The following is a 61673-nucleotide window of genomic DNA, read 5'->3' as shown; positions in this document are numbered from 1 at the left end:
TATTACCAAGTTACCTTGTGTGCATTTGTGACAGCAAAGGACGTTAATTGGTTTATCAGGTTTTCCATTATTCTATCATGTCAGCTTGTACCGTTGTTATGTTTTCATTAGTATTTACTGCCAAATAAAGCAGGGTAGTCCTCTGAAGTTGTTTATAATTAGCACAAAACTCATGGTATTGTTTGCTGTTACATTTAACATAGGGTAGCACTGTTGCCTCATGGCAAGAAGGTTCTGGGTTTGAGCCCAGTGGCCAACGGGGCCTTTCTGTGTGGAGCTTGCATGTTCTCCCTGTGTCTGTATGGGTTTCCTCCATGTGCTCCGGTTTCCCCCACAGTCCAAAGACATGCAGGTTAGGCTAATTGGTGGCTCTAAATTGACCGTAGGTGTGAATGTGAGTATGAATGGTTGTGTGTCTCTATGTGTCAGCCCTGCGATGACCTGGTGACTTGTCCAGGGTGTACCCCGCCGCTTGCCCATAGTCAGCTGGGATAGGCAAGGCCGGATTAACTATATGGGCCTGCGGCACAGTGCCCAGGGGCACCAACCACTCACAGCCAGTGGGGGGGGGGCACCACATGACAGAAACTTTAAAAATATTTTTCTTGAATGTTTGTACACTTAAAATGGTTATACACTTGACATTGTTAGTCATATATAATTCATTATGAACACTAATTTCATAAGAACAACAACAATAATTATAATTCTGAGCAAGAGTGGCCTATGTGACCATTAACCCCCCTTTCCTCAACCTGTCAGTTGAGTCAGTCCACCTACGGTGAAATGTATCAATTTTTTTAAAACCGCGGTAGAAATGAAAAATGGACAGACATCAACTGAATGGTTGTGCGAAGAGAAAATTAAAAAAAGAGAAAGACTCCAGGCGTGTAGCTGCAATTAAAAATGTTCCAGTGTTAGATCATTTTTTTTTATAAAAACATAGACAACTGCTGTCACTACCAGCGCTGAAGCCGAAGCTAGTGAAATCAGCGATGCTAGTGAGGGAGATGGCCCTGCTAGCACTAGCCGGGGAGATGCTACAACCACCGCCAGTGTTAGCCGAGGGGTCGGCGACGACAAGGATCCCCTTGAGACATACAAATATATGCTGCTCATTTTTGAATAAGACATTTCAATATGCCTACATGCATATCGTTGGTTGTTTTCAGTGAATTTGATGGGCTGATGTAGCCTACTTAATAAATTTTCAATGAGGAAGAATGACCTTATGTGTACTATTGTTTATGTATATGCTATATTTTTGACAGCAAAGGGCAAGGTTTGTGAGTGTGTGCAGGAGGTTACTGAACGCGTGCGCGCAGTGTGTGTGTGGGGGGCACTTGAGGTATAGTGCCCAGGGGCACTGCATTGGCTTAATACGGCACTGGGGATAGGCTCCAGCTTGCCCGTAACCCTGCACAGGATAAGCAGTTACAGATAATGGATGGAAGGAAAGTTTCTGCTGGGTTGCACAAAAACTTAAGCAGACTGTCTCTTGCAGGGGAGGCAGAATAGAAATGGTAATATAGCTAGTGACCTCTAACTAACTAAAGCTGTATGTATATAAACATAAATGTTAAAATGAAGGGTTCAGATAAATAATACTTAGCTTAAATAACAGATTACACAAAGTACACATTAGGCCACGAAGGTGTTTCTAAATAATACAGTGGGATTTAGAGGTATATGAGTGTATAAAATGTAATGTATATTCCAGTAGTGATAGATAACAGAGATAGTCCAGGTATGCTAAACTTAACATACTCAAACGAATACAACATTTTAATGTAAAGTCGTTGAAGATATCATTGATATAAAATTTAATTGTACTGTCAGAAGTGGGATTCGAACCCACGCCTCCAGGGGAGACTGCGACCTGAACGCAGCGCCTTAGACCGCTCGGCCATCCTGACATACATGGAAATAAGAGTCTCCGGGTGCTATTATTATTACAACGATTAATTAATAGTGCGCATATATTAATACTGTTGTAAATCATGTAAAATAATATGTATAATGCAAATATCGTTGTTTATGAACTTGGCAGGTTTTAAATCACGAGACATTTATCATCTGCGTTTTTATAGTTAATCTTAATAACTATGAGTGGTGACAATTACGAGTGGGTATTTTTAGTTAGATGTTAGCTAGCTGGTTAACTTAGCTGCTTAGCAGGTGGTTATAGGATTGCCTGTAGGGCTAGGCTACGTATATGTCTCTTAGGCGTGTGCTTAACATTAAACGTAGTTAAATATAAATATCCCCTGAAAGCGAAATTCGTCTTCACAGATCGGCTGAGGTAAGTTAAGATATCTAGCTCATTCCACGTAAATAATTTAACTGCAAAGCAGCATAAAGCCGGTGAGTTAACCGGCTAGTCAAAGCAAAAACTGTCCAGCTAGCTGGCTAGCTAGCAGTGCAGTATTAACAATCCAGCCATATCAGTACTTAAAGATGGCTGGGAATATTACAAGAAGCGTAATGGGTTTGGGTGGAACATTGACAATACTGCAAACCAGTATGGTTTGAAGGAATTAACATACAGCCCTGCATTAGCTTTAAGTGGTGTCTCTCCATGGATTCTGCCTACCCCTGAGGTTAATATAGAACTGCTAGAGGTAAAGAAAGATTATCCAAATCAAAAGAGTTTTGCATTATTTTGCAAACAATACTTGACTTCTTCATTTTATGGATATCTCCAAATTTATACTGATGGATCAGAAGATGTATTAAGAGGTAAATGTAGCATTGGAATTTATATTCCAGAATTCAAAAAAAACATATGGCTATAGAGATCTTGCAGTCACGTGACCGGAAAGTACACAACCGCCATCGTGTCGGTCAAAAACACCGCTGAATACTGCTGCACTCGTGTACAGAATGGATCAATTTCAACCGACGGACTACACGGCTCATTTTTCTAATGAACAGATAACTAGATATATGTCTAAAATAAACGATCTACAGATTTGTGACCCTTATGGCTTACCGGACGGAGTTTTCACGACCGGATTTTGAACTGCCAGCGGAATACCCGGACGTGTATGATTACCTCATCAACTTTCCCTCGCTGTTCAGTGGTGAAGCACTGCGTGCTTATAAATCTCTGGACAGTTTTCTTTACAGAAATTCAGGATTTGTCAGCGACTCAGATGTGGCATCTTGTAAACAAGAAAATGATCCTCACTGGATGGGTAAGTCACTTAAGTATTGAGTATAGCACTGACCAGCCGATTATAGAATAAGGCAATTCCAAATCGTCCGTGTTGTTTACATGGATCTGGCGTTGGAGAGGTAGAGGCTTGGCAGTGGAGGTTTGAGTAGCTGTTTTCTGAGCTTAGTCAACAGGCCGGCTCTGCCTGTAGCCTCGCTTTTGCTTCGGCTCCCGGCGCCGCCTCCTTCGCTTTGCTTCCGATAACAATCCACGGAGACCCCGCTGGTCTCACAATCTGGTCTCGTCCGGAATGTTGTGCATGCGATGGAAATCGCTACAAACCGTCATTTTCTGCTGGAAACCAATGTCCAGTAAGTCCATACGGTTGTAGTGGATATTGAAGTCCGGTACAGACGAACAACACGCAAAAATACACACAAAAAACATAAAACCCGTGCACAGGTAGGGAGAGCTTGTAGCCGCAGCCGTTGTAGTAGAATTGTATATAGTAGGGTTTTCCAGAAGAAAAGGTAGAAGTAAAAGCAGACGTAGAAGTAGAAGGTGGAATATGGCGTTTGACCGACACGATGGCGTCTGTCACAATCTGGATCGGCTGTGACGTCACATGCAAGATCTCTATAGACTGAATAATTTCCTATCAGTTTACTCAATTGAAATGGCTGGAATTCTTTCTGCATTAAGATGGATTGAAGAAATCAAACCACTCAAGTCAGTAATATGTACAGATTCAATGTCAGTTTTACAAAGTTTTTTATCAGGTAACTCAACAAGGGAAGACTTAATAATTGAAGTTAAACATCTCTTAGCTCACGTAAGGAATATGGGACTTACTATTGAGTTTTGTTGGGTACCAGCCCATATAGGAATTAAAGGCAATGAAATGGCAGACCACATAGCCAAAGAATCCATTGATAAAGAACAGATAGACATTCATATTCCACTGGGAAAAGGAGAAGCTAAAGCCTTAATTAAAATAGAGAGTCTGAAAAGATGGCAAAAAGAATGGGAAACAGGACCCAAAGGTAGACAATACTTTAATATGCAGAGTCAGGTAGGGGGGAAAAGAATAACATCAATGGGATTTAACAGAAATGAGGAGGTAGTATATACAAGATTAAGACTGGGACACACCGGTCTTAACGCGACATTACAGATATTAGGTAAAAGTGATGGTCTTTGTCAAGGATGTAGAGTTAAGGAAGATGTTGAGCATGTTTTATTCCATTATAGTAAATACAGTTCTCAAAGACAGAAATGGTTGGAGCTTGAAGCAGGTTCAGACATTCACAACATACTAAAGGAAGAAGGAATACAGCGAAATAGAATTAAAGCACTAATCACTTATCTTAATGATACAGGTCTAATGAAAAGAATATAATTTTTTTTTTGGTAGCCTAGTAATCTGACATAGAATCTGTCCAGTCCCTTCACACACTCCTGTACAGTAGGTGGCGGTATACACAGATTGTGATAATCTGCCATTAAAAAGAAGAAGAAGGCTAGCTAGCAGTGAATATCTATTTATAATTAGCATTGTCAAGTGAATGTCCTCACAAATTGTATGGTTAAGGTCAATAATGTTAAAATATCTTTGGAGAATATGGTTTATCGAGCGACACAAGTAAGAAGCTGGTGCATTTACATCTACATTAGTAATAAACACTATGTTTAATTACAACGTAGCCCTATTTTTTCCCTCTCTACAACCCAGTTGAAGTAGGTCTGATTGAATGTTAGAGTGACTGAATGTTTCCAGATATGCTATAATTAAATCATAGCTTTGCCCAAATGTAGACATTAGTCTGCTTTAACCATGAAGGAATGGAAATCAATCAGAATAAAAGATGTTTTAAATATTACTGTACAGAGGTCAGCAGGGAGAAGAGAGGAACTGATTGATTGTAAGGGGAGTTGGATAGGGCCATAAGAGTCCTGGATTAGAAAGTTTGCATTTTCAAAAGATGGGCAGAGGATCCACTGGATCCGATCCAGAAATCAGAATCAAGTTTATTGCCGAGTACATTCCCACATACGAGGAATTCGCTTCGGTGATTGAACAGTTAAGATCGAAGAATTTAGAAAGAAAGAAAGCACAACTTTATTCATCACACACTTGTGAAATTTCCTCTTTGCATTTAACCCAGCTGAAGCAGTGAACACACACACATTCCCAGAGCAGTGGGCAGCCATGCTAAGAGCGCCCGGGGAGTAGTTGGGAGTTAGGTGCCTCGCTCAAAGGCACCTCAGCCCAAGGCCGTCCCATATTAACCTAACCGCATGTCTTTGAACTGTGGGGGAAACCGGAGCACCCAGAGGAAACCCACACAGACACATCATATCTTCTTATATGCGTACTCCACACAGAAAGGCCCTCGCCGGCCACTGGGTTCGAACCCAGAACCGTCTTGCTGTGAGGCGACTGTGCTGCCTACCATGTCTTTTAGCAAAGACAAAAGGATCTGAAATATACATATTTGAAAAGTGAACATATTTAAGGTGTACACAAGCATTGTTTTGAAGTCCAAGCTGTGTTCCAGAATATGCAAAAAGAGGTCACATGGTGAAGATGGCGGGCGGCACGGTGGCGTAGTGGTTAGCGCTGTCGCCTCACAGCAAGAAGCCCCTTGGCCGGTGAGGGCCTTTCTGTGCGGAGTTTGCATGTTCTCCCCGTGTCCGCGTGGGTTTCCTCCGAGTGCTCCGGTTTCCCCCACAGTCCAAAGACATGCAGGTTAGGCTAACTGGTGACTCTAAATTGACCGTAGGTGTGAATGAGAGTGTGAATGGTTGTCTGTGTCTATGTGTCAGCCCTGTGATGACCTGGCGTCTTGTCCAAGGTGTACCCTGCCTTTCGTCCGTAGTCAGCTGGGATAGGCTCCAGCTTGCCTGCGACCCTGTAGAACAGGATAAAGCAGTTAGAGATAATGAGATGATGAAGATGAGGAAAAGTCATGACATGAATGTGTGAGAAGAGGAGAATATGTGCAGTGGGTTAAATAAATAGCCAAGCTGTGTAGTGTGTGCTGGAATGTGCAGTAAAAGTTCACAGAATGAAGATGTATGACATGACCTTGAAATGTGCAAAATTGCAGTTCAGAGACGAAGTGCATTAATGTTGCAGGTTGAAAGTGTGAGGTTCGAGTCAGTGAGGGTCTCTGACCTTATTGATGAGGTCAGCTGCAGTGGGGAAAAATCTGGCCTTATGGTTCTGGACTTAAACTCCTACCAGAGGGGAGTGATTTTGAAAAGTTTGTGTCTGGGGTGAGAGGGGTCGGCCACAATCCTGCTCTCCTCAAGGTTCTGGACTCATACAGGTCCTGAAGAGATGGAAGGTTTCAGCCAATCGTCTTCTCAACAGAGCAATGATGCGCTGCAGTCTGCCTTTGTCCCTGGCAGTGGCAACAGCGTACCAGACGGTGATGGAGGAGGTGAGGATGGACTCGATAATGGTGGTGTAAAAGTGCACCATCATTGTCTTTGGCAGATCAAACTTCTTCAACTGCCGCAGGAAGTACATCTTCTGCTGTGCTTTCTTGGTGAGAGAGCAGGTATTCGTCTCCCACTTAAGGTCCTGAGTGATTGTAGTGCCCAGGAAGCGAAAATACTCCACAGAGGTTACTGGGGAGTTAAACGGGGTTATGGGGGAGGGTGTGCTAGAGCTGTTCCTGAAGTCTACAATCATCTCCACTGTCTTTAGCGCATTAAGCTCTAAGTTGTTCTGCCTGCACCAAGACACCAGATGGTCAGTCTCCCACCCAGGGCCGTCTCAGGGGGGGTGCGAGGCCCTGTGCGAACTTGAAATGCGAGGCCCTAATCTTTGACATGGATGCGTAATTGCGCATGAATAACAGTCGCACGGATGCAACTATTCTAGTTCTATTGCAAACTCTGATCGATTGTAATAGAAAAAAAAACAGAATTGATCGTGTGGTCCAGCTCAACTGAATCGGGCACAAGCCTCATTATAAAATATTTCTCAACCACAGCTAGCCTACTTATTATCCTCCTTCCTCACCTTGGACTTCACCGTCATCCTCAGTGTGCGTGTTCCCGTCCTGCTGTTGTAGAAACCCGCTCGGCTCTGCCACAGTGTCGGTGTGCGTGATGGAGATGCTAGTTGCTGCCACAGGCAGTACTGATACTGGCAGTACTGCCACTGGCAGTACTGATAAATTTATCCAGCGATCCCTGCAGTAACTTGTGAAATTCCTCCTTCTTTTTAAATTTTTTCCTCTTCTCAGCACCTGATTCGTGCTTGCGAAATCGGTCGCGTTCTCTTGCCGTCGACATGTTTACTTTCCCCCGCTTTAACTTTCCTCCTCTCCCGTCTTCAGTGAGGACGCATTACGTAATGACAATGAAAAACTCGCTTTGTTTGGATTTGTTTTTTATTTGTTTGTTTGTTTGTTTGTTTTTATGTGACATCTCATTGATACAAAATCATACATAACTAATGTATTTATTTAAAAAAATAATAATAATTTTAAAAAAAACACAGCAAGATTTAAGGCGCGAGGCCCCCTAGTGGCGCGAGGCCCTGTGCAGTTGCACAGTTCGCATAGCCTATGGGACGGCTCTGCTCCCACCTGTAGGCAGACTCATTCTCATCAGAGATGAGTCCAATGAGGGTGGTGTCATTTGTGAACTTTAGGAGCTTGACAAACTGATGACTGGAAGTGCAGCTGTTGGTGTACAGGGAGAACAGTAGAGGAGAAAGGATGCAGCCTTGGTGGGGATCTGGTGCTGATGGTTCGGGAGTCAGAGACATGTTTCCCCAGCTTCACATGCTGCTTCCTTTTAGACAGGAAGTCAGTGATCCACCTGCAGGTGGAGTCAGGCATGCTCAGCTGGGAAAGCTTGTCCTGCAGAAGAGCCAGGATAATGGTGTTGAAGGCAGAACTGAAATCCACAAACAGGATCAGCATAGGTTCCTGGGGAGTCCAGGTGCTGGAGGATGAAATGAAGATCCATGTTGACAGCACTGTCTGCAGATCTATCGGGTCTGTAGGCAAACTGCATGGGGTCCAGGACCTGGTCAGTGATGACTTTAAGGTGGTAAAGCACAAGGTGCTCAAAGGATTTCATAACCACAGAAGTCAGGGTGATGGGGTCTGTAGTTGGAGACAGGGATAATGGTGGAGGCCTTGTGTGATGGAGTAGCCCATCACGAGATGCGACACACACACACACACACACAGCTGAAGTGAACCTGTTCTCACAATAACCGTTCATCCCGTTTCAATTGTACTGGTCAGTTAGTCATTTTAGGTCGCCAAGGGTGCACACTTGCCTTCCTAAATAACCACTTTACTTGCCATAAAATCCTCTTTGGGTTTTACTCACCAATTCACTCTATAATTCATCTGCTATCCGTACTGTATTTATTTAAACAGAGTAAACGTCATCATGTTTAAAAAGCCTCATTGGCTGGGCGCTCGTGGGTGACGTCAGTATAATTTTGTAGGGGTTTTTTTTAATTATTATTTTGCTTACCAGCTTTATTGGTCGGAGTAATATTGGGATCTGAATTATGTGGGGGGGGGTTGTTTGTTTTTTTGTTTTTTCATATTTTGTTTATTAGAATTAGGCATGCCTGGATTAAATTATTATGGATTACGCTGGTTTTCATGGGTATAGGAGGAGCCTGGGGCCTATAAAAGGGAGGCTACCTCCAAATTAGAGAGTAGTTGCTGGAGTTACACAGGAGGTAACATCTCTGGAAAGACTTTGCCAGTAAATGAAGTACTGTGTACAAATATTTTTCCCCCCTCCCCTCTTTTATGGACTTTTGCATTTTTCTTGTATATATTTATAAATATTTTTTTCACTTATTTCTGGTGGCACTTGGGAAACAAGCACAATAAACACCACCAAAACTAGAATTATGACTATGCCATTGGTTTTTGGAAAGGAGAAATCGAACCTCATGACACCTTGAAGCAGGCTGGCACATGGCATGCCTCCAGTGAGGTGTTGAAGATGTCTATGAACACCAGGGACAGCTGATCAGCACAGTGCTTCAGGGTAAATGTGAGACAGAGTTGGGACCTGCTACTTTGCAGGGGTTCAGCTTCTTAAAGCGCTTGTTGAGGTCCCTCTCCAGAATGGAGAGAGTTGAGTCTGTGGTGGTGAGTGAATGGGCCTCCAGGGTGAGAGGTTGTCGAGAGGCCCCGGCAGCAGTACAGGTAGGGGTGGTGGGCTGGAGCTGGAGTGTGGAGTCACGGGGGAAATCTGTAGTAGAGGTCGACCGATATGGGTTTTTCTAAAGCCGATACCGATATTTAGAGGTCAGAGTCAGCCGATGGCCGATATGAGCTGCCGATTTTTTTGGGCCGATTTTTAGGGCCGATATGCTATCGTATTGTCCTTAATTGGCATGCTAAAATATCATACTAATAAGAGGACACACAACACTGGGTGTGATGTGATCCAGGTCTGAATGAGATGAATTATGGGATGGATGCAAGAGTCCATGTTACTATGTAGGAGAAAAGCAATAGCTTTGTGATCCCTGTGGTGCAATTTTAAGAAATATAGTCTACATACAGGAGGAGGAGGAAGAAAAGTAGTGCAGGGTAATAGTAATGCCAGGGGAATCATTTTCTCATCATCAATCAAGGTTCATGGCGAGCACATGCTTGAGCCAGATGTCCTCGCGAGCTGTCTCAAAAACTACATTACCTCCGTTATTTCAGAAGGAAATCCCGAATTGTGTCTGAGACACGCCAGGATTCCTCCTGACCCCCGCACTGCAGTCTCTGCTTATGTAAAATAAAAACAAACCCACCCTGGATCACTATACATACATACATACATACAGTCTGCTGAGCGCATGCGCGTGTGCACTCTCGCTCACTCACTCATTCTCGCAGCGCGTGCATTCCCTCGCAACAACACCACACCGTGCTCGCGCTCTCTCCCCCTCAGGCAGCCCGCATATTAAAAATGGCGGTTTGTACAGTACAATATCCAGACCTTCGCGCCGCCAGAAACACTCTTGTTAAGAACGCGGTTTGTGTGGAAATTACAGCTCTGAATCCGCTTCCGTGTCCTTACGGTTCGTTCAAAATAAATAACAGGCGCCTCAGGCTCTCAGACACAAACGAATTTCGTCAACTAGGACATTGAAATGTAAGAATTGAAGCCAGGCTATCTCTGCTGACTCCTGAAACGTTTGTTGGCTTGGGTCTTTTGCACGCCGCGTTCTACGTAGCTGTCGTGCCTGACTTTAAATCGGCGCGACCAAATAAGAAAATCGGCTGATGCTGATTCATTAAAAAAATGGCAAAAATCGGCCGATTAAATCGGCCGGCCGATAGATCGGTCGACCTCTAATCTGTAGAATGGCACTGTTTCTGTTTATATATGACTGACAGCAGGGTATCAATAACGTGAGAGACTAGCCAAGCCATAGGCTTTTAAGTCACAAGTGCAGTAAATAGTTGGTATCACTCAGATGAGAAAATGTGCATTGTAGTTAAGTGATTTAGGGCCCAAAATGCAGTATGTAATGTATGCATATTTTGAATCTTCAGATACACACAAACTTGTGAATGTAAACATAAAACACTTGACATACATTCATCAGGTCTTACTGATGTGGCTTTAATTTACTTTCTGCTCTATTAAAAATAATGGACATAAATGTTACTTGGTTAAAACTCCTCTATTCCAGGACCCTTCTGGCCCCTCCACCTCTTAACCCTCAATCAGTTCGTCTCTCCTCCACTTTGTGAAGTTCTGCTTGCTCATTCTGAATAAGCAAGTTAGTTAGGCCTAGTCAGGTTAAGTCAATGAGGTGCTTCACATTTGAAAATAGAAATGACAGCATGATGGTTAAAAAAAAACATTGAGTCTGCTTTGGGGCTCCATGCTGACTTTGCAAAAGTACAACATTCAAAATTAATTACTGCCTACTTGAGATGTAATGTTCAAGTCACAAAATATCATGGTGATTTTATTACCATATTAATCTGGGTTTACAGGTCAGCGGTGGACTGTTGAGAACGATGGCAGCCACTCCACCTCCCAATTTTTCTTGGGTTGAACAATGTAAATTAGCTGGCCTGGGGATGCCAAGGATGACAGCCCATTATCAATTTCTACTAAATAATGGAATCAAACACTTAATCACTTTGTCTGAAAGAAAGCCCCCTTACCATGACACTTGTCCAGAGTTGATTTTACATCACATTAGAATACACGACTTCTGTGCTCCAACTTTTGATCAGATCAAGCGCTTCTTGTCCATAGTGGAGGAGGCCAATTCAAAAGGAGAGGTAAAAATTTTTTTTTTTTAAATCTCAATCTAATCTGCAACCCCAAATCAGAAAAAGTTGGGATGGTATGTTGAAATTAAAACTGAAAGCAATTATTTTTAAATCATATTTGATCTGCATTGCACTCAAAACAATACAACTGCACATTATTTGATGTTTTTACCTCATGAACTTTGTTTCTTCAAAATAAACACACCAATTTTGATTCTTGCAATACATTTCAAAAGAAAGTTGCGATGGTAAAGCATTTACCAATTTTAGAATGTTGCCATTTCTTTGCACAACATTTAAAAGATGTTTAGGGCCTGAAGAGACCACGTGATGAAGTGTTTCAGGTGATATTTTGTCCTATTCTTCCTGCAATCAGGTCTTAAGGTGTGTAACAGTACAGGGTGGTTGTCATATTTTTTTGTTTCAAAATTCGCCGCACGTTTTCTATTGCGGACAGAGGGGACAAGCACCCTCATCTTCCGCAGCCGTGCCTATGTAATTGTGTGTAGAATCTGGTTTTACATTGATTTGTTGCAATATCCTTGGAAAAGATATCGTCTTGAAGGCAGCATATGTTGCTCCAAAATCTCAATGTAGTTTTCTACATTAATGCTGCCATCACAGAAGTGTAATTTACAATTGCCAAGGGCACTGACACAACCCCATACCATGACAGACCCTGGTTTTTGGACCTGTTCCTGGAAACAGTCTGGACGGTCCTTTTCATACAGTGGGGCAAAAAAGTATTTAGTCAGCCACCAATTGTGCAAGTTCTCCCACTTAAAAAGATGAGAGAGGCCTGTAATTTTCATCATAGGTACACTTCAACTATGAGAGACAGAATGGGGGGAAAGAATCCAGGAAATCACATTGTAGGATTTTTAATGAATTAATTGGTAAATTCCTCGGTAAAATAAGTATTTGGTCACCTACAAACGAGCAAGATTTCTGGCTCTCACAGACCTGTAACTTCTTCTTTAAGAGGCTCCTCTGTCCTCCACTCGTTACCTGTATTAATGGCACCTGTTTGAACTCGTTATCAGTATAAAAGACACCTGTCCACAACCTCAAACCGTCACACTCCAAACTCCACTATGGCCAAGACCAAAGAGTTGTCAAAGGACACCAGAAACAAAATTGTAGACCTGCACCAGGCTGGGAAGACTGAATCTGCAATAGGTAAGCAGCTTGGTGTGAAGAAATCAACTGTGGGAGCAATTATTAGAAAATGGAAGACATACAAGACCACTGATAATCTCCCTCGATCTGGGGCTCCAAGCAAGATCTCACCCCGTGGGGTCAAAATGATCACAAGAACGGTGAGCAAAAATCCCAGAACCACACGGGGGGACCTAGTGAATGACCTGCAGAGAGCTGGGACCAAAGTAACAAAGGCTACCATCAGTAACACACTACGCCGCCATGGACTCAAATCCTGCATTGCCAGACGTGTCCCCCTGCTTAAGCCAGTACATGTCTAGGCCCGTCTGAAGTTTTCTAGAGAGCATTTGGATGATCCAGAAGAGGATTGGGAGAATGTCATATGGTCAGATGAAACCAAAATAGAACTCTTTGGTAAAAACTCAGCTTGTCGTGTTTGGAGGAGAAAGAATGCTGAGTTGCATCCAAAGAACACCATACCTACTGTGAAGCATGGGGGTGGAAACATCATGCTTTGGGGCTGTTTTTCTGCAAAGGGACCAGGACAACTGATCCGTGTAAAGGAAAGCATGAATAGGGCCATGTATCGTGAGATTTTGAGTGAAAACCTCCTTCCATCAGCAAGGGCATTGAAGATGAAACGTGGCTGGGTCTTTCAGCATGACAATGATCCCAAACACACTGCCCGGGCAACAAAAGAGTGGCTTTGTAAGAAGCATTTCAAGGTCCTGGAGTGGCCTAGCCAGTCTCCAGATCTCAACCCCATAGAAAATCTTTGGAGGGAGTTGAAAGTCCGTGTTGCCCAGTGACAGCCCCAAAACATCACTGCTCTAGAGGAGATCTGCATGGAGGAATGGGCCAAAATACCAGCAAGTGTGTGTGAAAACCTTGTAAAGACTTACAGAAAATGTTTGACCTCTGTCATTGCCAACAAAGGGTATATAACAAAGTATTGAGATGAACTTTTGTTATTGACCAAATACTTATTTTCCATCATAATTAGCAAATAAATTCTTTAAAAATCCTGCAATGTGATTTCCTGGATTCTTTCCCCCCATTCTGTCTCTCATAGTTGAGGTATACCTGATGAAAATTACAGGCCTCTCTCATCTTTTTAAGTGGGAGAACTTGCACAATTGGTGACTGACTAAATACTTTTTTTTGCCCCACTGTATTTGGTCTGGAACACATGGTGTCCATTATTTAGAAAAAAAAAAACAAGACCTGGAATACTGATGCATCTGACCACAATACAGGTCCATCCTAGATGCCTCTGAGGCCAGAGAAGTCATTGGCGCTTCTGGACACATCAGGCTTCCTTTTTGCACAGTAAAGTTTTAACTGGCATTTGTGGATGTAACTCCATATTGTAGTGCTTGGCAAAGGTTTGCCAAAATAATCCTGAGCCCATATGGCTATATCAGCCATAGGTAAATGACTATTTTTGATGCAGTGCCATCTGAGGGATCGGAGATCACGGGTGTTCAGCTTAGGCTTGTGCCCTTGCCCTTTATGCACTGAAATCCCTCTAGAATCCTTGAATCATCTCATTATCTCTAGCCGCTTTATCCTTCTACAGGGTTGCAGGCAAGCTGGAGCCTATCCCAGCTGACTACGGATGAAAGGCAGGGTACACCCTGGACAAGTTGCCAGGTCATCACAGGGCTGACACATAGACACAGACAACCATTCACACTCACATTCACACCTACGGTCAATTTAGAGTCACCAGTTAACCTAACCTGCATGTCTTTGGACTATGGGGGGAAACTGGAGCACCTGGAGGAAACCCACGCGGACACGGGGAGAACATGCAAACTCCACACAGAAAGGCCCTCGCCGGCCACGGGGCTCAAACCCGGACCTTCTTGCTGTGAGGCAACAGCGCTAACCACTACACCACCGTGCCGCCCATCCTTGAATCATTTAATGATATTATGCACCGTAGAGGGTGAAATATACAAATCCATTTGTATCTTTCTTTGAGGACTATTTAAAATATTTCAGGAATTTTCTCAGGCATTTGTTGACAAACTGGAGATCCTTGGCCCATGTTTGCTCCTAAAAGACTAGGCCTTTCCTGGGTTCCTTTTGACATCATCTTTTTCACATCACATCATTATTTAATTGTTTTACCTCATTACTAGCCCTAAATTGCACCGTCCCAACTTTTTTGGAACGTGTTGCAAGCCTGAAACACAGGAATGGATGTATATTAACAAATGAAATGAAATTGACCAGACAAAACATGAAATATCTTGGGTTCATACTGTCTGCAATGAAATACAAGTTAAATTAAATGTAGAAATCACTGCTTTCTTTTTTTATTTGCATTTTCCACAACATCCCAACTTTTTCTGATATGGGTTTTTATAATTAAAAACATTTCTAGTGTTGTTCTGATATTGATGTTTTCTAACTTGGATCTTGTTTATGTTAGGGGGTTGCAGTGCACTGTTTGCATGGCTTTGGAAGAACTGGAACTATGCTGGCCTGCTACTTGGTGAAGAGCAGAAAAATCAGTGGGATTGATGCCATTAATGAAATTAGAAAGATACGCCGTGGTTCTATTGAAACGCGAGAACAGGAGCAAATGGTAGTGCAGTTCTACCAGCAAAATAAATGTTGATGTATATGAAGTAATATAAAATGTAATTATTTGAAGGAACTGTGCTGCTCATAAAATTGTATTTTATCTTCACAGTAACTGAGTCAATAAACTATATAAAAGTGCTGTGTAAAATAGTTAGCCCTGTGATAGATTGATGACCTCCCCAGGGTGTACCCCCCCTTTGCCTGAAGTCAGCTGGGATTGGCTCCAGCTTCCCCGCAGCCCTGAAGGATAAGCGGTTCGGTGATGGATGGATGGATGGATGGATGGATGTAAAATACTTTTTAGTTTTGTGTACATTTCAGATAGAACTTAGCATTTTTAAAAGCAAACAAAACCCAAAAAACCTCCTTTGTACTTACCGATAATATCCATACAAGACATGTTCCATTTTCCATTTGTTCACATTTGTGCCTGTATACTGTGTACAGATTGTTTGTTTGTTTGTTTGTTTGTTTTTCTTTTAAAATAAAACTTCCCTGGGCGCTGCCATCTTACTCTCACTAAGGTTCAAATGTCACGCCAGTGGCGGCTCCTGAATTTTTTTTCGGGGGGGGGGCAATTTTCCCCCGTTATGTCTACACGGACCGTAAATGTCCACAGAACTGAAGTAAATTGACCTAGGTAGCAAATCAATTGGCCGAACTTGTTTTTGCCTGGTAAATTCAGATATCAATATAGACAATCTCTTCTCTCCACTAGGTGGCAACACTGAACAAGTTAAAGGTGGCAAACTAAGGTAGCCTAGTAAACTAGACCCACCCGCCTAGCGGCCAAAAATATTTTTGCCTACGAGTGGCAAATATTCACATTTAGTCTGGCTTGCCAGGCTAAAACTAAGGAAGATTCATTGTGAAGCCTTCAAAGCAAAACATTTGGCATCACAATCAATTAATATTACATTACTCATTTTCTCATATTATTCCAGTATTCTATAATAAGTAGACACAAATTCTTAATTATAAACATATTCTAATTTCTTCATTCTAAAGAATGCAATTAAAGTGGCAGGATATAAATCCAAAACAAGTGTTTATTTAAGTTTTGAAAAAGATGAAGAAAAGCATAACCATCAAACAAACGTGCAGCTTAATTGTGTTTTTTTTTTTTTATATGGAATTGCACCATTTTAACAACAAATAATTCTAAATAAATTCTGCAGTTTTTTTTCCCAAGAATTCCTCCAGAAAGCCATGCCTTAAAAGGAAATTTAAAGTATTACAAGCATGTCAATGAACACAAAAGGCTTTAGTTATTTAGCTATATACACACAAGGTTTTGTAGTCAGTGCAACTTGGCTTAACAAGTTGGAAAAAAGGTAAGGTGCTGCTGGCTCCAATAAACACATATACTGTACAATATATAAAAACTGAAAATATGCTTAATTTACACCAAGTCAGAGAGAACTTGAGGCTACTGAAATATTCCAAGCATGGCAATGTTAAACTGCCATTGGTAACACACACACACACAAAAACAACTTTTGCCTAGTAAATTCAAATATCAGATATCACTGTACCGTCTGCTGTGCTACTTCCAGGGTGGAAGAGAACGCAAGGGTAGCAAAAAAGAGCACTGACTACATCACAGCCAGCTAGCCAAGTTTTCCGGTGGTACCAGTTCTTGTTAAAACCTCTTGAGTAGGTCTTCTCCCCCTTCGTAGACACTTGCTTGATGTTTAAATTCGGTCTAGGAGGTCCTCGCTGTTTGATTACCGTTTTCTCCTCATTGGTGCGACGACTAAAGGGAACTTCTTTCAGAGACGCTATCGTATTGTCGCACTCAACACTCGCCGCCATCTCCTTCATAGAATGTTCACACATTTCCCGCGCAAGTTGCGTTTTCCAGCCCAAAATTATGTTCAAAGCCCACCAAAATGCACTTAAAAGCGCCCAATCTGGCAACACTTGCACGGCGCAACAGGCGTATGACGTAAGCACGCTGCTTGTGCGAGCACATAAAACCTAATAGAAAATGCATTGGGAGCAGGATTTTCGAAAAAAATGTACGTACCATTAGTGTCAATGGGAGATTTTGGGGCAAATCTGAACCTGACAGAAATCGCCCCAAAAGGGCATGGCTACACCAGGCGCGACCTTAGCCTGATTGGACAATGACATTACTGTTGCCGTGGTAGTAGGAGTAGATAAAAAAAAAATCTCCCTCCCTCTTTGGGAGTGCGTCGCCCAAATCGCCCCTATTAACGAGCCGCCAGTGGGTCACGCTCTGAATGCAAATTGCTTGAGAGAATCCAAGATTGTGACGTCACTTACATGCTACATAATTTATCGAGGCTGAGATCTAGTGGATACATCGCTTCTAAATTGTTGTAAACAACCCTGAAGGTGCCCAAGTGTCAAGCGTTTGGCTGTAAAAATAATCCTGATCATTGAAGCAGTGAAAACACACACACACAGAGTGAGCACACACATACCCAGCCAGGTGGCTGTATGCTGCCTACAAACACTCCATTATCAGCTACTCGCATGTTTTTTTTTTTTAAATGAAATTGTATTTTTACGTGACATGATTTTGTTTGTCTTTACTCACTGAGAAAAGCAATCTTTTTAGACTGCAAGAATCGTGTTGCTATGAGAACCGATATTGTTTACTAGTATCTGTGTCAGTATTGCGTATGCATTCTTAAACATGGGGGATACATCAGTCTACTTGCTGTGATCAGCAAACAGCGGTTAATTTTTGGATTTTGTTTGGTTTTCAAGGTTTTGCTGAAATTAATGAGATATCCAAAAGTTACCATTATGATTAACGGACACCTGCAGTAGGCACAATTCTATACTTTCACGTTTGTAATGTTAATAAACAGTGTTACAGCATCATTAAAATGTAAATTAAAAATGTATGGTGTATGACACATTGGTTGAAAAGACACAAATCAAATGCTTGATCCCACTGACAGTAGAGTTATAACTTCATTATAAAACCTACAGATTTTACACACAATTGACAAGTTCTGTTATTTACTGTTGATAATTATTCTTTTTTAAAAATGTAATTTTAAGGCATTATACAGGTTATTAGGGCTGTCACGATTACCGGTGTACACGGTTACCGCGCTAAAATATTTTGACGGTGACCATAACCTTCTGAGTGTCAAAACCGCGATAGCTTCCATTTTCGCGAGACTTTGAACTTTCGTGCGAGTTTTCCCGCCGACGCCACTCAAGTTCACTCACTCACTGTCCGAAGTTCAAGCATGGCGGAAGGAGGAGACTGTGGTGGTCATCAAGATGAAGACATCTATCCGCCTTCCAAGCGGATAAAATCGGAAGTGTGGAAATATTTTGGATATTTCAAAAATTCGGAGGGACAACTTGTTGATGACGGTGCTCCTGCATGTAGAGTGTGCAGAAAAAAGGTGTCAGTGAAAGGCAGCAATACATCAAATCTAATGACTCATCTGCGAGACCATCATCAGCATCTGTACAGCAAGTGCAAGGTAGGTTAACGTGTATGTTTTAGCTGAAATGCGCAAAGTAACTTTTGACGAGGGAAGATGAAACAATTATTTCCGACTGTCAATAATGTTAGACCTTGATGATAATCTTTATTGTTGAAAGACGGCCACTGCTAGCAGTTTTAAAATGCATCTAGCACTAGCTGTGGTTAGCGCTATTCTGAGGTAAACATCACCATTCTAAGCTAAGTTACACAGCTAAACTTTCATTCGCCACAAGACGGTGAAAATGGATCAGTGAAACACGAAGTAACGTATGACTTCGGGTCGAGGGAAAATACAACAGTTGTATCCGACTGTCAATAATGTTAAACTTTGATAATGATCTTTATTGCGAAGTGCGCCCACTGCTAGCATTTTAAAATGTGTCTAGCTGTGGTGTTTTGCGCTATCCGGAGGTAAACACCATTCTAACCTTTACCATGATGTTGAAAACGGCAGTTTTCATTAGAATTTATTTATATATATATATATATATATATATATATATATATATATATATATATTTTTTTTTTTTTTTTTACATTATATAATAAACACTGCACTTTTTAACCCATTGCTGCATGCTCCCTATTTCCACATACTGTACTTGCATCTCCAGGTCAGGATCCACTTGTCCACAGTCCAAACTTGAAAACCTGAACCACGCCCACTCAACCTGAGCCACGCCCACTCAAATAACGGTGATAATACCGTACACCACGATAATTTTGGTCACAATAACCGTCATGTTAAATTTTCATACCGTGACACCCCTACAGGTTATAGATCATCCGCTAAATCAAACTTAGAACAGAGAAAACGAACGGTGAACAAAAGAAAGTGCTACCATTCTCCAACATTAATGTGATAGCGGAGCTCCATACACAGAGTGCAGCTCCATACTTAAGAGAATATGGTAATGCAGCGACCTGATTTTGATGGCTTTTATGACTGAACGATGTACGTGTACCACCACAGGTTACCCGATTGTAAGTGCAAGGTAATGTACGTATCACATAAACACTTGACCATCGGACAATTAAATTTGTATCTTTATTTACATGAGATAAATGGGTTATTATCCAGCACTTATTTTTTAATTTACTTTTGAAAAAGTAGCGTGTGATTTATTTACTAATCCATTTTACACTCATCGGGAGTGCCACTTTTCAGCAATGCCTAATATATATATATATATATATATATATATATATATATATATATATATAAGAAGGCCTCTGAAGCTTCCATGCAAAGACCTTTAAAGGGCCAGGTGCTCAGACACATACTGTATATTAATAGATGTAATTCTCTAGTTTGAGGTCAAGCAAGCATATTTTACAACATCCATTACTTTCCAAACAGTCAATCTTATGTATCTTTATATTTATATCCACATTCACTGGATATGAGCAATTGCGCGCTCTGATTGGCTACTCTACTACTAGGCTATCAGCTCATATACCATGAGTAGAGAAAAGCAGAATGGCAGAGCGCGTTACTGAACCAACCGAGGATGAAATAAAAACTCTACTCAAAAACAAAACCCCAAAAAATACAGAAAAAAGCAACAAAATGTGGGATAAAAGAATTTGATGGTAAGAATGTATATTTTTTATTTTTCAAGAATCATTATTATAGCATTTTTCACAAACTGCTATTGTCATTTCGCTGGTTTGTTTACATTCTAAGCAGAATTTTGTCTGACATTTTGTATAAAGTTTCATCTCATCTCATCTCATTATCTCTAGCCGCTTTATCCTGTTCTACAGGGTCGCAGGCAAGCTGGAACCTATCCCAGCTGACTACGGGCGAAAGGCGGGGTACACCCTGGACAAGTCGCCAGGTCATCACAGGGCTGTATAAAGTTTTTATTTGTCAAATTTTCAAACAATAAAAATGCTCTGTTTCTCAAAATCCAGTGAATGTGGATAGAAACAGTTATTCCACTCAAATCTCGTTGTACATGGCTTACAGCCAACTCGGCGCTACATGCCTCATCATCAATCAGCTCGTGTACATCTCGATTTCATGGAATAGCTGTTAGATAGATAGATATCACATACTGATATACTGATGATCACATACTACTGTGATGTGAAAAAAGTGATCATCTGCTATTGAGGGTGTGCTGTACTTACTGTATACCCCAAGTTGAAGTTGAGCAATATTCCTTTGAATTTGAGTCATTTTTGGTCTTACAATGAACAACATGAGAAGATATTTCACAGACTTTTGAAGGTTGAATTGCATGTTAAAAGTGAACAGGATTATAATAATATCTCATCTCATTATCTCTAGCTGCTTTATCCTGTTCTACACGGTCGCAGGCAAGCTGGAGCCTATCCCAGCTGACTACAGGCGAAAGGCAGGGTACACCCTGGGCAAGTCGCCAGGTCATCACAGGGCTGACACATAGACACAGACAACCATTCACACCTACGGTCAATTTAGAGCCACCAGTTAACCTAACCTGCATGTCTTTGGGGGAAACCGGAGCACCCGGAGGAAACCCACGCAAACATGGGGAGAACATGCAAACTCCGCACAGAAAGGCCCTCGCCGGCCACGGGGCTCGAACCCGGACCTTCTTGCCGTGAGGCGACAGCGCTAACCACTACACCACCGTGCCGCCGGATTATAATAAAATTCCAAATTAATTTGGAGCACATTTGATGTGACCAAAAATTACTTCATACTTTATTTCAAATTCTTCAAGATGATAATTCTTTGCCTTGACCATAAATAAATAAAAATTAAAAAGATTCAAGTCTTTACTCATTTCAAGTTTTGATAATTTATTCCTGTCAGCAGAGCATGCATCACTTTCCTACCATTTGCAATATAGCACAGTTCATGCTAAGTACACATGCTTGAAGATAGATGACTTATTATAGTGTCAGACCTTGGAACTATGATATGAAACTGATGCAGTGAAAATTCAAAGGTGGTAAATTGCAGCTGACCTTTCCAGCAGAGGTTTATTTGCAGTAGACTAATATACAGTAGCTATGACTAACATAGGTGGCACGGTGGTGTAGTGGTTAGTGCTGTTGCCTCACAGCAAGAAGGTCCGGGTTCGAGCCCCGTGGCCGGCGAGGGCCTTTCTGTGTGGAGTTTGCATGTTCTCCCCGTGTCCGCATGGGTTTCCTCCGGGTGCTCTGGTTTCCCCCACAGTCCAAAGACATGCAGGTTAGGCTAACTGGTGACTCTAAATTGACTGTAGGTGTGAATGTGAGTGTGAATGGTTGTCTGTGTCTATGTGTCAGCCCTGTGATGACCTGGCGACTTGTCCAGGGTGTACCCCGCCTTTCGCCCGTAGTCAGCTGGGATAGGCTCCAGCTTGCCTGCGACCCTGTAGAACAGGATAAAGCGGCTACAGATAATGAGATGAGATGACTAACATAGCCTGTATCAATAAATGAAAAGTCAAAACACTTTTAGTTCATGTCACTTGCACGTTTATTTGTTAAATTATGATGGCTTCTTTAGTATATTATAAAAGATGAAGGGTTTTTTTATTCAAGAAGTTTAGTCAACACTCTCCATTTCTTTGTCTCTAATCTCTTGATTTTTATCAGACAGTGTTTCTGTGGATGGGGTAATCTCTTCTTCAACGTGAAACTCCAGATCACTGGTGTTCTCTGCAGTTTCTTGAAACAATGGTAAGCTCTCAGAGTGTCCTGAAACCTCATTAGCTTCTGCAGGGAAAACTGCCTGCTCACGGATATGAGATATTGTAAACGTTGTTGCTACTTCTTCAAGTCTGGACTTTCCCAACTTCACATTCTCTATCTCTTTAGTAAGAGATGTTGCAGCAGTAGTGGACTCACTAAGTACTTCTTCATGGCTCTTTGGTTCCGTATGGATGCTTTTTATTTCTTCTGCTACCTCCGTTTTGTTTGCTGTGTCTTCTGCAGCTCCAGGTGGTTGGCATTCCTGTAGCTTCTGATAGAGGCTCCTTCTCTCTTCCTGTAGTGCTCTGCAGAGGTTCTCCAGTTTTTGTGTCTTTAAAGTGAAAAGCTCAAACTCTTTCTCCTTCACTGCTTTCTACAAAAGAGGAAGAGAAAATAATACAAAGTTATTTTTCAAAAACTGGGTAAACTTCTGTTACGTTAGTTAATAGAATTTCTTACATCTGCAACCATTTCAATAAGAGTTTTATTGCAGCCATCAAAGCGTGATTTCCATGAACTGGCCTCTTTTTCAAGCTTCTTCATCTTTTTTGCCATCTGTAAATATAAATTTTAAATGCTTAATAAACTCAAATATTAAATTTGCAGTGTTCAGTTTTGTATTGCATGGTAAAACAGTAAAGTTGAATGAGGTATGCTAATAGTAGTTGTAATTATAATCAAATTTAAGCTCCCTTAATTATTAGATTTGTTAAGAGGTACTTACTTTATCTATGTCTTGTTTGAAGCTGGCATAAACCCCAGTACTCTTTGATACAGCTCCTCTGAATTCATCAAACTTCTCAGAATACATAGCAAGCTGTAAAATGAAGGTACAGTCGTGTTCAAAATAATAGCAGTGTGTTTAAAAACGTGAGTAAAGCTCAAAATCCTTATAATAGTTTTTATTTCCATGCATTGGGATCACTGCACATTATATTCTACATCAAAACATGAAGAAAAATGTATCAATGTTTTAATTACTTTACAGAAAATGAAGAAAAATGAATTTTGGGCTGTTCAAAAAAATAGCAGTGTCTGCATTTTTCATTACAAACTCAAATACTGACTGTATAAACTGAAAAAATCTTTAGGATTTAGCATTCCTGTGAATCACTAAACTAATATTTAGTTGAATAACCACGGTTTCTGAGAACTGCTTCACATCTGTGTTGCATGGAGTCGACCAACTTCTGGCACCTGTGAACAGGTATTCCAGCCCAGGATGATTTGACAACATTCCACAATTCCTCTGCATTTCTTGGTTTTGCCTCAGAAACAGCATTTTTTATGTCACCCCACAAGTTTTCTATCAGCTTAAGGTCCGGGGATTGGGATGGCCACTCCATGACTTTAATTTTGTTGGTCTGGAACCAAGATGCTGCTCGCTTACTGGTGTGTTTGTGGTCGTTGTCTTTTTGAAACACCCATTTCAAGGGCATTTCCTCTTCAGCATAAGGCAACATGACCTCTTCAAGTATTTTGATATATGCAAACTGATCCATGATCCCTGGTATGCGATAAATAGGCCCGACACCATAGTAAGAGAAACATCCCCATATCATGATGCTTGCACCACCATGCTTCACTGTCTTCAGAGTGTACTGTGGCTTGAATTCACTGTCTGGGGGTCGTCTGACAAACTGTCTGCGGCCCTTGGACCCAAAAAGAACAATCTTGCTTTCATCAGTCCATAAAATGTTTTTCCATTTCTCTTTAGGCCAGTCGATGTGTTCTTTGGCAAATTGTATCCTCTTCAGCACGTCTTTTTTTTTAACAGTCGGACTTTGCGGGGGCTTTTTGCCGATAGATTAGCTTCACACAGGCATCTTCTAATTGTCACAGTACTCGCAGGTAACTTCAGACCGTCTTTCATCACCCTGGAGCTGATCATTGGCTGAGTCTTTGCTATTCTGGCTATTCTTTGATCCATTCGAATGGTAGTCTTCCATTTTCTTCCACGTCTCTCTGGTTTTGCTGTCCATTTTAAAGCATTGGAGATCATTTTAGCCCAGCAGCCTATCATTTTCTGCACTTCTTTATGCGTTTTCCCCTCTCCAATCAATGTTTTAATCAAAACACACTGTTCTTCTGAACAATGTCTGGAACGACCCATGTTTCTCAGGTTTTCAGAGAGAAATGGATGTACAACATGTGCTGGCTTCATCCTTAAATTAGGGCCACCTGACTGACATCTGTTTTTTCACAGACTGAATGACCTCACTAATTGAACTCCACACTGCTATTATTTTGAACACGCCCCTTTCACTTAATTATTCAATTACACAGACTCAGGAACATGCATATCATGAATGTTGGGTCTGTTGGTTTTCTACGACTTTACTACACCTACTGGTAAATTATTTGCCATGTAGTAATATAATTTCTACCAAAAGCAGTGATTGATCTGGTTAGTCATGTTGGACTGCTATTATTTTGAACACGACTGTACATTGTATTAACTTTAGAAAATGCAGATGTTATTCGTACCAGGTGTCAGTAGCCAACAAAGCTATTTGTACCCAGGGTGCATAGCCAATGTGGCCATTTACACCTAGGTGTATATAGCACTCCCCAGAGACAAGCACCCAGGTGTTTCGTAGCCAACAATGCTATTTACACCCAAACCTTAACCCTAATCAGTTGTAGGCAGCTGAATAGCTAATCTGGGTGTAAATAACCAAATAGTTGCCATATGACTATTCTCATCAGAGTGTAAATAGACACACCATTAAAAAAAAAAAATGATACAGCTGGAAAAGTATCATTTGATGCTGGTTACCTGAGCCTTCATGTCAGTTTCTTGTTGTTTCGAAAGTGTCACCTGTAGTTTGGCTTCAGCAGTTTGCTTCAGTAACTGTCCATAAAGAAAAACAAAAAAATGGTCTGTATTTGTTTTGGGTATGTAAAATATGATCATTCATGTGAACTATCTGAAATCATGAATCTCACATGCGCTCTCTCCATCTTGTGCTTCTCTTCAGCATCTTTCAGCAATGCATTTGCTTGAGCAAGTTTGGTTTCCAACAGCTTCTGCTGTAGGTCTCTGTGTTTGAATATTTTCTCAAGATTCTGCAGCAATCAGAGACAATAATCGAGCCAGTTTGAGTCTACAGAATAGGCCTTATATAAATTGTCATTTACTTATTTTTTTAAATGCTCTTACATTGCAGTGTGGAAAAATGTAGACTTTCCTGGATTTTTAATTAGACCTAAAGTAACAACCCCCCCAACATGTCCTCTTATAGCCTGGGCATAATACAGTTTCCCTGGATATTGTAGTACTCATGACTCAAACTGTGGAAATAAATTCAGGTTAAAGGTAGTCCCTATATTTCCATTCTTTCCACCTATTATTGATTTATATTTTGAACTTGTCTCTTTGTACTGTGCATCCCACATAGCTATTGCTAGAGAATGTGGAGGGGTTTGATTGACGACCCTGACTACATGACACAGTTGACAAGTAGGAGATCTGGGCAGAGCTGCACTGAACATGAGTGGCAATAGTTAAGCATGATATGCTGTATGTCTAAATGACAATAAAAATTGCAAAGTTGAAAAAAACAATCCCTGTGTTTCTGAGTTGGGAACAATGAATGAGAAGCTGAAAGTACACGAGGAAACATGTCAAATATTATACCAGTACAATAAAAAAGGACACACAGTGTCATTAATGCAAAGCAGCATTGTAACACAGCACCTGGTATTCTTCTGTTGTGAATGTCACAATGATCTGTACTTGATTGTTCTTAGCATCCAGGGGTATAAATGAACTCAGAGGCCTGAGCTCCCCTATCTTTTAAAGATAATAAGCATCGATATAAGGCTTCATTTGAAGCATCCAAATCTGATTATGTGCCGTTAACAAATGTTTTATGGCTGATTATTTTAGATTTTTGTACTAACTGTACCACCAATGGTCATAAAATACACAGTGGTATGAAGAAATAACACTGGGGCTGATTTCTTTCTCGCCCAAACTGTAGATTCATGACTGTCATGTCAGTTGATTACACAGAGTAAAATGACCCCTAATTTGATTTCTGTTTGGGCTGATATTTTTCTGACACTTTGCTGAAACGTGTCATCGGAAGTTAATGAGTGGGCACATGTACTTATAAGCAAACAGTGATGGCTAGTTCTGATATTACATAGGAGAACTAAAATCTTAAAGCCAGCTGCATTTGGATTTTATAACTCATGATAGTTTGTGATACAGACATGCAAGTCCGTAATGCTCTCATGGGTTCGTGTCATGCTGCACTGTGTCGTGTCTGCACTGCAGGAACTGAGAACAATCGTAGTTCTTAGAACGCTGTTTTGAGGGACTTTTTTAGCTATAATCCAGTTGCTATAATCCAGTTGTCGCTGTACTGAATGCAAACAAATGCAATCAAATTGGATTAGAATTGGAATGCAAACAAATTGGATTAGTTACACTATCATCCTTATTTATCATCCTTTTTCCCCCAAAATACCTTTAGGAATTGTCCAATCAAAGCACAAATTACACAGAAAGGCCACTGATATAACTAATTGTTTCTTGGTATGAATAAATGCGTTAACTATTATGTTTACAATGTTTGGTATTAGGTGGAAGCATGACACGAACCCATGAGAGCATTACGGACTTGCATGTCTGTATCACAAACTATCATGAGTTATAAAATCCAAATGCAGCTGGCTTTAAGATTTTAGTTCTCCTATGTAATATCAGAACTAGCCATCACTGTTTGCTTCCCATTCTGAAGAATATGCATCCTGTTAAATGTGAGTGAGTGAGTTACAAGACTAGATTTCTATGAGTTTCCTTGTATTTAACACTAGGTGCTTTCGGACCAGGGGAACTTTTCCGTAGTTCTTAGAACTGCTGGAAGAAGTTCCCTCTTTTTTTGTGTCTGCACTGCAGGAACTGAGAACAATCTTAGTTCTTAGAACGCTGTTTTGAGGGACTTTTTTAGCTCTTACTTCAGGGTAGGAACTCTCCCAACACATGAGGACCCATGAGTGACTTAAGTGTAAAGTGATTGGTTGAACACGCGCCAGTGCAGCACTGACAACTGCTATCTACTTATATCCTAAAGGAGAATATATATATATATATATATATATATATATATATATATATATATATATATATATATTTTTTTTTTTTTAAGTATTTGTCAACCATTAGCTGTGTAAATAACAGTGCTTAACATTAGTAGTAAAAAATTTTTTGGAAAAAAAACAGACAAATGGATAGACAGAGAAGGCCAGGTTTTATTGATTCGATATGCGATGGAGGAAATACAGTGCGACTTTTACACGTCTAAGGGAAATATAAAAATCTTTGCTAGCATTTCCTGTTAAGATCTTGCTAGCAAGCCAAGTTATATCACTTCAGCGTTCCTACAGGTGGTGCAATGCAAACAGAAAAAAAGCCCTTGTAGGTATGTAGTTCTTGAGTGGGTAGTGCCTCTCAATAAGTCCCTAGAACTGTTTGGTTTGAAAGCAAATGATACTTTGAGTCCAACAGTAACTTTCACTCTGTTGTAAAGGTCCCATACCGCCTCTCGCTGGTCATATTTGGCAATGAGGCCTTTGAGTTTCTCAGCCAGGTCGCTGTTCTCCTGGCACAGTTTGTTGTTACGGTTGCTGTGCTCCTCGATCTGGACCTGGATGTCTGTAAGCGTGTTCTGAAAGTGAGTAGTGATCTCCTTCCTCTTCAGGTCATCCTCACGACATCTCTGAAGGGTCTCCTCCTGACAAAGGGGCTCGGGTAAATATGAATCACTTCTTCTGTACACTCACATTGAAAATACTCAATTGTACAAAAGTTTAAATGAGGTTTTTAGACAGTCACACCTTCAATGTCTTGTTATGTCTCTGCAGCTCTCTGCAAAGCCCCTCAAGTTTACTCCGGGCCAGCACTGCTCTACTGTGTTCACTCTGCAGCTGATCTTTCTCCTTCATCACCTGCAGCAATTTCCTCTGTAGCATTTTCAGCTGCTTATGATCTGAGTGGTACTCTTCCAGCTGTGGACAGCACACAGGATTTATTGATTTATGACCATCCTTGACATGACTTAAAATCACAGGGCTACAATATGTACATCCTGCATCATAGGTTATAGGTGTCTATGCTCACCAGCTCTGCATGCTTCTTTATAAGAGCTTCCAGTTTCTGCTCAGGACTACCAAGCTTGTTCAGGCTTTGCATAAGAAGCATGGCCTCCTTCCCTGTGGTGACATAGATGTTATATTTAATTTTATATTTATGTAACCCCAATTCCAAAAAAGTTGGGAAGTTGTGTAAAACATAAATAAAAACAGAATGTGACAATTTGCAAATCATGGAAACCCTATATTTCATTGAAAATAGTACAAAGATAATATATCAAATGTTGACGCTGAGAAATCTTATTGTTTAATTGAAAAATATACACTCGTTTCTCATTTTGAATTTCATGCCAGCAACACATTTCAAAAAAAGTTGGAACGGGGCAACAAAAGACTGGAAAAGCGGTGTAGTGATTTTAAAAAAAAAAACTAATTGACAACAGGTCAGTAACATGATTGGGTATAAAAAAGAGCATCCCAGAGAGGCTGAGTTTCTCATCTCCCTTTTCCACCAACAGGTAACGAGGTTCTATTCTGGTTCACGCACCAAATTGTGAACCATTCGGAGCATTTTGACTGAAAATAAATTGGTTCAGAACCTGAAATTTTGGTTCCCAGCTGGAACCAAAATATAGCTGTTTTTTCCAGCATGAACTGCGACGACATCTGTGGGCATGTCATTAGTTTGGAGAAGAAGCAGAGAGCAGCAATGGAGAACATGACAGAAAATGATATATATAACCTCTGCAATAACAGAATAAAAGCCCTCCATTCTTGACGCATCCTTGATTACAATGGTTCTGCTCAAAATTGGTGAAAACACAGACTGGTTCAAGAACCCATTCGCTATTGTTCAAAAAGCAGGTTTTTTAAAGCAAAGTAAAGATGGGGAGGGGTTCACCACTTTGTGAAAGACTGTGTAGGCGAATAGCACAATAATTTAAGAATGTTCCTCAATGTAAAATTGCAAAGAATTTGGGGATGACATCATTTACAATACATAATATCATTATGTATTTACAGTACACAATATCAGATTCAGAGAATCCAGAAAAATCTCTGGATGCAAGGGACAAGGCTGAAAACCAACATTGGATGCCTGTGATCTTTGGCCCCTCAGGTGACACGGCATTAGAAGCAGACATGTATTTAGTGGAAATCACTGCATGGGCTTAGGAACACTTCTGAAAATCATAGTCTGTGAACACAGTCCATCACTGCATCCACAAATGCAAGTTAAAGCCATACATAAACAATGTCCAGAAATGTCCCTACCTTCTCTGGGCCAAAGCTCATTTGCAATGGACTGAGGCAAAGTGGAAAACTGTGCTGTGGTCTGATGAATCAAAATTTGAAATTCTTTTTGGAAATCATGGAGACTGTACCTTCAATATTGAATGATATATACAGGTTTTGGACAACCATGCTGCCATTCAGATGAAATCTATTCATGGACGTCCTTGCTTATTTCTGCAAGACAATGCCAAACTGCTTTCTGTACATATTGCAACTGTATGGCTCTGTAGTGAAAGAATCTGGATGTCAAACTGGCCTGCCGGAAGTCCAGACCTGTCTCCCTCCCACTGAAAACATTTGGTGCATTATGAGGTGCAAAATATGACCAAGGAGACCAGTTGAGCAAAAGAAATTGTATATCAGGCAAGAATGGGACAACATTTCACTTTCAAAACTACAGCAACTGGTCTCCTCAGTTCCCAAACATTTACAAAGTATTGTTAAAAGTAGAGGTAATGCATAAACATGCCCTGTCTCAACTCTTTTTGAAATGTGTTGCTGGCTTCAAACTCAAAATGAGCATATATTTTTCAAAAAACAATGAAATTTCTCAGTTTCAACATTTGATATGTTGTCTTTGTATTATTTTCCATGAAATATACAGTGGTGCTTGAAAGTTTGTGAACCCTTTAGAATTTTCTCTATTTCTGCATAAATATGACCTAAAACATCATCAGATTTTCACACAAGTCCTAAAAGTAGATAAAGAGAACCCAGTTAAACAAATGAGACAAAAATATCATACTTGGCCATTTATTTATTGAGGAAAATGATCCAATATTACATATCTGTGAGTGGCAAAAATATGTGAACCTTTGCTTTTAGTATCTGTTGTGACCCCCTTGTGCGGCAATAACTGCAACTAAACGTTTCCGGTAACTGTTGATCAGTCCTGCACACCGGCTTGGAGGAATTTTATCCCATTCCTCCGTACAGAACAGCTTCAACTCTGGGATGTTGGTGGGTTTCCTCACATTAACTGCTCGCTTCAGGTCCTTCCACAACATTTCGATTGGATTAAGGTCAGGACTTTGACTTGGCCATTCCAAAACATTAACTTTATTCTTCTTTAACCATTCTTTGGTAGAACGACATGTGCGTTTAGGGTCGTTATCTTGCTGCATGACCCACCTTCTCTTGAGATTCAATTCATGGACAGATGTCCTGACATTTTCCTTTAGAATTGGTTGGTATAATTCAGAATTCATTGTTCCATCAATGATGACAATCCGTCCTGGCCCAGATGCAGCAAAACAGGCCCAAACCATGATACTACCACCACCATATTTCACAGATGGAATAAGGTTCTTATGCTGGAATGCAGTGTTTTCCTTTCTCCAAACATAGCATTTCTCATTTAAACCAAAAAGTTCTATTTTGGTCTCATCCATCCACAAAACATTTTTCCAATAGCCTTCTGGCTTGTCCACATGATCTTTAGCAAACTGAAGACGAGCAGCAATGTTCTTTTTGGAGAGCAGTGGCTTTCTCCTTGCAACCCTGCCATGCACACCATTGTTGTTCAGTGTTCTCCACATTAACATTAGCCAATGTGAGAGAGGCCTTCAGTTGCTTAGAAGTTACCCTGGGGTCCTTTGTGACCTCATCGACTATAACCCCGATTCCAAAAAAATTGGGACACTCTCTGTAAAACATCAGTAACGTCAGAATGCGATAATTTGTAAATCATGGAAACCCTATATTGCATTGAAAATAGTACAAAGACAGCATATCAAATGTTGAAACTGAAAAATTTTATTGTTTTTTGAAAAATATATGCTCATTTTGAATTTGATGTCAGCAACACGTTTCAGAAAACTTGGGACAGGGACAACAAAAGACTGAAAAAGTTGTGTAATGCTAAAAAAAAGTAATTTGGTTAATTGGCAACAGGTCAGTAAAATGATTGGGTATAAAAAGAGCATCCCAGAGAGGCGGAGTCTCTCAGAAGTAAAGATGGGGAGGGGTTCACTGCTCTGTGAAAGACTGTGTGGGCAAACAGTGCAACAATTTAAGAATAACGTTCCTCAATGTAAAATTGCAAAGAATTTGGGGCTCACATCATCTATGGTACATAATATCATTAAAAGATTCAGAGAATCTGGAGAAATCTGTATGCAAGGGACAAGGCTGAAAACTGACATTGGATGCCTGTGATCTTCAGGCCCTCAGGCGACACTGCATTAAAAGCAGACACGTGTCTGTAGTGGAAATCACTGTATGGGCTCAGGAACACTTCAGAAAACCATCATCTGTGAAAACAGTTCATTTCTGCATCCACAAATGCTAGTTAAAACTAGATATAAACAATATCCAGAAACACAGCTACCTTCTCTGGGCCTGAGCTCATTACGATGGACTGAGGTGAAGTGGAAAATTGTCCCGAGATCTGACGAATCCAAATCTGAAATTCTTTTAAGAAATCCTGGACATCACGTCCTCCAGGCTAAAAAGGAGAGGGACCATCCGGCTTGTTATCAGTGCACAGTTCAAAAGCCAGCGTCTGTCATGGTATGAGGGTGCATTAATGTACAGTACATGACATTGGGTAGCTTGCACATCTTGGAAGGCATCATGAATGCTGAATGATATATACCGGTACATGTTTCAGAGCAACATGCTGCCATCCAGACAAAATATTTTTCAGGGAAGGCCTTCCTTCTTTCAGTAAGACAATGCCAAACTGCTTTCTGCACATATTAAAACTGCATGGTTCTGTAGTAAAAGAGTCCGGGTGCTAAACTGGCCTGCCTGTAATCCAGACCTGTCTCCCATTTAAAACATTTGGCGCATTATGAAGCTCAAAATATGACAAAGGAGGCCCAAACTGTTATGCAGCTGAAATTGTGTATTGTGCAAAAATGGGACATTTCTCTTTCAAAACTACCGTACAGCAATTGCTCTCCTCAGTTCCCAAACGTTTACAGAGTGTTGTTAAAGGTAGAGGTGATGCAACACAGTGGTAGACATGCCCCTGTCCCAACTTTTTTGAAACGTGTTGCTGACATCAAATTCAAAATGAGCACATATTTTTCAAAAAACAATAAAATTTCTGTTTCAACATGTGATCTGCTGTCTTTGTACTATTTTCAAAGAAATATAGGGTTTCCATGACTTGCAAATTATCACATTTTTGTTTTTATTTACAGTTTACAGTGCTCCAACTTTTTTGGAATTGGGGTTGTATTACGCACCTTGCTCTTGGACTGATCTTTGTTGGTCGACCACTCCTGGGGAGGGTAACAATGGGCTTGAATTTCCTCCATTTGTACACAATCTGTCTGACTGTGGATTGGTGGAGTCTAAACTCTTTAGAGATGGTTTTGTAACCTTTTCCAACCTGATGAGCATCAACAACACTTTTTCTGAGGTCCTCAGAAATCTCCTTTGTTCATGCCATGATACACTTCCACAAACGTGTTGTGAAGATCAGACTTTGATAGATCCCTGTTCTTTAAATAAAACAGGGTGCCCACTCACACCTGATTGTCATCCCATTGATTGAAAACACCTGACTCTAATTTCACCTTCAAATTAACTGCTAATCCTAGAGGTTCACATACTTTTGCCACTCACAGATATGTAATATTGGATCATTTTCCTCAATAAATAAATCTCATCTCATTATCTCTAGCCGCTTTATCCTGTTCTACAGGGTCGCAGGCAAGCTGGAGCCTATCCCAGCTGACTATGGGCGAAAGGCGGGGTACACCCTGGACAAGTTGCCAGGTCATCACAGGGCTGACACATAGACACAGACAACCATTCACACTCACACCTACAGTCAATTTAGAGTCACCAGTTAACCTAACCTGCATGTCTTTGGACTGTGGGGGAAACCGGAGCACCCAGAGGAAACCCACATGGACACGGGGAGAACATGCAAATTCCACACAGAAAGGCCCTTGCTGGTCACGGGGCTCGAACCCGGACCTTCTTGCTGTGAGGCGACAGCGCTAACCCCACCGCGCCGCCAAAATCTGATGTTTTAGGTCATATTTATGCAGAAATATAGAAAATTCTAAAGGGTTCACAAACTTTCAAGCACCACTGTAGGGTTTCAATGATTTGCAAATCATCACATTCTGTATTTATTTACATTTTACACAGATTATCAATCTTTTTGGAATTGGAGTTGTATTTTATATTTAATTTTTGAATTTTGTATTCAGAAGAAGTGAATTTATTGTCTATAACAGCGTAGCTATGACATTAGTTCCACCTGCAAGGTTTATATGACTGAGCTTTTTCTACTATGTTATAATTCTATAGTAGCAAATTACACAGGTCATTACAGTATATGGTGGGTGTGCCACAAACTGATTTTTAAAAAGCTTGTAATTGTTGATTTGATAAGTTTTCTCTGAGGAGACTTTTATTAAGCATTTGGCAAGAGTCTCTTTTTTCAGCACTTATTTCAGAACAGAAGTCAGAAATAAAGCTCTAAAGTTTTCTGATCCAGTAAAGTCTATGGGACAGAGGGGTTTGTGGTTTCTCAGTAACATGACAAGCTGCTTTTTTAAGTCTTCATCTCATCTCATTATCTCTAGCCGCTTTATCCTGTTCTACAGGGTCGCAGGCAAGCTGGAGCCTATCCCAGCTGACTATGGGCGAAAGGCGGGGTACACCCTGGACAAGTCGCCAGGTCATCACAGGGCTGACACATAGACACAGACAACCATTCACATTCACACCTACGGTCAATTTAGAGTCACCAGTTAACCTAACCTGCATGTCTTTGGACTGTGGGGGAAACCAGAGCACCCGGAGGAAACCCACGCAGACACGGGGAGAACATGCAAACTCCACACAGAAAGGCCCTCGCCGGCCACGGGGCTCGAACCTGGACCTTCTTGCTGTGAGGCGACAGCGCTAACCACTACACCACCGTGCCGCCCTAACATTAAACATACTTTTTTTTTAATTATTAAAGTTATGACATGTTCTTTGGGGTGATCACATTGGATCTAATCACACTGCCCCATTGGTAATTATTTTCCCATCACACCCCATCATGCTTTATTCCTTAATTATACAGTAGCACAGCCATACAGAAAATATGAACCTTTCTAGAAATTTGGGGGTTTCATGTAATGTTCAGCAAGGAAAATTGCCTCACCAAGGCCTTTCAGCATTTTCTTTTCTTGCCTGGGATCTTTGGCCTTTCCAGACCCTTTTACATCTGTGACTGCCTGTTCCTCCAGCTCCTCATTCTCAACGGGTTTCTCGGCTTCCTTATAAAAACTGATGATGTCTTCTAATTGTTCATTCAGGTCCTCAGTGAGGTCAGGAGTAACATCCACAGAGGGCAAGCTGTTAAGGGTCTGTACCTCTGCAGGCTGGCCACAGTTCTCCATTCTTATAGTCACTGAAAAGAAAAATTAAGGTTGCTTAAACTTTAGTGTTCTTGTCATAAAGCAGAAGGGTCAATCAACCGTGCAAAAGAGCAAAGAAGGAAAATCAAAATCAAATATAACTGCAAGTGATGATCATCAGGGTCCAAACAATATTGCAGAAATCGCAAACAGTGGTGGAAGTAGAAGTGGTTCAACATCTTCAACAACATACGTGGCCAAGTACAACCACATAAAATTAATATTTTTTTTAGTTTACCTAGTTCTTAAGATATTGCAAAGTTTCATTTATAGTGCCTCATATGGACAAAATGTCTCAAAATTTGATGTGCTTCAAAGGAATGTGATGGTGCGTAAGTGTAATAAGTTAAATGAAATTTGAACTTTTACACTACAAGATATTTACCATAGACTCAAAGGGGCTACACCTTAAAATTTCACTGACTCGTAATTTGGAAACAGTTTCAAGTCAAAGTCCCTCCTGTGCCAGGACCTGGTCTTCCCAGGCAGTTTCCTGTCCTAGTACTAACCAGGCCCTTAAGGCACATTTCTATTTCCATTTCTATAGCCTTCGGCCTCTCGCCTATTACATAGCTAGGGTTACAGTGGGGGACTAGTTCTCTGACAACCGCGAGAGTTTGACTCCCTACTCGCATCTGTATTGCAGTAGGGATGGTCTTTGGTATGACTGTGAGTAGAACATATGATCTCCTGGTTGAGAGGCAGCCACGCTAACCACTAGGCCAACTCACAATTTTGAAACAGCTTAATGAATCAAAATTCTTTTTACATCTCTTTAGCAGTGTGGACCATAGATGATGTACACCAAATCGAATAAATGGTCTAGGACAAGATTCAAAAAATACATTTTTGCAAATATTCATCTCATCTCATTATCTCTAGCCGCTTTATCCTGTTCGACAGGGTCACAGGCAAGCTGGAGCCTATCCCAGCTGACTACGGGCAAAAGGTGGGGTACACCCTGGACAAGTCGCCAGATCATCACAGGGCTGACACATAGACAACCATTCACACTCTTATTCACACCTATGGTCAATTTAGAGTCACCAGTTAACCTAACCTGCATGTCTTTGGGGGAAACCGGAGCACACCCACGCAGACACAGGAAGAACATGCAAACTCCACACAGAAAGGCCCTTGCCAGCCACAGGGCTCGAACCCAGACCTTCTTGCTGTGCGGCGACAGCGCTAACCACTAGACCACCATGCCACCTTTGCAAATATTGACTGCTGAAATTTTATTCCCCATTGGCAACCATTTTTGTTGAGTGAGACAATTGATACTAAAGGACATGTTAACAAATGCGGCTAACTAGAACCACACCAAATTTTATATTTTCAGCTTAAACAGTTCTTGAGATATTCAAAAATGTGTCAGTTGCAGTACCCCATATGGATGGAATTTCACTAAATTTGGCGTGCATCCAAAGATTGAGGTAGTCATGCATGATGTGAAATTTTGTTATGTTTGAACCTTCACATCAAAAAATATTGGCCAAAGAGTCAATCTAGGATACACCAATTTTCAGTGGCTCATAATTTTGAAATTGTTGGACAAACCAAATTTCTTTTCACAATGTTTTATCAGCATGGAATAGAAAAGAGGCACACCAAATTTTGGTGAAGTGCCCCAGACAAGTTCATTTTCCTGCCCTTTTCATGAAATTTAAATGGTGGAAATTTTAGGGGTGGAATTTATCAGTTATAGGCCCATTTGAGTTGGGAAATTATAAGTAATCAGAGGAAAGAAGATGTTTTGTTCTAATCCATGCGATTGCTGAGATATGAGCCAAAAGGTAAACATGCTCATTATAGCACCCCCTTATGGCTGATTTATTTCATATGGTACGTAGCTTTAGCATGCCGTTTGGGATGAACCTATAAAGTTACATGATAATAGAGCATTCACAATGAAAAATATTGGCTGCTGAAATTTGATTGGCCATTTGGTAGCTTTTTTTGGTGAGCCAGCCACCTTGAAGAAGTTGACAGCTTCACTTACGTAGGGAGTGTGATCTGGCACAGACGAGGACATTGCAGCAAGAATCAGAAAAGCTCGTGCAGCCTTCGTAGCCCTCAAGAACATCTGGACGTCTAAAGAGATTAGAAGGAGGACTAAGATCAGGATTTTTAATTTGAACGTGAAAATTGTGCTGTTGTATGGGTCCAAGACATTGCGAACCACAAAAAGTGCCATGGAAAAGGTACAGACCTTTATCAATAGATGCCTCTGAAGGATACTGAACATCTACTGGCCACAGAAGATCAGCAATGCTGCATTATGGGAGATGACAGGACAAGAACCAGTGGAGAGTGATTCATCCAGCAAAGGAAATAGAAATGGCTGGGACACTCAAACAACATCACCAGGAAGGCCCTAACATGGATTCCCCAGGGAAGGAGGAAACAAGGAAGACCACGGAACAGCTGGCACAGGGACTTTGAGGCAGAGATGACAAAAACAGGACACAACTGGAGGGAACTGGAGAAGATTGACCAAGACCAGGACAAATGGAGAGTGGTCGTTGATGGCCTATGCCCTACCACAGGCTATGGGCCTAAGTAAGTCAGACAAGTACACTAAATTTAAGATTTTTAGCTTGAGTGTTTTTTGAGATATGGACATGTCAGCTGTAGCACCCACTAGGGACAAAATTTCATGAGTTTTGTTGTGCATCCAAAACATGTTGTAGTGATGGTGCCTATCAAATTTCATTATGTTTGAACCATTAGCTCACAAGATATTGGACATAGAGTCATTATGGGGCATGCCTTCATATTTTATTTTATATTTTATTTTGATATTTTATAATCACACTATCTGTTATCATCTAAATGAGGATGGGTTCCCTTTTGAGTCTGGTTCCTCTCAAGGTTTCTTCCTCGTGTCATCTGAAGGAGTTTTTCTTTGTCACAGTCGCCACAGGCTTGCTCATTGGGGACAAATTAGGGATAAAATTAGTTCATGTTTAAAGTCTTTAATTTTTTGGAAAGCTGCTTGAAGTACTATACAAATAAACTTGACCTATTGACACATAACTTTGAAACATTCTGATCAAAATTCTTTGTACAATTTTTTTTCTTTTTTTTTCTTTTTTGTTAGCATGGTCTGTAGTTGATGTGTACCAACTTTGGTGAGAATTGGATGAACGTCCTCTCTTGAAGGAGTTCATTTTTCTTTCACTTTCAATTTTTTGAAATTGGTGAGAGTGGTTGTGTTGGATTCAAAAGATTCCAAGGAATCAGAAGAGAAAATAATTTGTCTCATCTCATTATCTCTAGCCGCTTTATCCTTCTACAGGGTCGCAGGCAAGCTGGAGCCTATCCCAGCTGACTATGGGCGAAAGGCGGGGTACACCCTGGACAAGTCGCCAGGTCATCACAGGGCTGACACATAGACACAGACAACCATTCACACTCACATTCACACCTACGGTCAATTTAGAGTCACCAGTTAACCTAACCTGCATGTCTTTGGACTGTGGGGGAAACCGGAGCACCCGGAGGAAACCCACACGGACACGGGGAGAACATGCAAACTCCGCACAGAAAGGCCCTCGCCGGCCCCGGGGCTCGAACCCAGGACCTTCTTGCTGTGAGGCGACAGCGCTAACCACTACACCACCGTGCCGCCGAAAAGAATTTGTAAATGCGCTTATTATAGGGCCCCCTAGAGTCATGCAGAGGTAATTACAATTTTATGAGATCTCTCCTAGTTCAGGAACCTATGTATTAAGTTTGCCTGTATGTCTTATAGTTTTTCCTGCCCACATACTTTTACAAAAGAAAAATGGACACATGATAAATCCTTACAAAAGCAGTAGGGTAAGATATGAACCCTTCTTCTCATCACTGACACCAAAAGCCATGATTTTGTGATATACTTAAATCCTTAACTTATCAAGTATATAAGGCCCAGTAACAGAAGTTAACATCTCATCTCATCTCATCTCATCTCATTATCTCTAGCCGCTTTATCCTTCTACAGGGTCGCAGGCAAGCTGGAGCCTATCCCAGCTGACTACGGGCGAAAGGCGGGGTACACCCTGGACAAGTCACCAGGTCCTCACAGGGCTGTGTCTAACCATTCACACTCACATTCACACCTACGGTTAATTTAGAGTCACCAGTTAACCTAACCTGCATGTCTTTGGACTGTGGGGGAAACCGGAGCACCCGGAGGAAACCCACGCGGACACGGGGAGAACATGCAAACTCCGCACAGAAAGGCCCTCGCCGGCCACGGGGCTCGAACCCAGACCTTCTTGCTGTGAGGCGACAGCGCTAACCACTACATCACCGTGCCGCCGAAGTTAACATTATACATGTTTTCTAGTATTTTAACACTTGGCTCTGTGTGTGTGAGAAACATTGTTTAAAAAATTCCAGCACCCTCAAAACCCTAAGAATAGCTCGATAGAGATAGGGATGTTTAAGGACGTTTGTTTCAGAGGGGGTGATGGTGGTGTTGACAACTTCTTCTGTAGCACTGAAATTTGACCTGCTTGCAGCAGCAGTTTCTTTTTAGCTTAAGTTTAAAAGACATTTAGGTTACAGTTCTAAACTTTGAGGTCGTTTACCCCTGAAGTTACGCTGCTTGTTTTCACTGCTCATTTGGTTAAATTTAGCCCCTGTCCAAGCTGATCACCCCCTGATCACCCCCTGGCGTCACAAGCATAGCACATGGCACATGGCACCTGTTCTAGGCCAGCTGTCTATTTTAGGATCTTCTTAATATGGTCAACTTGTTTATTATTCTTAAGCATGTTTCTTTCTGCATCAGTGATTATAACCTTGATATGTTTTGCTTTTATTTTATTATTTTATTGACTGTTTAGATCTAAACCTGGTTTGTAATTTTTTAACTGGATATTCCAATTGCTTCCACAGACTGCCCAGACTACTGCTACGCATTACATTTTAAATTAAACAGTGCAACTACTTGCAGTTTTACATGAACCATATCTCTTCATAGCATATTCTTAGACAAATATGGCATGCACTTCTAAACCATGACATGCATTTCACATTCTTCATGCATGACCGAGTGGTAAAACAATCTATACTATAATGACAGAGGACAAAAAAAAGACTGAAAAAATTACTCCATTTATGAAATTTATACAACAAGTGGTTTTATTTGGTGTCTTGAGTTCAAAAGAGATTCCGACAGTACTTACCAGTAGGAGCAGTGAAGTTGACAGAAGAGGAGTGAAGGAAGGTTTTGAGCGTCTGCTCCTGCACAGACAGCAGCTGTGACGGGCAGACCTCAAAATAATCTGGTAGGATGCTATCCAAACCCACTCTGGTACACACAAGAGTTAGGGCACTCCAACAGTTAAGGCACTTTTTAAAATTTCAATTCATGGCACTGCATAAAATTGTTTGTTAATAAGTACTACGAAATGAGAACATAATCTACTTGCATATTAACTTAACCTAACCAATCTGAACAAACTGACTGATTGATTAATTATGAAATTAAAGTATTGTATTGATGGGCCTATTAGTTATGAAGTTACCAAAATCAACATGATTGTATCATGATTAGAATTTTCATACAAGACAAATCATATGAAAAGTAATGAAGGTACAGTATATGGTTAGTGTGATGGGTCGCATTTAAAAAAAATAATCAATAAAATCTCTCACCTGCTGTGGGCCAGGACCAAAGTTTTATTTAATTCCGAACACAATGCTGGCACGTATAGGTTAGGTAGCTCTTTTCAGATTTTACTTTACACATTTCAGACATTATTATTACAATTAATGTAACTTTTAAATATGCCCCCTAAAAAATATAATTCATAATCAGATCACACAAAATTCTTTTCCTCGGCTATTATTTATAGTCATTCAGAAGCCCAAACAATATAATTAAGCAAATTAGGTTTATCATTATAAATATATTAATGGTTTAAGATAAGATGTGTTTAGAAAGCTCCTTTTACTTTTAGTACAATAATGAAGATCATTTTTACACAAAACTATGCACTATTTGCATTTCCCTATGTTAAATAGCTCGATTTGATCATCCTGATGTGTTAGCATGGGTCTGGTTTCACTGACACAGCATTAATCTTCTTGTGAAAAGAGCTTTGAATAAAGTGTCATTTGCCCCTCTCTCAGGTTGGGATGCTTTCACCACATGAGCCTGAACAGCTCTGAACAGCAAAACCACCACCTAGATATCTGGATATCAGATCACGGATGACCATTGCTTGTGGAACACTGACTTTTTAGTGAGCAGCATTGGTGCATCAAGAAAAAGAGCACACTTGGATACCTATTTGCTCAAAAAAAGTCCCAGATGGATTATGGGAATCTATAGCTGAATGGATAGGACAAGTAACTCTCCACAAGGGCTGGTATGTTCACTCTGAAACATGGGATCCAACGATAAGAAGCTATGAGATAAACAGATTTGCCTAATCTAGCTTTATCTTTGAACAAACAAAAAAATAAAATAAATAATAATGCACAATTGTATGCATAACAGGGTGTATGAGTAGTATATAAATAATGAAATTATGAACGTGTTATTTCAAGATAAAATCTCTAACATTTTCTTTCTATGATTAGGGGTATAAATGTGGTTTAGTTTTAACATTGCTGTTTTCGAAGGAATTAATAAGTCACTTGATATTTCATCAGTAAATTGATTATGACTTTAAGTTTACCTTAATGTTTCTAATACATTGTCTTTTTATTGTCTGTTTCTCGCATCACACGGGGGCATTTTTCTGCTGACAGAGTTAAATGGGGATTATGGGTAGACCACATGTCTAGTCTTTGTGTGTATGCCTAAAGATGAAAGGGAAATATGCACTGGCAGGGTTTTTTCCTCAGTCGAATGGTCACCCAGAGCAGCAGAGTGTTAGTTAGATCTCTACAAAAGCCACAGGTCGGCCATGAGGGCTAAGCTCCACAGAGTACCTGAACTTACAGAACATAGACAAAATCATGTCATTAAACTACATAAAGAACTTCTATGAAGGATTTGTAAGTAATCCTAACCTTAGTTTGTTTGTTTTACTTTATATATATGCTATATTATGTATGACAATTTAGGAAGGAAATCTATACAATGTACTGTATTTTTAAGGTTCGGTCATCTCAATGGATGTTTGATGATTATCATTAGACATTTTTAGCTGGTGTCTTGGAAAGCTACACACACACACACATGCATATAAGAGAATCAGTTTGGCCATTACACTCATGTATTTTGTTGTTTGTGTGCTTGTGTTTTTGTATTAGCTCCGGCCACCCACTGTGATTGGTCAATTCCACACCCTGTTCTTTGGCTCTGTGCGTATGTTTTTCCTGGGGGTTCTGGGATTTGCAGTTTATGGCAATGAGGCTCTTCACTTTAGCTGTCTCCCTGACCGGAGGGAACTAAATGTCTTCTGTTACAACCAGTTTCGACCAGTAACACCTCAGGTACACTTCAACACTACATGTTTTAAGCATTTAAAATGTGTGTGTATGTTACAATGTAGATCTATATACAGTTCCCTCTACAATTATTGGCACCCTTTGTAAAGATTACTAAAAATGGTTAGAAAAAGCCACCTTTTGGTGTAGTATATTCATCTTACACTGAAAACAATGAGAAAAATACAACCAATAATCAAATGTTAATTTATTCAGAGTAAACAAATCCCTCATCAAGAAATACTTATTTTCAAAAAAAAAAAAAAAAACACAGGTACCACAATTATTGGCACCCTTCATTTAACACTTTGTACAACCTCCCTTTGTTAGTAAAACAGCACTGAGTCTTCTGTAACATTTTATAAGGTTGGAGATACAGAGCAGGGCATCTGAGAACATTCCTCTTTACACAATCTTTCCAGATCATCCAGGGTCCTCTGCCCTCTCTTGTGCTCTCTCCTCTTCAGCTCAGCCCACAGGTTTTCAATGGGGTTCAGGTCAGGGGACTGAGATGGCCAGGGCAGAAGCTTGATTCTGTGGTCAGCTGACCATTTTTGTGTTGATTTGGACATATGCTTTGGATCATTGTCCTGCTGGAAGATCCAGTGACGACCCAGTTTTAGTTCCCCTGCAGAGGCAGACAGATTTAGATTTAAAATGTCCTGGTATTTCATAGAATCCATGATGCCATGTACACAAACAAGGTTTCTAGGGCCTTTAGAGGAAAATTAAAAAAAAAAGTCCTTCCCACGTCAAGTGGCGCATAGGGCAGTGCCGATCTCCGTTTCCGTAGCCCTCGGCCTCTCGCCTATTACATAGCTAGGGTTACAGTGGGGGGCTAGTCCTCTGGTAACTACGAGAGTTTGATTCCCCACTCACATCTGTATTGCAGTGTGCCTTGCCAGACGGTAGTAGGTACCATTTTTATGATGGTCTTTGGTCCTTTGAAGGAAAAACAACCCCAAAACATCACAGAACTTCCACCATATTTTACAGTTGGGATCAGGTTCTTTTCCTTATAGCCATCCTTCTCTTTACGCAAAGCCAACTTGAGTGTTTCTTGCCAAAAAGCTCAATTTTTGTCACATCAGACCACAGAATACGGTTCTAGTCAAAGTTGTTGGAGCGTTTTTTGCAAACTTCAGGCACTTACGTTTGTGGTTAACTGACAGAAAAGGATTTTTTCTGGCAGACCTTCCAAATAATCTGTAATTCACCAACAGTGATCCTTGGGGATTTTTTTTTTTTTGCCTCTCTTATCATGTTACCAACTCCCACCAAGTTTGTAGCAGTTCCAGTTGGTGTCCACATTTTTATTATTGCCCTAACAGTAGAAATGGGCATCTTCAGGTGAGTAGCTATTTTTTATAAACATTCCTTGACTTATGAAGGTCACCACACTTCTCCCTCATTTGGTTTGTGTGTTCTCTTATCTTTCCCATGTTGATGGATGACTAAGGGAATTTGGACTCTGTGTCACCTTATATATTTGTACCTCAGTTAATCAGGAAATCATGGATTACAGCTTGAAAGTTCCTACACACTCCAATCAACTCAAAAATGTACAATTTAAATGAGAAACAGGGGTGCCAATAATTGTGGCACGTGTGCTTTGTTGAAAATAATTATTTCTTGATGAGGGATTTTTTTTCCTCTGAATAAATTTATTTCAATTAAAGGTTGGATTTTTCACATTTTCAGTGTGAAAGGAAGCTACTTCACCAAAAGGTGAATTTTTTTCTAACCTTTTTAATAATCTTTACAAGGGGTGCCAATTGTTGTGGAGGGCACTGTATATTTTAATAAAAATTGTTCATTTTTTCTCCCATACCTCTCACAGGTGTTCTGGGCCTTACAGCTTGTAACAGTCCTTGTACCAGGGGCTGTGTTCCATCTTTATGCAGCATGTAAAAATATGGACCAGGAGGACATTCTTGAGCAACCTATCAACACAGTCTTGTATATAATCTCTGTGCTTTTGCGGATGATCCTGGAGATGGCTGCATTTTGGTTGCAGAGCCATCTCTTTGGTTTTCTGGTTCAGCCCATGTTCATGTGTGATGCCAGCTCACTGGAAAAGACCTTTAACTTCACCAAGTGTTTGGTTCCAGAGTACTTTGAAAAGACAATCTTCCTTGGTGCAATGTATGTATTTACCATCATCACTGTGCTTTTGTGTATTGCTGAGATTTTTGAAATTCTTCGCAGAAGGGGTGTTTTGTGAGAACAAACTGACAACTCTTTTACGTTTTCTTGTAAGTGTTCATGTAAAATGTCTGAAAATTATTGTTTTCATATTTTAATCATTTTTAAACATCCATCCAACAGCTCTTTTATCATTTGCTTTTTAAAAATATTAAGCAGTCAATCTCAGGTAGAATGGAATATGACTGAAATGTACTTAACTAGGTTCTACAGTTTAGGTTACACAATACTAATACATTTTCCGCTAGTTTCCGTTTCCAGTTGAGAGTACGCCGTGCGCATTTTGGCTGCCGCTTCTCACTGGAGCTTTTCATTTTTCTTTTTTTTCCTTTTGTTTTTCTTTCTTTTGTGCATTTGTGTAGTTTGATGTTTGTTTTTTGTTTGAATGTTTTGTCCGCTGGTTGTGGCGTAGCTCCGGACCCAGTTTTGGCGTCGGTTCCCTTCAGGCCTTGGTTCGCTGTGGGTGATGCCTGTGCACCTCGCTATGGACTGCAGTGAGCTCGTTGATCTTTTTAACATTGGGGTTATCCAGTGCTCTGTGCAGCGGTGCTTTCATGCTTGGTGCGGTGCTCTGAGCAATGTTGCCCGGTGGCATCGCAGTGGCTGTGCAGGTGGTTTGGGACATACCAGCACTATGTGTGGCGATGCTTCTGTGCTTGCTTTGTGGATCCATGGCGTGGTGTTCCAAGTGATGCTGCCCAGCAGCATCGCGGCAGCTGTGCAGGCGGTGTGGGATTTATCTTCGTGCACCTGGTGGGACTGTGTTAGCTACGCCATTGGAATTACATCCTGACCCTCTTTTGGTGGACTTTTTTTTTTCCCCCCTCAATTGTAAAGCGACCTTGGATGTGAGGAAGGCGCTATATAAATTGAACTAATTATTATTATTATTATTATTATTATTATTATTACTATTATTTTAAACTATGTTCTAATGTAGGTCTATATCTCTCTTGTACTGACAGAACCACATAGAAGCATATCCTTGTCCTTTCTGGCCTACACATAAAAGCATGGAAGTGCACAAGTGATTTTTATAGTTTAATAAATATTATACAATAAAGCCTTTTTGCCAGCAATGAACACAAGCAGTATGTTTACTGAAATGAGTGGACTTACAGGATTATCACACTTTAAGAGACTGGGGGAAATCATTGTATAGTAGCGTATATTAACAAAGTCAATTTACATTATTATTATTTTATTCATGTTTGTATTTGGAGTATTTCTAGTCTTTTTTGAGTAAAATATTTCTGTCAACTTCACAACTATAGCAATTCCGTGACAAATATCCCCATATCGAAATCTTTTCATGACTGTCAGCATTTTATTCCTCACCTGCTCAGAACAACACGTTTATCTTGCTAGCTAAGATTAAAGCAAACAGTTGACAAAATAATTATAATGTTAGCTATGTTGCACGAGTGACTGGTTGACTGATGTCTGTGTGATTGATCTAACCTGATACACCACTATAGCATTAGAAAACTGTCGCAACAGCTCAGGCAATGACACCACTGTACCAGCAGAGGGCCCATCCTCTGAGTTCTAATCACCCACTTCCTGTTCCATGATCACCTGTTATAGTTCCATGAACTATAAAAGACACACATACACAGTTTTGTCAGATTGCACACCTGGAAAAGGAGTTGAATAGCCATTTGTGCTAGCAATCTCAGTGACTTTCCAAAAACTGTGTTGTCTGTAGGATCTCTGTACCCATTGCATCATTTCTTTAAGGGCCAGAAGGAAGTTTACCATCAGTATGTCATGTGTTTTGCAAACCAAAGTGCCAAATCTCTTATATTCTGCTTATACATATTTTGGCTTTATATGTAGCTATATGTAGACAAGCAAGGCAGGCAATTAATTGGGGCCCTGAGTTTTGAGGGGGGGCCTGAAGGCCAACACTAAGGTCCATGAAAATGTGAAATCTCAAAGTGTATCCCTCAGTCCTCCCCAAAAACCTCTGATAGGTAATGTACAACACCAGTCACCCCCCTAAAAGCAGCCTCATCTTTCCAGGAATGAGAATTTTCCACCGATCGGTGGATTTCCTACTTTTTCAGACCAAAATGATCATTTTTGAGATCAATGTAAATCCATTGAGAAATTTTCGGGGGGGTATGGTTAACAGTCTGTGGTCACCTTATAACGTCTTGATTCTTGGTGGGATCCGGGTTAACACACTCGAGTCTTTCAACATGTCGTAATTAACATTCACTTTTGCGACAATGTTCGACTTATTTGCGGTAGAATTTTTGGGAAATCCCATCGCGTGCAGTGTATAAACACAAGTGCGCATGCTCTCCACACGTGGCTTGCAATCGCAGTTCACCGACCGTACACACTGTTTGACGATACGCATTTGTAACATCGGAAAGACATGTATTCAGGCGGGATATTTTAGCATATCGACAATGGCAAAAGTCCTAGATAAGAAAGAAGAAGATCGAGCAAGGGAGATTGATAAAGGTGCAGGAATAAAGAACTGTTTTCGATGGGCTTGGTTAGAAAGAACACTGAATATCGAGATCGACAAGCAGACTGTCACAACGAAGCTCGGTGATCACATACAGAAAATAGATGTCCCAGGAAAAGTACTTTGCTCATTGTGTTCTGACATGATAAACTATGCTAGTAGAGGGGCAAGGACTATCAAACTTCACATATACACCAAAAAACACAAAGGTAGGTCGAAAATTATTTTGCCTGTTCAATGATTCATTATATTTATAATGTATATCGCACGAATCAATGCCATGGTGTGTGTGTGTGTGTATATATATATATATATATATATATATATATATATATATATATATATATATATATATAAAATACATGTCATATATAAGTGTGCATCTTTTATAAATGGGGTTAGCTTATCTAATGTAGCATGTTGGGGAGAATCATAGTATCATATCTATATTTCAAATAAAATTTTAGGTATGATACCGTGTATAACTCTCCTACTTATTGCTCTTTTCATAGGGGATGGGGGGGGAATTGCTGGCATGTGCCATGCGGGAGCGTCTGCCCAAATTTTTTAGGCCGAGATGAACTTATAGTTTTTTATTTTAAAAAAATTTCCAATATGTAATGCCAATTGTACATGCCTGTTCTTTAATTCAAAATCACCATCTTGAGCTTCAAATTGACCATATGGTATCTGTATTACATTACACAACATCCTGTCCAGATAAAACCGAGTTAGTACACACAACAGTTGAAAGGGAAGTGATAAGTGATGTTGAATGTTGCCTGCTTAATATGCAAGACCTCCTGCTACCATGATCACATCAGAAGAAAGCTTAAGAGAATTATATGATAGAACTTTTTTCTGGTTTGCACTTCATTTTAAAGGATTAGAGTATTCAAAGACATGAATAGCAAAAATGCAGAAATATAATACTGTAGAGCTCGTTTATATTAAAAGGTGCATTGATTTTTTGAAATCATCAAGTGTGAATTGATTAAAAACAAGTCTCTTGTACCATATTAATCATTTTCACCTGGTAGTCCACCAAGAAGGGGAATTTATTTCCAAATAAATTGCAACTTTTTGCTGATAAAATTAATGGTTTTGGGGTAAAAAAAAAAAAAGCCAAAAATCATTAACTCCCGCCCCCTGGGCCTCCACCAGGGCTCTGCCCTGGGCCCCGCTGGGTGCCTGCGGCCCCCAAACCCCCGGCTTTTTTCAGACATTTTTAATATTTTTCATTCTCATCCCTGTCTTTCACTAGCATGTGAGAAGCAATAAAAGATGAAACAAGAAGAAGAGCAAAATAGGAAGCAGAACTGTGATAAGTGGTGGAGATCATCTAAATATGAAATAATTAAGGACTGTAACTGTAGGCTTGGCTATAATGTAATGCAAAGCTAGGCCAACATTATTTTGGCAAGCAAGCAACTAGCTAGAAGCTAGTGCTTGGTTTGGAGCACATAAATAGAGTTTATTACACGGTGGGGTGAAGATATGAAGTTTATCTTCGAGTGATGAACATGTTGCATGAGTGTTCGAAACGGAAAAACAGTTTCTTTTTACATAATGAATATTGCTTCCAAATTGTTGGTCTGTACTGTAGGCTTTACATTTGCTGCAATGTGTCTTCAGTGTCATAAGGTGTTTCTAGCAGTTTTAGTGAGTGGAGGAAATTAGCCCATTTACTGCAACAGCAAAATGGTGCTCTACAATAAATTATAGGCTTTTTATTTTTGAAAGAGAGTAATAGCAGAAATGAATTCCAAATGTGTTAGTGAGGAAAGAAAGTTGCTCTGTTTTCTTTATTAAACATTTATTTGTAAGTAGTTTGAGGTAAGAACATTGCTGACAAATCCTTATCATATAACTTTAATATACTTATGGACATCTTGTAATCAGAAAAGGAAAAAAAACACAGTATCATAGAGAAATCAGCTGCCTTCATGGGCAATAAATAAATATTTCTGAATACCTGTGAATGATGTTCATGTAAGATATATCAGACTTTGGTGATATATCAAATGCAATAAATACGAGTGAACTAAATGCAACAAAATACCCTATTAGTTATAATGTAAACATGACATAAAACGTCTTTCATATAACTAACCTTATCATGAGCTCATTGTTTTAACACTCACTGAATATAAATTTCAACTATAGCCTATATTAAGTGAACACTAAAATGGAACATTAGATTAATCTTGTCCCAAAATATCATACTAATTTATATTTCGTCTCTATGTCTAATACAATACTTTCATTTTGAGACATTTAAAAACAATTGCACCTTAAAACTGTATACAATCAGACGCACAATTCAATTCAAATCTGATGTCAAGAAAAAAAATCTTGTACAGACATCAATTCTTGTTCGTTTGTTCTCACACAAGACACACTAGAAAAAAATAATTACAGTACATGATTGTATGTGTGTGTGTGTGTACCTTGGCGTGAGTGCATGTGTGCTTAGGTGTGTATGTAGGTGTACATGAGAATATGCGTAGTGTTGGGCAGATTACTTAGAAAATGTACTCAGGCACTGATTATAAATATGGATTTATGAAAAATACAACATAATTTGATAATTTTAATTATGTTCAGTTATTAGGCAGGTGTAGTTCAAGATTAATTAAGATATGCTTTCAGAAATATGAACATATTGTGCCTAAATTGCTCCATGTTAGAAAAATGATATTTTGGTTAGCTAGTAGCTACAATATCCTTCATGATTTTAATGGCTTAGTATGTGAAAAAAATGTAAACACACAATTCTTATTTTTTGTAATCCGATATGATTATTATCAGACATACTGTAATTATGTAATGTTTACAAAATTCATCTGTAAATAAATAGTTTTAATGCATTCTGGGTTGATTGCCATGTTAATATTACTTTTTCATGACCTGAATGCATAATCCTGTTCATCATTTTTGCAACCTGAATACATAATCTAATTGATATGTAATCCTTTACTACCCAACACCATGTGTATATTTATGTGCATATAATTGACTAAATAGTGGCTGGAATGTTGTGCCATTTGATAAAATCAATCATACAATGATTCCAAATAGCCCAAATATCAACTGCACAGCATCAGTCAATTACTTCAGTAGAAAGTGCTTTACATAATCATCTAACTGCATAACATTTACAAATGACTTTAGGTTATCATAGCAATAATACATTGTCATATCATAAACTACATAAACAACGTCACTGTGTTGCATAAGTGCCGAAAAGTCCAAAGATTAAACAAGTGCACCAGCAAACATAAATAACAACTATATACCAAGCAATATTGTAGCACTACTGAATTTAGTATTCAAACTGTATAATGTGAATTGAGTGCAATTTCAAAAGCATCAACAGTACTTTAGATCAGTTTAACACTATATTCACTGCTTTAACAATACATCCAATAATTCTGTCTCACTGAGGCATAGGCAAACTTCTAAAAAGGCACAAGCTGATCAGACGGGGATGATTAAGTTATAGTCATGATATACAGTACTGTACAAAAGTCTGAGGCACATGTAAAGAAATGCTGTACACCAAAAATGTCTTAAAAGTAATGAAATGAAATGTTTCAACATTTAAAAAAAAAACAATGATAAACAGCAGTAAGTAATAATAAATGAAACAAAGTCAATATTTGGTGTGAGACAACCCATTGCTTAAAAAAAATAGTAGTCTCAGGTACAATGAGTGCAGTTTTATACGGAAATGAACTGTAGGTTTTACTGAACATCTGGACACTTTGTCACACTTGCTGCTTAATTTTGCAGCCAAACCCAGTAGCCTTAATTAGGTTTTCTTTTTAATCTGAAAAGTGGTCTCTTATGTAATATGCTGCTCAGATACAAACATTTTTTTTTCTGTAACATTTAATTTTGTGCTGGAAAATGAATGTTTGGAACTCCAAAATGTTTTTGTACTGACTTGATAATGTAGAAGTCATAAAATAGAAATCTATCACAAAGTTTGTATGAAAAAAAATAGGGTGCCTAAGACTTTTGCAAAGTAGTGTGTGTGTGTATATGTATATATATATATATATATATATATATATATATATATATATATATATATATATATATGCACTAGATTTGAAAACGAGATGGTAGTTTTTAGTTGCTGAAAAAATAGAAACAATTTCCAATGATTCTGAAGTCTCCTGAAATACCTCATCAATATTTATGGACTGCATATTAATATTTATATGGCCTTATATGTATGGACAAAATAAGTGGTGGTTATAGGAAATGTGACTCTGATATGGCAGTTTGATTAAAATATGTGCTGTGCAACTGTATATGAAATTATGTGCATATTCGCTTTATCGTTTCTTTTGGCCACATATTGCACCTTACCAAAACAACAATCATCATATGAGCTTGATTTAGTTTGACTCAACCAAATGTTTTGCAAGAAGCTATTTGAATCAGCTTTTTGGAGGATTACCAATGATATCCTCTGACGTGATCCTGAGGGATGCAATAGCCTCTGCACAGATGTGGACACTCTCCTCCTGCTTGTTGTCCTTGCTGGCAAGACTAGTGCAAGATGTTGGCTGCTCCTTCCTCTGGGATGATATGTCGCTTACTCCAGGTACTGGAATAGAAACTGAGGCTTGCCTGGAATTAGCCTTCTCTGATATGTCCCCCTGTGGTCGTGACTGAGAGTGTCTCTCTACAGGAACACCAGATGGGCAGACAGAGGGCATTCTTAAACCTCCAATGGGGACCATTGGGATGGGAGTCTGTACCTGCTGTTGAGAGTGCAAAGGCAAGTGGCTGAAGATGCCTCGGCTGGGGAGGGGTGATGTATTGGTACCACAGCGTACGCCATCAGAGACATTTTGATGAATGGCCTCTCGCTTATCCTGAATTAAACATTAGCACAATTTATTGATATTGTGAATGATCAAATAATCATATTGTTATGAATGTTATTAAATGATTATTGATATTACAGGTTGAACTACAATGTCTGTTAGAAAGCTAACACTATTAATAATGAGAAGTTTTACGTTTAAGTGACATACCATTTCTGGGTACATTGCAATTGTTTGTCTTAGGGTAGAGGCTTCACATTTCATCTCCCTGCTTGAATCCACATAGGATTTATGCTGAAAGGTCCCCCTGCGTGGTGATCCAGCCCGAAGCATGCCTCTGTGTTGACCACGTGGGGAGGATGCTCGATACCTTGATACATCTGTCGCTGGCGAAATGGGTCTTACAGGTGAGAGCTGGCGAATGGGTGAGAGATCCCCTCTGTTGTTCACATCTCGCCTTGGAAAAATGGGTCTCAAGGGGGAGGGAGCCCTTCCTGGAGTCAGATGACCTTGTGGGGACAGATCTCCCCGTAGACAGATGTTCCTTTGATGAGGTGAGTCCCAACAAGGAGAGAGCAGCTGAGGTGTACAGGGATCAAATGAGGTGCTTGTTTGCTCAAGAGTTAGATCATCCTCATTACTGACTGATGATGCTTCAAGCTTTTCTTTAGGATCCAAGTTCTTAGTGAAACAGATGGAGGGAAATGGTTTGTTAATTGTGTAAGGCTGAGGACTTGCGCTTCTGGAGGGAGTTCTTGGCGTAGAGTCCCCATCATATTCATCATCCTCATCATCATCTGGTTCATCTCCATCTTCCTCGCCACCGTCTGAGTCATCCGCATCAGAGAACTGATGTTTAATGGCTGCATCCATTACTGGTCTGATCTCTGATGATTTCTGTACATCTTCTTCATGTTCTGAACATAAACAGAGAATCAATCTAATTAATTAATTCTAAATAAGTCATTTAATTTCAATTCAGCTGTAATAACTAATTGTTTGTGCTCATTCCTTTTAAACAGTAAAACACCAGTAAAATGACAGATATCATGTTAGCCACAAATGACTTACCAACATCTGTATTGTCCATATTCATGGGTGAAACACCAAGTTCAAGACATTTTTTCAAGTGGGCTTTTGATTTCATATGCTTCGTCAAGTTTCCTTTATTTGAAAAAAAGACATTGTTTGATCTCATCAGATGAAAATATATTCAGGAGAAGCTAATATTGTGTGATACAAAAATATAGTAAAAACCAACCTTTTGTTTTAAAGGCAAAGTTACAGCACTTGCATATGTAGGGCCTCACATCTGTGTGAGTACGTATATGTTTCTTTAGCATACTAGGTTTTTTACATCGAATACCACACTCTTCACAAATATACTTCCCACGGCCACGGCCCCTGACATACACATAATCTTCGTTTGATTTGTACCTGAAAATCAGTACATATATTAGCAAATATTTTCATCAATAAATCACTGCTGGTATTTGTACAGAAAGATACTACTCACCCTCCTTCAAAAATCTTTACCCGAGCAGGCTCTGTTTGTCTTGAAGGTGCCTCAGTTTCCTTGCTATTGTCACGTGAAGGTCTACATTTTTGCTTAATATCTTTCATTTGTGCATCATATGTTATGTCTCCTACCCTAGCCTCAATGGTCCCCTGCAACAAATAAGTATTAAGTAAACTAATACACAAAGGACCAGATAAATCATACAGGAAAAAGCAGAAAAAAAACCAACCTGTTCCTGTTTGTGACTTGACAACGTTGAACTAACAAGTATTCCTGGTTGATACATGGCTGCGATTGTATATGTGGTATTTTGTTTCTTCTGTTTAGACTGGAGAAGGGCAAGAGCCTTTCCAGTACTGAGACTTGGTGGATTTGGATTATGGCATCTCATGAACCAAGAGGCATACACAGAGAAATGAGGTGCTGTTTGGGTGCTGTTTGGTTTGGAACAATTGAGATAGCACCAACTCACACATGTTGTAGTGTGAAGACCTGGAAACTGAGATAGTATCCGAGTATTGGCAATCTCTCTAGGTAAGCTTGTTGCAGCAATCTGCACTGGTATAGGCAAATTATTTACCAAAATTGCTTCTGGAGAAACACTGCTGGGCAATGGTAAGCCTGCTTTATTGTGGAATTCTGTGTTTGTATCCTCCATTTCTATCTCCTCAACAGTCATAGATGGATTTTGTATACATGTTGACTTATTCTCTTTCTTTTGTTCCTCTTTTCCAAGATCAGGATGTCCTAATTCCACAGCACTAAGTTCTTCTACAATCTGTCCATACATATTCTCATCTTTGACTCGTTTTTGCTGCGTTGCTTCAATGAAGAGTTCAATACTACTGGCAGGAGAAAGCATTCGCTTACTAGCTCCACCACTTGGAGCCTCTGTAGTTGAAATGGTTCTAGAGGTCAAAGACAGAGGTATGCCTGTATTAAGTTTTGCAGGTGATGACTGTGGGTTGGAAAGAAGTCCTCTTGGATGTCCTTGTGTGTCACATATATCGCCTGCTCTGTGTTGTGATGAAACACTTAAACAATGACTTTGAGTGATAACATTATAAGGTGCTAAGTTTATTGCATATTGTGAATCCAGAATATGAGATATACTAGTGTATGTGATGTTTCCGTAACATGGTACTTGCATCTGAATTCTGACTGGAACTAACAAACCACGCAAGCTCTGACTGGCTAAAGCAGGTTGAGCTTGTGAAAGAACTGCTATTGTTGACAGGACATTGGTCACACTGTGTGAATGGTCTTTTGGTAGATCTGCCAGAGCAATTCTAGGATCTTCTGCTGTTTTTGAATCTTTAGGTTCTTTCTTGATTTTCTGCTTTAGGCCATGGCATTGATGTGGCTGTAAAGTTTGGGACAGAAGAGGCTGTTTATGAGGGATTTGATCTGGCATCCTAGACAAGTCTGGCAAAATTAGCTGCTGTGGAGAAACACTTCCATGCAACAAAGAGTACCTCATATTCTCACTGCCACTAGAAGAACCTTCCAACAAAAACTGTTTGTCTGGTGAAAACATTTTCCTGCCCATTTCAACTGCATCTGAGTTTCCCTGTGTAGCATTCATGTCCATAGATTTATCATGTGTTAAAGTCTCTGGATCACCACTCAACGAAGCCTGTCTAACCAAACAGCCTCTTCTTCGTTCTTTAAATCCACATTCACCGGAATAGATGTCACTTTGTATAGGGCTGGTTGAAAAAGAAAGGCTGCTATAGTCGAAGGACTTACTTCTTAATTCTGGCAAATCAATGGATAAGTTGCAGGGTGCCTGTTCTGATGCAGAGCGTCTCATCTCTCTCTGTTGGCTTAGTGAGCTTCCTGGAACAGACAAGAACTCCAAACACTTACTAAACTCATCCGATTTAGCGGGAGATGTGACATTCATACTTTCCTCTCTGTCAAGTGATTGAGAAAAGCTTGAGCTGTGAGATAAATTGCTATCTTGACTTGGGCTTCTGGAGAGACTAGTACAAGCAGATTCAAAGCTTGATTCACCAGAGGAGCATTCCATCTCAGCTAAACGCAAGCGTTTCTTTTTTGGAGGTAGCTTTTCAACTGGGAAGTTTGACAAAGTTTCACTCCTCTGAGGCCACTGGAATTCTTCTCTGCTTTTTTCATTTGGTCTAACCTGCACATCTCGTACTTTTTCTGGTTTGTCAGGCTCCTCGGTAACTCTAATCTCTGGAACTTGAATACCAGACTGAAAAGCTAGTTGTTTAGATAAATGAGACCACTGGTAGATCAAACTACTTCCACTGTATTGACTCTCTGTTTTTTCAGAATTCATGAGTGGGTCAGTTTTATACTTTTCCTTAATCTGCTCCTTTTCGATTAATTGGTAAAGGGTACTTTTATTAAACTGTTGCGACTCAAAATCAACAGACTTCTCTGCAGAACTCGGCCTACTTAACGATTTTGTGTGCTGAATTACAGAGATAACATTGCTGCCAGCCCATCTCTCTGCATCAGTATATGTAGCATCCAGAATATCTTGCTTTGTACAAAGGTCTCCTGTGAGGTCAGGCAAGCATGAAGGCTTATTTTGGGTTGGAAAATCTTCCTCTTCTATAATGTTCTTTCCTTTTCTACGTTTCCTTGTAGCATTTTCCATCATGTGGTTTTGAAACATGAGGCATGACTCCGATTCTGGACAATTCTCTATTCCAGTTTTAGAATCATCAGCAGTGTCAACTTTTGGCTCTGATTTCAGGCCACAAACCAAAGTGTGGTGATCCGGTTCTGCATGTCCTTCATGTGCAAAATGCTCAAAGGCAGCCTGTCTCATGAGTTTTCTCATGCCCATGGAGCTACGAAAGGAGATTTCCTCATTTGTCATCCTCTCATCAAAAGAATTACTGCTTCTTAGTGCCTGTGGTGCACTTACATTGGAATCAGATGATGTTGGAAGAGAGTTGCTCCGTAGAAGTAAACCACATTCTGGTGGTGTTTCTAATAGTTCAGTCCTACACCGAAACATTTCTGGGATTTCCTGAGACTCGTCTTCGTGAAAAGATTCTGATTCGATTTTTATTGATCTTGCCAGGTCTTTTTTGTGTCTGTGTAAATGGCATGTGACTTCCTCATGTGCCATTCCTTTGGTCAATTTAATCATAAAACTGGATGGAGTCTCATTTATGTCTGTCATGCAAGTCTGTACAGTGATGGATTGCCTTGGCTTGGCACTTGGTCTATAACATTTCCCAAACATAATTTCTTGGTATGACTTGGCATTTGCACTGGGTTGACTGAACTGCTGTTCTGCACTCTCTGAGCGTGAAAAGTAGCCAGAGTCAGTGCTGCCTTTGCTGTATGAGCTTGGGAGAGAGAGGGAATCTTGACTTCTTTTCTCTGAAAGCCTAAGGGCAAGTCTTTGCTTTATGGTAGAAGACTCAAGTTCTTGGTCCACCTGAGTGACAATAACAGGTGTCATCATTTCTCTAAATTGCCATAAAGATACTTTTCCTGACATACTCTCATTTGATGAACTTTGTGTGAAGGTTATCCCAGGGATCTTTTGTGTATGTCTACCACACTTCTCTTGTACAGTATCCCCCTTGTCCTTTATTTGGATAGAGCTGCCTCTGTGCAAGGGCTGCCTCTGTGCAAGACCTGCCTCTTCTCTCACCTCCTCATCGGTGTCAGTGCTCTGCTCAACATCCGAGTGCATTTCTCCTTCTCCTACTTTTACTTCTTCACCCATACTACAGAGCTTCCTATCTTGCTCTGAAAATGGAAACAATCCTGCTTTGACAGCATGTGTGTGAGACTTTCTGTGTTTGTACAAATTGCTTTTAGTTTTAAATGAGAAACCACAAGGAACACATGGATATGGTCGCTCACCAGTGTGAGAACGTATGTGTTTTTTCAGCACACTGGGTTTGGCGCATGCTCTCCCACAGTAATGACACACATACTTTCCTGTCTTCTTCACTTTCAGCTCTTTTTTGTGCACACCCACTGACAGGAGGTTAATACTTGATTGGAAACATCGTTTGCCAGGGGGAAGGAAACGCTGTGTCTTCCTCCATGTGTAGATTGGATTCTGGTCACTGGCTTGTAAGGGGGAGCTAGTTCCTGACCCCACTGTTTGTGTCTCAATACTGGGACATGACCTCAAATCATCTCTGTGGGGTCTCTCTATTAGTGGTACTTTGTCCTTGGTGCCAGGAAAATGATCTCTTTGGGCCATTTCAGAATCAGACTGTTTCTCTTCTTTCAAAATGCCTCCCTGTGCAGAACATCCTACTGCAATAGTGGGTTCAGGAATCTCCATGATGCAAACTTACTTTTCTAATATCAACACTTATGTCTGCTACATCTTTGCTAGTTCATTTTGCAGGATCTGATGGTATAAAATGTCCTAATTAATTTGATATCTTTTTTTAAGTGCCATAAGTTTCAAAATGTACAGATGCAGTCTTCAGGCTGATTGTGTGGTTCTCAAAAAATGGTGGATAATTTTCTTTCCAATGTTTTCATTTCTGGTTTTATTCCTTCTTCAGTGTACTCTTAGCCCTAAGTACTAGTTCCAGGTTACCTAAAGGAAAATAATAAGGATACAACAAATATAATTAAACATGAAGTTTTCCATAAATATTGTACTGAAAAGAATACATGTCAGCTGGACTTTTCAACATTGCAGAAAGCAATTTATATTTCTATCATAATAAAACATCCTATAATAATAATAATAATAATAATAATAATAATAATAATAATTCTCTAAACTGAGTCTGTACGATGCTGTTGATTAAGCACAATCTAGCAGTCACATGACTTCGCCTGTTTGCCTATGGCTATTTATAGTGTAAATGGCCACTTTTATAGCAAGCGTGTAATGCAAATGCCATGTACCTATGGAAAGGAGCAGCCGAACATTATGAATGGAAACTAAATTTCAGCATAAACACACTCCCAAGTATGGGTGGCTACAGTAACTTTGTTACATTTATTACCAACATATGTCTCATTCTAAGGGCGGCACGGTGGTGTAGTGGTTAGCGCTGTCGCCTCACAGCAAGAAGGTCCTGGGTTCGAGCCCCGGGGCCGGTGAGGGCCTTTCTGTGTGGAGTTTGCATGTTCTCCCCGTGTCCGCGTGGGTTTCCTCCGGGTGCTCCGGTTTCCCCCACAGTCCAAAGACATGCAGGTTAGGTTAACTGGTGACTCTAAATTGACCGTAGGTGTGAATGTGAGTGTGAATGGTTGTCTGTGTCTATGTGTCAGCCCTGTGATGACCTGGCGACTTGTCCAGGGTGTACCCCGCCTTTCGCCCGTAGTCAGCTGGGATAGGCTCCAGCTTGCCTGTGACCCTGTAGAAGGATAAAGCGGCTAGAGATAATGAGATGAGATGAGATGTCTCATTCTAGACAGCTGACATGTCTACCAAGAGGTACAACTGACAAGTAACAGAGCTACTGCAGGAAACTTACATAAACTTTCATTTAATTAGCGTAACAGTAAACAAACACTGCTATTAATGTATAATTTTTTGGAAAACATAAAGCGTTAATAACAGCATCAGGAAAGATAACCAGGAGCAATTCATCTCGTCACATCTAACAATGCGACTTTAATGAGGTTATATAAGATTATCTGGTGCAGACCTCTGAGCTTGTGTTAATTAGGACATCAGAAGACTTCACACCATTGTCAGAAAAGAAACCTGAACCATATACTTCCGTTTACTTTAAAACATTGCCACTGTCCCAATTCACTTTATACAAAGAGGTGGAGGTTGTTAAGAGGGGTCTCTAGAGGTGATAGGATTCTCCAGCACTCCTCTCAAGGTCACTCTGATCTCATTCTTGGGTCTCCCTCTGTGCAGAGGGATGAATTAGTCAGTGGACAAATGAGTGAAAGACACAAAAGACCCAAAATGTAACAGTGTGCTCTCATTCACGGTGGTCATTTCTGAACCACAGAAGGGTTGACGATATCTTCTAAATGTGGACTCATAGACTACACAAAGGAGTAACTACAATTAAATGTATATAGAATCATGCTTTCTATCATTACTGTTATAATAGACTGTTCTGGCAGCTTGACCAACTGTTACCGCTTCCCATTTTGTCCACACTCCTACACATCTGCATGAACACCACAAGCTACAGCATGAAGATTGAAACAACATTCAATAGCAAGTCACTGAAAAATATTGCCAGAGTCAGGGGAATGTCATTACGTCATGTATCAGCACCCCACTGTATCAGCAGTCACAAGAGCTAAAGCCTAGCAACTTATAAAGCCAAGCAGTCTTATAAATGACATCCAGAGTGGCACTTCAGGAAAGACTGGAGTCCTGCATGTTGGATGAATTACATGGTGAATAAGAGCAGAGCAGTCAAGGACAGACTCAAACTGGCAAGTCACCCCCTAGCAAGCACAGCTACAACAACATCAAACATATCGATTGCCATTTACAAACCTGGTGTTCAAATACAGCCTTGTCCAATATCTCCAGTCATTTCCAGCTCCCTTTAGAATTCCCATCTTCCATATTCTATATTCCTCAATAAAAGCAGATTTAAAGCCAAATAAGCCAAAGATAAGCCCCATCAATGATCCACATTCTGTGTATTGAGGGTACACTATCAGACCTACTGATGTAAGCGAGTCACCACAGAAAATACCTCACTGAGACGTGTATCCAGGAACAAAAATAGCAAAGGGGCCCTGTTAGGGGTTATGCAACAGCCCACAGTGAAGACCACTTTTTGAAGGCATAGAAAGCAGTGCATACATCATTCACTCAGTGTGCACTGCATTCATACATATGTACACCATGAATTGTGTTATGCCTCTAAACACGATTCTTACAAAATCATATAAAGTAAGAAAGTATTCAATATAATAATAGAAAAGACTTCTTCAAAGGGTTTGCTACTTGGCATAACTACCAACACGTGCTGAAAGAAGTCTCAGCACAGTGCATGATAATGCTTGACTAAAAATCATTAGTTACCTCATAACAAAGTTCAGTTAGTAGTTACTTTTGCCAAAGAGAAATTCATGAAGCATCACATAAACCATTAATCAATTGTCCTTATTTAAATTATTTTAATATAAAATAATTTACACAATGGGCGGCACGGTGGTGTAGTGGTTAGCGCTGTCGCCTCACAGCAAGAAGGTCCTGGGTTCGAGCCCCGGGGCCGGCGAGGGCCTTTCTGTGTGGAGTTTGCATGTTCTCCCCGTGTCCGCGTGGGTTTCCTCCGGGTGCTCCGGTTTCCCCCACAGTCCAAAGACATGCAGGTTAGGTTAACTGGTGACTCTAAATTGACCGTAGGTGTGAATGTGAGTGTGAATGGTTGTCTGTGTCTATGTGTCAGCCCTGTGATGACCTGGCGACTTGTCCAGGGTGTACCCCGCCTTTCGCCCGTAGTCAGCTGGGATAGGCTCCAGCTTGCCTGTGACCCTGTAGAAGGATAAAGCGGCTAGAGATAATGAGATGAGATGAGATAATTTACACAATTAAAAATATTTACCTTTAGCTGCTATGAGTACCAAGTTTGAATTGCAAAAACCAAATGCATGTTGCTATGAAGAGTTTAAATAGTATGAAATAATGTATATGTTAAATGGCTTTGAATCAAATCTAGTACAGATGTTAGAGTTGTCTCATCTCATCTCATTATCTCTAGCCGCTTTATCCTGTTCTACAGGGTCGCAGGCAAGCTGGAGCCTATCCCAGCTGACTATGGGCGAAAGGCGGGGTACACCCTGGACAAGTCGCCAGGTCATCACAGGGCTGACACATAGACACAGACAACCATTCACACTCACACCTACAGTCAATTTAGAGTCACCAGTTAACCTAACCTGCATGTCTTTGGACTGTGGGGGAAACCGGAGCACCCGGAGGAAACCCACATGGACAACATGCAAACTCCGCACAGAAAGGCCCTCGTCAGCCACGGGGCTCGAACCCGGACCTTCTTGCTGTGAGGCGACAGCGCTAACCACTACACCACCGTGCCGCTCCTGTTAGAGTTGTATTATTACCAATTTATAAACTATAAAGTGAAATTGTAACACTGCA

At 40.2% G+C, this 61673-nt stretch overlaps 4 protein-coding genes and 1 non-coding gene across 8 annotated transcripts; 2 read left to right on the top strand and 3 right to left on the bottom strand.

Annotated features, from left to right (window-relative positions):
* Positions 1–1833: 1833 nt before the first annotated feature.
* Positions 1834–1916, bottom strand: trnal-cag (transfer RNA leucine (anticodon CAG)). The gene has a single exon. It is a non-coding gene; the product is annotated as a tRNA-Leu (tRNA).
* A 140-nt stretch (positions 1917–2056) lies between these two features.
* Positions 2057–16181, top strand: dusp23b (dual specificity phosphatase 23b). Of its 2 annotated transcripts, XR_009655657.1 has the most exons (4): positions 2057–2302; positions 11161–11454; positions 15047–15956; positions 16059–16180. XR_009655657.1 is itself a non-coding variant. In XM_060934526.1 (3 exons), exons 2-3 carry the CDS (start codon positions 11185–11187, stop codon positions 15233–15235), a joined length of 459 nt encoding a protein of 152 aa, XP_060790509.1. In that variant the 5' UTR covers positions 2057–2302; positions 11161–11184; the 3' UTR covers positions 15236–16181. The 2 variants fall into 2 exon arrangements, 1 of the variants encoding a protein (XP_060790509.1); XM_060934526.1 differs by having other exon boundaries at positions 15047–16181.
* Positions 16182–22128: 5947 nt separating this feature from the next.
* Positions 22129–40386, bottom strand: txlnbb (taxilin beta b). 3 transcript variants are annotated; one of them, XM_060934523.1, is made up of 12 exons: positions 40308–40367; positions 37340–37685; positions 37130–37221; positions 34872–35120; positions 28485–28576; positions 28202–28372; positions 27904–28098; positions 25304–25423; positions 25134–25208; positions 23079–23171; positions 22814–22909; positions 22129–22727 (listed from the first exon to the last, which is right to left on the bottom strand). In XM_060934523.1, the coding sequence occupies exons 4-12, from the start codon at positions 35107–35109 to the stop codon at positions 22209–22211; spliced, it is 1599 nt and encodes a 532-aa protein (XP_060790506.1). In that variant the 5' UTR covers positions 35110–35120; positions 37130–37221; positions 37340–37685; positions 40308–40367; the 3' UTR covers positions 22129–22208. The 3 variants fall into 3 exon arrangements, with proteins under 3 accessions (XP_060790506.1, XP_060790507.1, XP_060790508.1); XM_060934524.1 differs by having other exon boundaries at positions 37340–37401; positions 40308–40356; XM_060934525.1 differs by lacking the exons at positions 37130–37221; positions 37340–37685 and having other exon boundaries at positions 40308–40386.
* Positions 40387–42090: 1704 nt separating this feature from the next.
* On the top strand, positions 42091–44788 carry LOC132893669 (gap junction epsilon-1 protein). The gene is made up of 3 exons (XM_060932817.1): positions 42091–42129; positions 42388–42570; positions 44405–44788. The coding sequence occupies exons 1-3, from the start codon at positions 42091–42093 to the stop codon at positions 44786–44788; spliced, it is 606 nt and encodes a 201-aa protein (XP_060788800.1).
* Positions 44789–51467: 6679 nt separating this feature from the next.
* On the bottom strand, positions 51468–57913 carry hivep2b (HIVEP zinc finger 2b). The gene is made up of 6 exons (XM_060934487.1): positions 53844–57913; positions 53612–53763; positions 53357–53532; positions 53167–53259; positions 52306–53012; positions 51468–52143 (listed from the first exon to the last, which is right to left on the bottom strand). The coding sequence occupies exons 1-6, from the start codon at positions 57906–57908 to the stop codon at positions 51703–51705; spliced, it is 5634 nt and encodes a 1877-aa protein (XP_060790470.1). The 5' UTR covers positions 57909–57913; the 3' UTR covers positions 51468–51702.
* Positions 57914–61673: the final 3760 nt, after the last annotated feature.

The sequence above is a fragment of the Neoarius graeffei genome, chromosome 11 (assembly GCF_027579695.1).
Source record: "Neoarius graeffei isolate fNeoGra1 chromosome 11, fNeoGra1.pri, whole genome shotgun sequence".
Classification (NCBI taxonomy): domain Eukaryota; kingdom Metazoa; phylum Chordata; class Actinopteri; order Siluriformes; family Ariidae; genus Neoarius; species Neoarius graeffei.
Note: the sequence above shows the minus strand (reverse complement) of the source record. Positions and strands in the feature narration are given on the sequence as shown.

Coding starts and splice junctions, on each gene's coding strand:
- dusp23b (XM_060934526.1), top strand. CDS start 11,185: ATGGCAGCCACTCCACCTCCCAATTTTTCTTGGGTTGAACAATGTAAA. Junction 11,455..15,046: donor AGGCCAATTCAAAAGGAGAG/GTAAAAATTTTT, acceptor TGTTTATGTTAG/GGGGTTGCAGTGCACTGTTT.
- hivep2b (XM_060934487.1), bottom strand. CDS start 57,908: ATGGAGATTCCTGAACCCACTATTGCAGTAGGATGTTCTGCACAGGGA. Junction 53,764..53,843: donor CAAGTCACAAACAGGAACAG/GTTGGTTTTTTT, acceptor TATTTGTTGCAG/GGGACCATTGAGGCTAGGGT. Junction 52,144..52,305: donor TTGCAATGTACCCAGAAATG/GTATGTCACTTA, acceptor TGTTTAATTCAG/GATAAGCGAGAGGCCATTCA.
- LOC132893669 (XM_060932817.1), top strand. CDS start 42,091: ATGTCATTAAACTACATAAAGAACTTCTATGAAGGATTT. Junction 42,130..42,387: donor AGAACTTCTATGAAGGATTT/GTAAGTAATCCT, acceptor TTTTTGTATTAG/CTCCGGCCACCCACTGTGAT. Junction 42,571..44,404: donor TTCGACCAGTAACACCTCAG/GTACACTTCAAC, acceptor TACCTCTCACAG/GTGTTCTGGGCCTTACAGCT.
- txlnbb (XM_060934525.1), bottom strand. CDS start 35,109: ATGGAGAACTGTGGCCAGCCTGCAGAGGTACAGACCCTTAACAGCTTG. Junction 23,172..25,133: donor AAACTGACATGAAGGCTCAG/GTAACCAGCATC, acceptor TTCATTTTACAG/CTTGCTATGTATTCTGAGAA. Junction 22,728..22,813: donor TTATTGAAATGGTTGCAGAT/GTAAGAAATTCT, acceptor CCTCTTTTGTAG/AAAGCAGTGAAGGAGAAAGA.